This window comes from Hemicordylus capensis, chromosome 1 (assembly GCF_027244095.1).
Source record: "Hemicordylus capensis ecotype Gifberg chromosome 1, rHemCap1.1.pri, whole genome shotgun sequence".
NCBI classification, from domain to species: domain Eukaryota; kingdom Metazoa; phylum Chordata; class Lepidosauria; order Squamata; family Cordylidae; genus Hemicordylus; species Hemicordylus capensis.
In genome coordinates, this window is record NC_069657.1 from 133,430,660 (window position 1) to 133,491,607 (window position 60,948).

General features: G+C 43.8%; 1 protein-coding gene across 2 annotated transcripts; it reads right to left on the reverse strand.

Moving 5' to 3' along the window:
* Nucleotides 1-6,941: 6,941 nt before the first annotated feature.
* On the reverse strand, nt 6,942-60,390 carry CD151 (CD151 molecule (Raph blood group)). 2 transcript variants are annotated; one of them, XM_053308960.1, is made up of 8 exons: nt 60,184-60,390; nt 30,938-31,039; nt 30,308-30,499; nt 23,495-23,569; nt 20,640-20,744; nt 17,242-17,397; nt 12,225-12,311; nt 6,942-9,415 (listed from the first exon to the last, which is right to left on the reverse strand). In XM_053308960.1, the coding sequence occupies exons 2-8, from the start codon at nt 31,019-31,021 to the stop codon at nt 9,356-9,358; spliced, it is 759 nt and encodes a 252-aa protein (XP_053164935.1). In that variant the 5' UTR covers nt 31,022-31,039; nt 60,184-60,390; the 3' UTR covers nt 6,942-9,355. The 2 variants fall into 2 exon arrangements, with proteins under 2 accessions (XP_053164935.1, XP_053164938.1); XM_053308963.1 differs by lacking the exon at nt 60,184-60,390 and adding an exon at nt 59,651-59,764.
* Nucleotides 60,391-60,948: the final 558 nt, after the last annotated feature.

Here is a 60,948-nt window from a genome sequence, read left to right on the forward strand (position 1 = left end):
ACCACATCTTGTGGCAGAGAATTCCACAAGTGGATTATGCATTGTGTGAAAAAGTACTTCCGTTTGTTGGTCCTAAATTTCGTGGCAATCAATTTCATGGGATGACCCCTGGTTCTAGTGTTACGTGAGGGGGGGGGGGGGGAATTTATCTCTATCCACTTTCTCCACACCATGCATGATTTTATAGACCTCTATCATGTCTCCCCACAGTCGTCTTTTTTCTAAATTAAAAAGCCCCAGGTGTTGTAGCCTTGCCTTGTAAGAAAGGTGCTTTAGGCCCCTGATCATCTTGGTTGCCCTCTTCTGCACCTTTTACAGTTCTACAATGTCCTTTTTTTAGATGTGGTGACCAGAATTGTACGCAGTACACTAGGTGTGGCTGTACCATAGTTTTGTATAAGGGCATTATTATATTAGCAATTTTATTTTCAATCCCCTTCCCAATGATCCCTAGTATGGAATTGGCCTTTTTCACAGCTGTTGCACTTTCAACAAGCTGTCCACCATGACCCCAAGATCCTTCTCCTGGCCAGTCACCGACAGTTCAGATCCCAGCAGCATAAACATGAAGTTGGGGTTTTTCATCCTAATGCACATCACTTTACACTTTTGCCAACATTGAACCGCATTTGCCATTTTGTCACCCACTCCCCCAGTTTGGAGAAATCCTTTTCAGTTCCTCACAATCTGTTTTAGACTTCACTACCCAAAAGAGTTTGGTATCATCTGCAAATTTGGCCACTTTGCTGCTTACCTCAACTTGTAGCTCATTTATGAATCAATTAAAAAGCACCGGTCCCAGTACAGATCCCTGGGGGACCCCACTTCTTACTTCCCTCCATTGTGAAAACTCTCCATTTATACCTACCCTCTGTTTCCTGTCCTTCAACCAGTTAGCAATCCACACATGTACTTGTCCCTTTATCCCATGACAGCTAAGTTTCCTCAGGAGTTGAGTCTTTGATGAGGAACTTTGTCAAAAGCTTTTTGGAAGTCTATGTCAACTGGATCACTTTGATCCACACACCTGCTGACACTCTCAAAGAACTCCAAAAGGTTTGTGAGGCAAGATTTACCTTTACAGAAGCCATTCTGGTTCTCCCAGCAGGGCCTGTTCTGTGTTGTTCTAGGGTAAGAGAAGCTATGTCTGCTGAAATGACCTCTTATAAACAAAAATGGAAATAGTGTTGAGACTATTGCTGTGACCAACTAATGTCCTAAGACCAGGTGTTATCAAACTTGGGTCCCTAGATGTTGCTGAACTACAACTCCCATGATCCTCCACCAAATTGGCCAGCTGTAGACCCAGGTTTGAGAACCCCTGACTTAGGTCACACTGGCTTAAGGTGGATTTTTAATTGCTGTAGTCCTAAGGCTATTGAAGGACTTCTCAGATAAAGTTTCTTTGGGTACCATTTCTTTGGCTTTCAAGAAGGGCTGTGTAATCTCTCTCTTTTGGGTGGGCCTTTGGGCAGTAATACAATGTTCTTGCCTGGCCCAATGTAATATATTCTGATTTGTCTGCTGTGAGTTTCATCGCTTCCTATTTATGTGTGCATGTGTTGTGTCGTCTAAGTTTACATGATTTTAGAATATTATTGGGAGCCGAGCAGCTGGAGAAGTGGAATACAAACGTTTTAAAGAAATGAAGGAAATTGCCATTGGCCAGTGGCACCTCAATTGTGTGTGTCCCTCGTAAAATAAAATATGTGCTGCGTGCATCAAGCCATAGTGTTACAAACCCACCAGCTAGGCTTCCATTGATTTTTTACGGAGACTGGATTGCTCCAGATACAAGCTTTGAGGGGCTTCTAATGGAATTAGCCCTTTGATAACACATAATGCTAGCAGGAGGAGGCAGCGGTGGCCTGCTTGCTTTAGTTTGCCTGAAAAGAGAGGCTGGGAATCAAAAAATGCAAACGGCGAAGGGGAACTGCTGTCCTAGGGTGCGCTGGCAGAATGGGGATGGCAGGCTGCAATGCCGGGCGGCAGGGGGTGGGGGGGCTGTTTAAATTGGAGAGATCATTATCTCAGCGATGCAGGAATAGTTGATTGCACAATGTGCTCCTTGCTGCTCGAAAGTGCCCTGCTCTTGAAAAGGCTTTTTGTCTGCAAGAGGAGTGATTAGAAAAAGCAGAGAGTGAGAGTGGCTGGCCCCAATGGCCTTTGTGTGTGAAGTGGAAACAGTGGCAATGGGAAGGAGAATGTGCTTCCCTTGCAGCAAATAAAATGGGGTTATTAGACGATCCGGGTAGTTAAACAGTCCTGTGGCATGGAATGAGTCCGTGAATGTCCATGCTGGGGCCCTGCCAGCCCTGCTGCCTGCATGAGTCTCACTTGTTAGAGAGAGGATGAGCTCCCCACCCCACCCAAGAACGGACCTTTCCTTTGGGCTGTATTACTATTCCTCCACCCCGCAAAAAGTCACAGGATGCCGCCACCAACATCTCCTTGGCGTCTCTTGAGGACATGGCTTCTAAAAAGGTGTTACCCTTCATTAAATGGTCAGGGACTTGGCTTGATCCCGAGGCGGAAATGAACTGAACCAAATGTACGGCACTTTGTAGCACTGAGTTGTAAAAGCACAGCTGACGCCAATGTGTACTTAGGCAAGTAATGGGGGCTGTCTAGGAATGCAGCCAGGATCTCTCCCCCCGCCCCGCCCCTGGGTTAGGGCTCTTTTAGAAAGACTGTTGCTTGACTCACCGAGGCAAGTTGGGTTCGCGCTATGCCTTTAGGTCATGCAAGCCTGCTGCCTGTGTGCACGCAGGAGAGCCAACAGAAAACGTACAACCTTGTAGCTCCAGAACAGACTGTCTCCACAAGATGCATCAGTGTTATTAAGCAAACAACTGAGTGTGGCCACAGGTCAAGTCCTCCTTTTATTCTGTATTTTATATGGTCATTTGTCCTACGTGCTGTACATGTGTAATTACTGTGTCATCCCTGCAACAGCCCTGTGAGGTAGGACAACACTGTTAACCTCATGTTTGTTGGAGATGCAGCTCCGGACGGCATTGACTCTTCGCACCAGCAACCCATATATGTATGTGCATTGTGCATACACCACAGAGGACTGGGGGTGAGGGGACAGGACAAGACTGACCTGGCCATGCCAACAGCTAGTGCAGCCTACGCCTGGTTGAGTTGCCACCTTTTCCCTTTGATGGTTGCCATCTCCCCCCACCCCTTCTTTGGCTGCATCTCCATGCCCAGAAAAGCTGCATTTGTTGAATATCTGCCTGTCATTCAACTGGTTAAAAAAAGAAGAGTACTTCTGTCAGCGGTGGGGGAGTGGCAACCATATTTCTTTGATGCTGGACAGCTGAGGCGGCAAAACCTGCAAAAAAGATGAGTTGGCTCAACAGCCAGTTTTGGTCCGGTGACGGACCAGGAGAGGGATCTTGGGGTCGTGGTGGACAGGTTGTTGAAAGTGTCAACTCAATGTGCGGCAGCTGTGAAAAAGGCCAATTCCATGCTAGGGATCATTAGGAAGGGGATGGAAAATAAAATGGCTAATATTATAATGCCCTTATACAAAACTATGGTGCGACCACACTTGGAATACTGCGTACAATTCTGGTCACCACATCTTAAAAAGGACATTGTTGAACTGGAGAAGGTGCAGAAGAGGGCAACCAAGATGATCAGGGGCCTAGAGCACCTTTCTTATGAGGCAAGACTACAACACCTGGGGCTTTTTAGTTTAGAAAAAAGACGACTGTGGGGAGAGCTGATAGAGGTCTATAAGGTCATGCATGGTGTGGAGAAAGTGGAGAGAGAGAGATTCTTTTCCCTCTCACACAACACTAGAACCAGGGGCCACTCCATGAAATTGATTGCCAGGAGGTCTAGGACCAACAAACGGAAGTACTTTTTCACACAATGCATAATCCACTTGTGGAACTCTCTGCCACAGGATGTGGTGACAGCCAACAACCTGGATGGCTTTAAGAGGGGTTTGGATGACTTCATGGAGGAGAGGTCTATCAATGGCTACTAGTCGGAGGGCTGTGGGCCACCTCCAGCCTCAAGGGCAGGGAGCCTCTGAGTACCAGTTGCAGGGGAGTAATGGCAGGAGAGAGGGCACGCTCTCAACTCCTGTCTGTGACTTCCAGCGGCATCTGGTGGGCCACTGTGCGAAACAGAATGCTGGACTAGATGGGCCTTGGGCCTGATCCAGCAGAGCTGTTCTTATGTTCTTTGTTAATTGCCACAAAAAGAAAAGCATGAGAGGTAATTAACTGCAGTTTTGACAGGTAGTTATCACTGACTGAAAAGGAAATTTTGCTGAAAGTGTTGGTACTAGCCTTCTGTTAATGGGAAGAGGCTTAATGTTTTCCCACTGCTGCCAGACATTACTGAAATGCAGCTATTTATGTTCACTCACAATTAGTTCCCAATGGGACTACTTTGAGTAATTTCCCTCGTCAACCAGTTATCTAAGCCAGAGGCTCCCAACCTTGGGTGTCCAGATGTTGTTGAACTACATCTCCCATCATTCCCAGGCACAATGACCTTTGGTCACTTTGGCTGGGGATGATGGGAGTTGTAGTGCAACAACATCTGGGCACCCAAGGTTGGGAACCCCTGATCTAATCCATATTAATCCAGCAATTTAATATGGTTCCTTTGGAGTGTGCAGTTAAATCCTTATTCACCAATGAAACCTACTTCCTGACATTCTCAGCCCAAAAAAGGCAGTGTGGATCTATGGATTCGGGGAGGGCTCAGTGGCTGAGCTTATGCTTTACCTGTAGAAAAGCCCAACTTCAATTCCTGGCATCTTCAGGTCTGAAAACCAACTTTGGCCTGAAACCCAAGAACTGCTGCCAGTCAGCACAGACAAGACTGAGCTAGATGGCCCAGTGGTCTGACTCCGTGTACATCAGCTTCATGTGGTGGTTTTGCCTGGGAAGACCAGAGTTCAAATTTCATCTTTTCAGTTGTTGAGCAGAATGTTCTCCAGCCTTAATTCACCACTACATGAGATGGGTGAATATGACCCATCTCATAAAGGTACGATGATGATGATGATTCAAATTCATGCAACTTGAAGTGGGGTCTAGTCCACAAAAGCTTCTGATGAAATAATTTGCAAATCTTTAAAGTGCCACAAGTGTGTGTCTGCTGCGTTTGCTGTAACAAATTACTGTAGCTAGCCCTCTGGAAGAGGCAGATTTTAAATGGGTGCCATACTACAGATTGATGGATAGAAATATACTTGATATGCTCAGCAATCCTTGTTCATTAGAGGCAGAGGCTGCAGCTTAGAGTCACAACAGACCCACTCTCAGCTTGGAGGAACTGCTGCTCTGATTCAGGAAAACAAAGGAATGGCCCAGTGACATCAGGTGGCCCACCAGACTAATGACAATTGGGTTAACTAGGATGGTGGCTTTCAGGGTTGACATTGAATTAATGATGGGGTGGGACCTTTAAGAAAATACTACTTTTGATTTAGGACTAGCAGTACAACACATACCCCTTGGCAGGGTGAAGAGAGAGAAGGCCAGACTAATGTACACTCCCTGCAGGAAAGAGGGTCATTTCACTTGCATCATGGTGCTGGTGGACCACGTTGTTTCCAAAAACACATCTCTACAGCAGGAGGTAGACTCAGGGTTCACTAAGTGCAGAAGCATTGCTCACGGCCATTGTCCTTGCAGCATGCTTTATATGTTTGGGTAACTTCAGGCACCATCTAGTGGTCACATACTGGAGAATTAAATAAAATACAGCTTTTCTGAACTCTTTTTGTCCCGGGTATGTACCGTATAAACAAACATGCAGCTGGTTCTCATTTGCAGCTCAAGAGTCCAAAACAGAAGAAGAGATGTGAAGATATAATTTTGTTGCTGCATTTCATGCTCCTACATAGAACAGCTATTTCTGTGTCCACACTACATTGCTGTGTGGAATGTGGTTGCCCACTCTCCTATTAGCTATTGTGACATCATGAGTGAGCAAGTGCACACTCCCCCATTCCCAAATGTTTTTGAAAATTAAAAAGAAAAACTTCTCTGAAGGCTAACAGTGGAACATAGTATACTTATTTCAGCACTGCTCCTGACTACACAATTTTAATATGAAGCCGGATGTCATGTCTGTTTGGACCTCTTAATTTCGATCAGCTTTTCTTTCAACAAACTTACATTAGGACATATCCTAATTATATAGGCTCTTCAAAAACATACTAAAGGGTGGATTTTCTGCACTGCTTCATTAATTGCCCAAATGAATTATACTGCAAAACTGGAAATCCCAAAGCACCTCAGCTACCAAGTGCTAGGTACAACAGAGGCTAGGCTTGAGTGCACCGTTCTTAGAAATCTGCGTGTAAATGAAACATGGCATATCCCAGTGCAACAAGCTGTACTGCTTCCATGTCTCAGCACCCTCTCGTCCCTTGACTACCACCACCAACTCGTCTCTCTCCATTTCTATCTCTTTACCATTTCCGTACCTTTTGAGCTGGAGAATTTGTAATGATGAGTTATGCAGGGATGGGCAACTTTCTTTTTGTATTGCATACATTCAAATACACATTTGAAGTCGATGCTCTGCTTGAGATGCTCCAGTGCAGAAGAGTTTTTAACACAATCATATAGATAGGTTGTAGTTCCATTCCCAGAAGTGGCCAACCAAATGGGAATTGGAGACAGGGCTCACTTATGATGTTGCCCTTCTGCAGTGCAAGAGCTTCCAGTGCACTTATGTATGGGTGGCCTTATGAGTGGAATGGCTGGCACGATGACCTGCTCATACTACTTCAAGAGGGAGACGTTTCAGTTAAGCAGTAGGTGTGAGCTGCCTGGACCTTGCTTGGGAAGAAGAGAATGGATGACAAGCCCCACCTCCCAAAACCTGCCCTGCCAGAGAAGATGTTTTGCTACTCCACCGAGGGCCGTGTTACTTCTTCAGCATCACACAGGATCAAATACAGTCATATTAGCTTTATTGGCCAGCAATATAAATTGAGTAAAGCAGGGTTATTATACGAGGAAAAGAGCAGGCACAGATTGCTGACTGGCACACCTGGCCCTCTCTTACCATGGCACAAAATGGTTTCCAGAACAAGGGGAAATCGAAAGCTAGCCATATACATATATATATATACACATACACTTCATCAGTCTGAAATACTGTTTCAAGCAACTGTGTTTAATTGTTTCCATTTTTAGTTAATAGTAACATCCAGGGGGGAGGGGAGATATAGTGAAGATACCAGGAAATAATTTAATACTTTCTCCCACAATAATTTAGGCATCTGACTGCCTTTTTAATCGTTCGGATGAAATCTTTCTCCTGCATTAAAATATTATATGTTGATGTTTCCGTTAACGACATCCTTTTCACCTCTCCGCAGTGTTCCTTTTGAACACTGAACCACCTTTTTAGCTTCCTGCCCAAAGCCAGGAGGAAACTCTCCTGCTTCCGCACCCCTGTGAAGGTACGATATGATAGACTTTTCACCTATGTGTTGACGACGTTAAGGGCTTGCCTGCCAAGGACCACAACACTGACAAATAACAACTAGCAACTGGAACAGCAAATAAGCACATGGTTTTTTGGCCTCCAGTACAGCTGGAGAAAGGCACATCTAGTCAGCTTTGGACATTGTGGGGTGGTGGTAGGAGCTTAGATATTGCTGGGATTGTGATGGGCATGATCCGATTTGGAGTTAGGTTCAGATTTGCATTTTCCCCTTCAGGGGGGAAATGAAATACTTTATTATTTGTATACCATGTTCCAACAAAACAATTCTCAAAGTGGTTTACACAGAAAAAGTATGGAAAAGGCCACAGACGTGCTGCTGGTATGAAGTCTGAGGAAGGGTGACTGAAAAGAATGGCACATGGAGATGTAATGCAAAAGCATTAACAAACTGCATATGATGCCACTGTACATGGCCTGCCATACACAGCTAACTCAAGAGACTCGCAATGGTACAGGAGGCCTATATATGCACATGCACACGTACAGTATACACTTTATAGTATGTGTACATGCATGTACTGCTACTGCATATGGAAGAGGCATGGAAAAGATATTCAATGAAAATTCCTATTGGACTAAAATATGAAAGAGAAACCTGGGAAATGAGCAAGAAATACTTTGGGCATAGCCGATACAGAGAGGATCTGGACAGAAGGGACATTTCTATGAAAATCTTTAGTGAAGTTGACCTGTTCATAACTACTGGGAAAGCTTGTAGGTCTAGTGGTGGAAGCCATTGTTAGGAAAGGACCACCTCTTCTATAGATGATATAGTTGCTGTGCATACAAAGCAATACCAATTGCTTTTCTCCCTTCCATATGTAATTTGCTTTATGCCTTCCTACTATTTATTTTTTTAAACCCAACATTTTTTGATGAAGTGTTATCAGTGAGTTAATGAGACAAATGAACAGCACAGCTAAATTCTGTGTCTTGTTCCAGACAGATAGTGCTTGGCTGGTTAATGAGACTTTGGCTATGGATACAGAGCTAGAAATGCATTTCTTGCCCAACTAAATGCAGCATCATTCTAGGCGGGGAGCCTATTTATGGGAAAGGGTTCTGTGTCATTCCACAAAGTAGAGTTATTGTGGCAGCATTCTACGTGCAGGAAACCATTTTATGTGAAAGTCCAAAAGTTAAGAGAGAGAAAAAAGACCAAGGCTTCTAAATCAAAGAACGGGATGTCCTCCAATGCCTGTCTTGAAAGGCACAAGACTTCTTCAGAGGGGCCTTCTCCACAGGGAGACCTTGAGGAAGAAGCAGCAGGTTGCGATGAATAACCTAGTACGTCCATATTTCAGGCACATCCTCAGGGAGATCAGGAGAAGAGATTACCCAGCAGGGACAGCAATTGGCAGAGACAGCAACTCTGGGATGGGAGAGAGTTGCCATCAGAACTTCCACCATGTCCAAACAGGCATTTTTTTCTCTAGGTGTGAGAAGACAGCATTTAAACTCCTACTGTCAGGCATTCTTGTGGTCAGCTGTCAACCCATGGAGAACTGAAATCTTGATGAAGAGGCTGGAAGGGAAACATGGAGACCCTGGGCCTCAGCAGCTTTGATTTCTCTTTCAGATTGCCTACTGGGCCTAGCTTGTAAAAGTTTTTAGCGGAAAGAATTCTGCAGCTCCATGTATCTGGACCACAAAGACATGACTGAGTGAGTCCTGGCCTTTCCATGCTACATTAAAGGAGGACTGCTCTATAGGGCAGAGGCACTGGGTGATCCAAGAACAATTTCATTAGGCAGCAAAAGTCTGTGTGAGACTGATGTTCCTGTGCTGCTGGGCAGAGGGTAGGGCAACGGGCTGGAACATGATGGAGTCAAGCAGGTCAGTTGTCCCTCAGCTCCTAGTAAGGCTCCGATTTCAAACTCCTGTACAAGCAGCAGGTGAAGATCATCCCAAATATCTAGAAGAAAAACAGAACAGTGGTAAGTGATAGGAAGGATAAGATCTGTGTCAAGCCAAAATCTCAGCACCTCTCTAGTTTGCAGATGTGAGAAAAAACTTTGACCCCATGCAGTTTTGAGTCATGCAGGCCTGGTTCAGATGAACATGGAACCCTACATGTGATAATGTCAGGGCTGCAGTGAGAATGTGCCCACCCTGGTGTCACTGAGGAACTTGCAGATAAATTCTTGGCATATCCTTTTATCATGTGTGAGGGGTGTTCATCCAAATCCCCTCTCTGCATGCTCCAAACCCCTTTTAAAACAGAGTTTTGGAGTGTCTCTCTCTCTCTATGTATGTGGATGGATGGATAGATAGGGGAGGCGATTTGGTTGAACATCCCTCACATGTGAATAAGGGACGTGCCACAAATGTGTCAGCACATCCCCTGGTGACATCAGACCAGGTGCACTCTCACTGCAGCCCCAACATTATTGCGTGTCGTGGTCTTGTGTTCATCTGAACTGGCCGGTGTTGAGCATACAAGATGGATGCATAGTAAAGTGTTTGCAGGTTCCAACTGGCCCACGACTTACTGAAAGGAAAGCATGACTTTGAACAGTTAGCCTGTATTAAGAGACAGGAAACAATACAAGTAGGGACATTTATTCCTATGACAGATAGTAACCATTTTTAAAAAGAGGAAATCCCATCTGACTGCACATACTTGTTGAAAAGGGGACAGTCCTGAGTGAATTATATTGTGCAGTAACAGCTCTAAAAGCACAAGAATGAAGAAATACATTGTTTCTGGGGTGGTTTTTTCTGGCATTAAAACTCCTTTTATTTTTGGCAAGGAACAGGAATCACTCTCAGAATTATTTGAAACAGATGGGGAAGAAAGAGACATCCAGCTGCGAAAAATTTCTATACTGCAGTCAGAACTTCCATGATACTGTAGTTACAGCAGGTTTTTCTAGTGTTGCCTACTGCAACAAATTTTGCAGTATTCAATATGAATTGCTGTTGCAATACATCACCACTAGAGGTTGCTTTCTGACTGCACTGCAGTTTTCAGAGTGCTTTCTTTTGTAACAGACCAGTCATTTTGTTGAGTTACCAAATATAGGGCTGGCAACCCTAAATATTTAGAAATGCCACTAATAAACTTTTTAAAAGGAGCATTTTGGTTATTGAGACTTTGGCTTACAGCTTAAGGGGAAATCATGAGTTTAAAAGAAATAGGGAGGAAAAAGATTCTCTTAATTCCACAGTGAAATTGACCACCAAGGACCAAAAGTAAAGTAAAGTGTGCCATCAAGTCGATTCTGACTCCTGGAGCCCACAGAGTAAAAAAAACTGTTTCTAGGAGACCAGGCAAGGAAGTTTTTGTAAACTGGAAAAAAGAGTTGGTTTTTCCTCTTATTTCAGGCTACCAACATACCACGAATTAGCAGCTTAGTTAAGTGTGGGAAGGCAATCTGCTAAATTTCCTGAGGGCTAATAAATTTTAGGACCTTATATGGCTTCAGGAAAACTCAACCATCACCAATTGTGTGAAATCACAAATCACACGGGACACATTTTTTTAAAAAAGACATACATACGAGAGCAGTCTCATGCACATAAGCCCTATTCAGATATTCTGTTGCATGTGCATTCAGGTATCTGTACACACGTACATGTTTTTATATGAATGACTATTCATGTGTCCATTTTAAAAGTGAATCTGGGTACAGACCCTCTCAAATACAGGTACAGATAGAAAGTGTACTGCTATCCGTATGTTCAACATCATGTGTTAGTAACGTTATGTGTATACAGCACTGTATACATACACAGTACACAGACTGTACATGCACTGAACATAAAGTGTGGCTAGGGTTACAGAGTACAATGTAAGTGGAGGCTGATGCTTAAACTATTTGTGTGTTGTAGAAAAAATGAGAGCTGACGTCCATGACCAGGGAAAATCTCAGGGCACAGAGCTAGAGTACAAACTCTCCACCTGAGCCATAAGAAATCTCTAGAACTTTGTGGTACTGCAGAGCTGCTTTTTATAGGCCTAACAGAATCACATCACCTATGCTCTAGTTTTTACACTTTGTTACTTTTCTTAAAGAACAGTATATAAATATCCATCATCGTAGTCGTAGTATGCCCTACTTGTTCTTATGAATGCAACAAATATTTATATACTGCATTTCAACAAAAGTTCCCAAGTTGTTTACATAAATATAAATAAATAAAATGGCTCCTTTCCCACAAAGGGCTCATAAAAAGAAACATAAAAGAAACATAAAATAGACACTAGCAACAACCCCTGGAGGGATGCTGTGCCGGGGACAGATAGGGCCAGTTGCACTCTTATTTTCACATAGCATCTATTTGATACTTCAATCCAGTTATCTCTAGTTAATGGTGCAGAGAAACTGATTTTCTTCCATTCCTGTTCTGCACGAGAATAATTGGCAGCTAAGTTGGAGCAACAGGCTACGCACCCTTCCTTCCACTCTTCTCCATCCATTCTCTGAAAGGAATGTACCATTCAGGGCATTTGCAAGAGAAGTTGTATCTCTCCTCCTCCTCCGTGGTTGATCACCTACATGTTTTCTGCAGTGTTTGTCCTTTAACAGCTTTCAGATTAGTGGTGAGTCAGATGATGGGCCAGTCTTTACTTAGAGGCTGCCAGCTGCTAAGCGCACACCCCCTACACACACACACACACACACACACACACACACACACACACACTAAGCCAAGGGGAGGAACTAAATCCTGGTTCCTCAAGCCTGCGTAGTTCAACCTTCCATGTTAGCAGTACATACCTGTACACAAGCAATGCCAAGCCCTACTGCACCAATAATTTTCAGGTGTTCTTGAATGAAGTTTTCCAGTTTAGTAATGCAGCCACCCTGGAAGAAAGTGCCAACATAATTTCAAATGCCATTAATTTGTTCTTGTTCTGCATGATATTCACATAACCCAAGATACACATGAACATAGCAAAAGGGAAGGGGGCTGTTAATGGTGAACAAGAGCTCATCCTTGCAAAAATCTCCTGAGTTGCTAAGTATTGAAACAGTACATGTGGTCTAAACAGAGGCCTCCTAGGGGATCCAACAAGGGTTAGAGGCATGAGTCTATGAAGCAGCCATCTTTAACCCTGGAATAACTGCCACCATAAAGATGAAGCAGGTCTGAGAAGGTCAATTCCTGTCTTTTGGAAATGTTGTCTTTGGCCTTCTGCCTGTCCCTTCCTCCACTCTGTCCAGTAACGGCAGGAACAGAAGCAACAACAGGATTAGCTGGGTGGTTGTGAGCCCAGCATTTAAAAAAACAAACCATTAGATAGAGGAAGGCCTGTTTTCCATAGCACTATCATAAATATTCCTTTTCACACTGAGGTAGTGACTCAGCAATGGAGGCACATGGGTTATTCTCTCGTGATTTCAGAGTTCAATCTAAAAGTTGTTGCTTAGCAGACAGAATGCCAAGACCCAGGTTCAAATCTCTGCTCAGCCACATAGCTCACAGGGCAGCCTTGGTCCAGGCACTCACTCTTAGCCTAATCTACTGTCAAGATAATAAAGAATATATGGGGGGAACTCCACATATGCTTCCCTTAGCTTCTTAGGGGCAGGATGAGACATACATGCAATAAATGGTTTTTTTCAAGCTGCCTCACTTTTTCCTCACATGTTCTCACACAGTTCCTGTCCATATTTGATATGTTATTATAATGTATAGTTATTAGCAAGAAATTGAATTTTTATATTTAAAATGTAGCCTGCATTCATAGAATTCAATTAAGCCTAACCCAGTCTTAGCAAAACTAATTGGATACTTGGGAAGTGGCTAAGACAAGGAGGAAGAGAAGGAGTCTCACTCCACCTTCTCTGGCAGGGTATAATTCTTATTGAATTATTTTAATATATAAACCTCCCTGAGCCACTTTTGGAAGAGTGGTATAAAAATCAATCAATCAATCAAATAAATAAATAAATGCACTGCTAAGGAAGATTGTTACCCAGTGTCTCCAGACTCTCCCCTCTCTTGCCATCTGACATGCTTTGTGACATCAGCATGAAGTCAGGGTGGGACTGGGTGAGGAGAATAGAGAGGGAGGAAGAACAAGTTGCTAGCCGAGTGCTGAATTTCAGGGAAACGTCTAAATGCTGGATTTCAGAGGGAAGTTCATTCTGCCTTCTACAGTAAATATGAGTCATCGTCTTCTTCGTCTATAGAGAAAGCTAAGCCCAGCTTCCCCTCTGCTGCTACTCTTCCCTCCTGTAATTCCCTTCTTACCATTCCAGCACATGGTGGTAACCAAGCCCTTAGAGAAGGCAATTTTCATTCTTATCCAATACAATGGCATTATTGTACAGTTTTGTTGAGATAATATCCCTTTCTGTCCCCCACCACTAAATTTTCAGCTAAATGGGTAGTGCAGAGTGCACCTGAACCTTTTATAGAGGCAGCAACTCCAGAAATTCAAATCACAATGCCAATTTCCTATTTTGAATGTAACATTTTAAGTAGGATCATATCAGTTTTCCCTGTGTGGAAATCTCTGCATTCTAGATGAATTCTGAAATTCATGCCATCTTGTCGATGACAAGATCTTCATTTCTTCACTTGGGGAGTCAATTGAGTCGCCAACTCTGGCTGAAGCTATCTCTGGAGATTATTCACCCCTCCCCCACAATACTTCCCCAAATATTTTTCACATTATCAAGCTATTCAAATCTGGATTGCTTTCAATCATCATCCAGAGATTGATGCCAATTCCCAGCGACTCCAGGCCAGTCCTAGAGGGTTGGAAACCCAAAGCCAAAAGGATATGCAATGTGTGTATCTGCAGCTCCTGCTTCTATGTAACTTCTGTAATCAGCCTTCCGGAAGCGCCCAAACTGAGCTCTTCATATAAGAACATGAAGTTGTTGCAGTTTTATACCATTTTAGCTGTCATGGCTTCCCTCAAAGAATGATGGGAGTTGCAGCTTGGGGAGGGTGCTGAGGATTCTGTTCGACAACCCTAGCCCTTCCTCTCAACACTACTGTTCTCAGGATTCCCTCAGGAGAGGGAATGACTATTAAAAACCAGGTTAAGTTTGTGAAGTAGGAACATAGGAAGCTGCCATATACCGAGTCAGATCTTTGGTCTATCTAGCTCAGTATTGCCTACATAGACTGATAGCGGCTTCTCCAAGGTTGCAGGCAAGAATCTCTCTCAGCCCTATCTTAAAAAATGGAAGGTTGAACCGGATCTATTTAAAGGATCCTCCTCAGTTAAGCAGCTAAGGAAAACAATTTATGGAGAGATTCTAGAAGTGGGTTTTTAAAAACCTTATTTAGAACATAAACGCTACAAACACCGCACTTCACAGTACTTGTTGCAACCTGATCACCCTATCGCTCTCTTCAAGGACAAAAAAGTCCCTTTCCATTTATGGGAAACAAGGTGGTGCTTACACCAAGAAGTACTACCACTTAATGCGGCTAAGCCATGGCTCCCAGAGGGTGAGCAAGAGTGTCCTAAAATCACCTGCAAACAGAAAGCTAGTGAGCTAGGCAAAACATTCAGGGAAACCCATTCACATTTCTTAAAAGAGTGTGTGGTAGCCAAAAGAGTGTGGCAGGGAGTAAGCAAGCTGTTAGAGGGGCCTGATTTGGAAAAACAGACTTGGGAAGAACTAACCTCGGGTTTGAGCGATAGAACCTCTTTTCGAGGTCCCAGAAAGAAACCTTCAAGGAAACAGGACGGAATGGGTGCCCTCATACTAGGGAATTGGAATGTTCCCCTTCTTGTAATCAGATTAGTAAACCTGTATGTCATTTATGCAATGCTCCTGCATAGGAATAGGGAGGGAAGACGCGGCCAAGAGGTTCACGCAGATGACACAGTAAATCTCTTCTGGAAAAGTTTGTATGGTTATGTGCAAAAAGACAAGAGTATCTCTTCTAAACAGCAATGGGACAAATTATGGAAATGGATGTTGGACGTAACCCCCCCAATTACCTGATGTGCCTTGTAATCCCCACCCCTGAGTTACAGTACTACCTGCATATACTTCATAACCTTGTGGGTTTCCAAATCCTTGTGTGTAAATCTTTGTAGCTTTATCATGTACAAACAACCATTTTGTATATAATTGTGCTTTGGCAACGTACTGTATGCTTTGGTAACGTACTGTATGCTTTGGTAGTTTGTTGGTTCAATTAAAAAAACCTTGTCCTATTTTAAAAATAATAACCTTGTCCTATCTTGGAGATGCCAGAGAGGGAACTTGGAACCTAGATACTCTTCCCAGTGTGGCCCCACCCCCTAATGTAAATATCTCACATGTAGTCTCCCATTCAAATACAACCAGGGCAGACCATGCTTAGCTAAGGTGACAAGTCATGCTTGCTACCATAAGAGTCCCTGGGATGGGCAGCTCAAATTGAAAGGCACACTGGAGAAAAGTATCGCAGAGTAGAGAGAAGAAAGACTATGCTTTCCATCTCTTTGAAGATGCTCACAGAATTAGCCCTCTTTCCCCCTTTTTCTATTTCAAAGTACTTTAGAGCAGCAGCTTGAAAACTCAACTGCGATTTGGGCTCAGCAGTCATGCCCTGAGGCACAGGGCTTAGACTGTCTCTTTCAGACCAAAACAAGCTTAGTTGCAGAAGTTATTCATACTCTTCATATCATCTAATCCCTCTCTGAGCCCTGCTGAAAATGGCTGCATCATCTTCCTCCCCTGGCAACACACTCCACAGACCAAGAACATTAATGCTGAGCAACGGGTTCTGGCTGAAATGGGCCATCTGTCTCTAGTCTCTTATGAACAGGACAGGGTTTAAAAATAAATAAATAAATAAATAAATAAATAAATAAATAAATAAATAAAATAAAAAAGAATTCATACAGCCACCGGCTAAATCTTGCTAATGCCACCTAGGAACCAGCCAGGATGTTGAGCTACAGGATCATTCAGACTAGAAACAACATGTGAAAACCTTTCTGATGACATGGGAAGCTTCAGAATTTAACACATTTTTATATTACTTGTTACCAGGTCTCAAGGCAGCTCAACTGATTAAAACATCTGCAAACTTTAAATCACCAGATAAACTTAAAACCAAGTGTGAGGATAAGCAAACAAATGATTATGTTTCTATCGGAAATTTGATTCTATTCTAATGCAACCAAGATGGTTTTAGCATTCACTTGAGCTTGGCTTCCAGAGTCCTGATACTGTGGGTACTTCAGCTAAATGGTGTCAAGTTATGATGTTGCCCCTTCTAGCTCATCCTACGTTCCTCAATAACATCCTGCTTTTTAGCCAAGAAGTCTCTGTAATCTCCTACAATCTTTATGCCAAAGAGTTCCTTTGTTCTTTGAAGCTTCCCTCTTTACCTTTCCCACCTGTAGAGCCCATGGACATTCACAGCTTGAGTTGAGAAACTTCTCATATTTCCTTTATTTCCCTTCAGGAAACCCCAGAATCAAAATACTTTAAAAAGGTTTGTATCTGGCACTCAAACTCTTTCCCCTAGAAGCTTGCTGGAAACCTTTTGAGTTGTAATAATCACTGAAATAGGATGAATAGGGGGTGTTCAATGAGACTTATGTAAGAGAACATCTAGTGAAATGGGCTCCATCTTATGCAACTTGCAAGAGACATGCCATCTGAGTTCCCTGCCTCATGTGCCAAAATGCACAATATATAAAAATCCATTTGTGCATGTTACTCTAGAAGAACAGCAAGCACAGTAGTACAATATCATGGAAATCCAGGACTGAGGTTACTATTCGTTTTATTCTGTCCCTCTTTTTAGTTAGTGCCTTATTTTTACCTCTTTGTAGATATTTGAAGGATGATCTCTTCGGCCACAGAGATCTGTTATTGTCTTGCAGCAACTGTCCGGAAACTTCCGCATTGAGGCATTGGGGGATTTGATCCAATCGCTGTCACTCCAGTCTGAAGCATTATGGCTGCCACAGCACTTAAACTACATACACAGACAGACAGACAGAGGGAAGCAACGTATGAACACACTAGCTGGTGTAGTGCATTGCCAGAAAAAGTTACAGCACTCAGCCCACTATAACTGTATTACTTCTGGGACTGCACACCTCTCAGGCCTACACAATCTGTGACCCACCAAAGCAGAAAGCAGCTCACCAGTCAAGCAACAAAACCCGAGGTTTATTAAGCTCCTTGCAGGCTGCCATCTAGGGCTCTACATATCTCTTCCCAGAGCAATAGCAAATTTGGCTCAGCTGGCATTTCTACAGGTCCTATAATGATGACTGCCTACAGTTTAAAAGTGCTCCTTAAATATAAAACTGTTTTTGGAAGCCTTTTTTTTTTTTTTAAGACAGTGATATCATTGCTACTTATCAGTCATACATGGGATGTGTGAGAGCTGGCCTACACCCACCTTGCTGGTTTAGTCAGTCAATGAAGAAGCACTCTGGTTGTTCTCACTGTATCAAGCTACATTCTCTGCAAGCAGGTCAAATATTCAACATGGTGCAGAGGAGTCCTAGCTGGAGCCAACTCATTCCCCGCAGAGCCACTGCACGCTCATAGCATCCTCTTCATTACATTCCTCCTTAGAGAGTGTCTGCCCAGCAGTCTCCTTCACTTTCAGTTCAGAGGCGTAAAGCCAGAGTCTATGCATGTTTACTCAGAGGTTAAGTCCTACTAAGTTCAATAGGGCTTATTTCTAAGTAAGTGTGGATAAAAGCATTAGGCACATTTATCTGGAAGGTAAAGCCCCACTAAGCTCAGTGGCCAACATCCTGACTAGTCAAGTGTCAATGCTTTGTGAGTCGCAGCAGCATTCTGCGGGTCATGCCGGCTGTGTGTGTGTGCGTGTGTGTGATTTTCACCAATCTCCCCAAACCCCATAACAAAATCGGCTATTTCCTATCTGGCTGCTAAAAGCAAGTGTAACCAAGAAGGTCTTGGCTTGTATCTGAAATAAGGCAAAGCTCAAATAATCTTCCATAATGTCTGAAATACAGCTGGAAGTGCTCTTTTATATGAATTAGCTGAGATTCACTTCAAACCAAGCCCACACCTGTCCCAGTTTTCTAAACTGAAAAATGCAGGCATGTCAAATATGATCATCTAGTACAAACAAGTGCTGCAAGATGGAGTGATCTGAAATATAGCTGCATCAGTTGATGGAAGCTGGCATTCCATCCCCAATTGTCTTGAAGGGCTGTGCTCCTGTGTGATTTATTTCTTTAGAACATTTATACACTGCTTCTCATCATCATCATCATCATCATCTACAACAACAAGAACTCATTTTAAGTAAATATGAGGATTTTTCTGAATGTGGCGAAGTTACCTGCTTGTTACATTTTTCTTGAAGCAGGTTGCCTACAATTACAAAGTAGAATGACAGAGAATGTAACTAGTTCTCTGTACCACCTTTGTCTTTTGTTATTTTAGCAATATTAGCCTTTGGGATAGAAACTATTTTTTTTCATTTCTTCTGTCATACAAACCACTTTACATGAATATGAATATGAAAAAATGGTTCCTTGTCCCAAAGGCTCACAATCTGACTTTTTTTTAAATGTACATTTTCTGTTGTTCAGCTTTGAAAGTGGAGATAAACTGCTTCCAAAAATGGGACAAATGTGAAATGGATGATTGCAGTATCTTCCACATTAAGAAAAGTCCTCATATTTACCCAAAGTAAAAACCTCCCTAAGTTCTATTGGACTCATGGCCAACACACTGCGCAGGAGTATGTCAGTCTTTTAACACACTATTTGTGCAAGTTGCACAAATGCAGAATTTGCACAAACTGTGTTACACAAAAGTAAGGCAAATCAAACATAATGGGCTTACTTGTGTATTATTTGCATTTGTGCAAGTTGCACAAACAACATTATTAGATCGACATATTTGTGCTCAACATGTCAGCTAGCAAAAAAACAAAACAAAATGTTTAAGCTATTAAAGTAGTTTGAAGACATTCAAAGCTAATCCTTCATCCCTGTAGTCTGCTGCTGCCTTACCGCATGCCAGCTGCAACTCTTGGTGAGGTGCCATCAGAGCTTGTAAACTGGGGATGTTTTATTTAGGACCATATAATACGCACATAGCTACTTATCAAATGTCTCCCAGAAGCTGCCCTTCGAACACATAGTGCAGGGCTGCACAGCTTCAGCCCGCCCCCCACCCCACCCAGCAACTGCTGATGAACTACAACTCCCCTCATCCCTGACTATGTCCCACTGTGGCGGAGGATAATGGGAGCTATAGTCCAACCGCAGCTGGAGGGCTGGAGTTGTGCAGCCTTGATGTAAAGGGTTCAAACTAGGTTTATCAGAAGACTCAGTTAGCAGATGGTCAACTGAATATGGACATCATATAACTTGTTTCTGGAGACCAGAAACATAACCAGAAGACTAGACCAGATATTTATGAGAGACTTATTGATCAGAATATTATAAGCCCACCAGAACTATAGATACTTAGTTGCCTATCAAGAGGTGACCAGGCCCAAGGCATGTTGAGCAGAATACATGGTCAGGTCAAGGAGACATACCTATAGTAATTGCCCCCTCAGGCATTGCTTGACCTGGGAGCTATGCACCCCAAGGCCTGATAGTCTGAGCTCTTACAGAGTGCCCGGATCTGCTAATTGTTCACATACTCAAGCTAATGGAGCAGAAAGTAGTTACAGAATCTAACATTAAGGAAAGGCTAGAGCTGTGTGATCAAGTTTATAGAGGGCAGGGCTGCTCAACTTTGGCCCTCCTTAGATGTTGGCCTACAACTCCCATAATCCCTGGCTATTGGCCACTGTGGCTGGGGATTATGGGAGTTGTAGTCCAAGAACAGCTTGGGGGACCCATGTTGAGCAGGCCTGATATAGAGTATCTCAAGAGTTCTCAAACTTGAGTTCCCAGATGATGTTGGACTACAATCCCATCATCCCCAGCTACAATGGCCATTGTGGCTGGGGATGATGGGAATTGTAGTCTTACATTTGGGGACCCAAGTTTGAGAAGCCCTGGTGTGTTCTGTAAGGAAATGATGGTTTATGTGTGTCACCTACTCACAGACATAAAGTTACAACAGTTTACAAATCAAGCTGCTGCTTTGTTTTTCTTTCCCTCTCCACAGGAAAAGAACTCAAAAAAGGCAGAACATTTTGCTTGGGGATATATATTAGATATTATCTTACTCCTCATCTGATTCTGTTTCCTAGACATAACAAACCTCCTGTTGCAGTTTGTCCACTGCACTAGTCACGCTCTCTTCTCCCTCCTTCCGGTACTTCTGGGTCATTGTGTCCTTCAGGTTCTGCTTCAGCTCCATATTCAACTGCACGGAAAGGAGTAATGGTGTAGAAGATGGAAATATAATGTGGAGACCATTATTCAACACAGCTCCCTATGTAATAATTGCTGCCATCTTTGCCTCAAGTGTACTTTCAACCCAATGCAAAACTGCACCCAGAGTGATTCAACAGGACCCTGGTTCAGTTTTGCAAAATGTAAATTGATTGAACACAAGGTGAGATGGGGAGTTGGAGTTGTAGGCTAGTGGACTAGGCTTGCTCTAGACAATCCCCAAGTTCTAAATAAGGCTGATGGAACCAACAAGTTGTTTGCCTGAATTTCTCCTCTTCTATCTTCTGCTAGACAGTCCAGGCCTCCTTTCTAATCTTTTCTGCATGCCAGATAGGCAGCTTGCTTCTTAAGCTAGCCAAGACAAAGCACCTGCATTGGAGCTAGTTTCGAGCCACATGACCAGATGGGGTGAGGCCCAAGAACTGTGGCTTGACTAGGTTTGTGGGGCAGCCTGTCAGTAACCCCACTGCTCATGAAAGTAAAGTTCTGCGGTGTTCGCCATGAGCTACACTCTTGCTCATGCATGTACATTACCACTGCTGAGTTCTATCATAAAGGAACATGTTTTTCACTACCATGCAATAGATATAAAGAGCAATGGTCATGACAGACCAATGGTCCATCCAGCTGAGCACTATCAATCCTGACTGGTGGTGGAAGAAGTTCTGACGCAAAAATCTCTCTCCACCCTACCAGTGGAGATCTTTTAATTGTGGATGCAAGGAACCTGGGACCTGTAACATACAAAGATAGTGCTCCATCATCGAGTGACACTTGGAGAGGGGAGCACATACCCAGAAAACAAAGCCAGAATTATGCATTTAACACACAGCAGTGAATCCTTGAACTCCACTTGTATAAGTAGGGAAACATAGTATCCAGGACTGACTGGAAGATCACATGCTTGTGCAAGCAAGTCCTTTGATCTGAATCCCCCAAATATATTTGGGGATTCATAGATTATGGCTTCATATACGAGTAATTAGCATAAATGCAAGGTGGGGAAGGCTTGACGACACCAAAAGCTATTGTAAAAGAAGACTTAACTAGCAAATGCCTTATTTGGGGGAAAACAAAAGGTAATTACCTGTGGACTCAAAGGGAAGAACTGCAGCACGGAACAGAGGCAGCAAAAATAAACACACATACAGTTTATACACATACTACTGGGAGAAAGTGGTAGCAAGGGGAGAAATAAAAAGAGGAATTACAAAAAGACAAAGCACTTTGAGCCCTGGGGAGCAGAGGAAAGGACACTTGCAAGGGAAAGAAGACATGCAGAGAAACTGAGACTTGCAAACCAAATGTGATTCAAACGGCAACAGCAAATCCCAACATGCCATGCACATGCACTCTCTCGGGCATCAAAACAGGCCATATATTCCCTAAGGCTTGGATTTCATCCTCCAGTCAGTGGACAGGCATAAGTGATGTAACATATTCGGCAACTTGCAGATTCCACACAGAACAGAGGTGGATCCTCTGTGAAAGAGGTAAGGGTACTTTTAGGGTCCTGCTTTTTTATTCCCATTGTGTGCAATTCTTCAGGAAGCATCAGCCCTGGAGGATATATGCTAATATATCCTCAAATCATGCCTTGTTAGGGACTGTGTCTGAGCCAGATGTCACCTGGCGTGGCCTCACACATTAACTCTGCCCCTCCCTCCCCCATGCCAACTCCTTCCTCCGTGACCTGGTTCATGGTAATCCCAGTTTTTTGCCATGATGCCCACATAGGGCAAATTATGGTTACTGCTAAATATAGTTTGGTTTATGATTCTGGTTTGAAGATAAGTTATAGTTAGCAGTAACCATAATTTGCCCCATGTGGACACCACAGCAACTGCGGTTACCATGAATGAAAAGGTGGAGGAGGAAGCTGGCTCACAGGAAAGGAGAAGAGAGAGTCTGTCAACCTACAGTAGGTTCCTGACGGCCAAACCCAAGCTGGATTAGTAGGAGCTATTGATAAGCAGGAGGTCCTGCAGCAACAATCATCCTTTGAGATCAAGGAAATAATTTTCAGACTGTTATTCTCTTGAAGAAGCAAGTGGACTGTTAGTCATTCCATTTCATATCATCATGTGAAGAAGAAAAGGCAACATACAGGCAGGAAATTTGTGTTCCAAGCACAGATGCAGCTAGCTGGATACTTTGTTAGAGGGTATTTTCACACATCATGAACCTGGCTCTGGATCAGCCCTATGCTGATCAATTTCATGCTGTATTAAATTGGCAAACAGAGAACAACAATCCCTTAAAAAAAAAAAAACAAGACAAACTGCTATAAACCTATGACTGTTTGGGCCAATTTGTTGCAAATGACTGCACCTAAACAGGGCTTTAAATAAAGCATATTTTAAATATTGAAGGAGAACACTGAGATACAAAAATAGGAACAGATGGGCTCACATCATAGCTTCGAATCAAACTCTCCAGCATTTGCACTCTGGGCCCACAACTCTATCGCACTATGGAGAGACATATACACACACACTTTTCAATGTATCAGTTTCTTAGTCACAATGGTGTAGTCAGTGCAGCTTTTTGTCCTATAATATATACGCGGCAGAAATAAGGACAGGACTGTGGGAAGAGAAAAGAGGCAGGGGGTGGGGAGAGAGAGAGTGTAGAAGCAACTTGTGGAAAGTGAAAGTTTGGCAAATACAGCCTGTCACACAGAGGGGGGTCATTTGCTAGTTCTTCATAATAGTTGCTTACCTGCTGGTAGTAGATATAGGCCAGGATTCCGGCAATTATCTCAAGCAGGAAAATGCACAGCAGCAATATAAAATACTGCAAAAACAAAATAAGAAAGCTGAAGCAAGGCATGATGTCATATGTGAAAAGCAGCCCTGGAAAATCAATTGCAAGTTATAAGGAAATGTTCAAAGCCTCTAACAAACAGATCCAGTTTCCTTAAGAGATGAAATGCATCAAAACAGGCTGCTGGCAAAACAAACCAAGTCAGGCTGCCAGTACTTTTGTGTGAACGAGCAACACAGAAAAGGAAAAGGTAACTGGTTGTGATCTGCTGGCACAACTGGAAATGAAGAGTCAAGTACTGGGAACCTGCTTTGCATTTAGGGTTCTAGCCAACTGTTCTACCTGGGGTTGAGAAGAAATTTTGTTCTAGGTTTCTGGCCTTCATGCTCTGTGATTATATGAAATCATCAGGAAAAATGCTACCATGAAGTCTGTGCAAAAGTTCATTTATCAATAAAAAGTCTACTAGACCAAAGCAACTCGGAAAACCTTAGAGTACAAGGAAGATCAGAGTTCTTATATTACTTGCACATGTATCCCATATTTCATCTAAGGAATACAGAGTAATATACATATGGCTCTTTAATAAAGGCTGCATTTTATTAAGTAACACTTTTTAGACAAAAAGTGCTTTCAGATTATTTTCTGAGTCCTGTGGTTAGCATACATATTAACCACTAAGACTGTGCAAAGCTTTGAGGCTCGAATCAAGGCCAAATCATCCTGATGGATTCGGGTTGAAGCTGGCTGGATCAGATCACTTCAATTCAGCTCCGACTCCCGCGCACATACTGGTTGTAAGTACAGGAGTGGAGACATTCTCCTTCTTAATTCTCTGTTGCTTTCAACAGCAAGGGAGCAGCATCTTCACTACTAAAAGGACTCCCAGAAGAGAGGGGTAGTTTCTTTCTCCCTGCAGTCCTGAGAAAGGCACAGAGAATCATAGTATTTTCAGGGGCTGCTGCAATGGTCACGTCCCCTGAAAAAAGTACAGTCCAATTTGCATCAGCCTTCTGAATCAAACTGAATTGAGCTGGAATGGTCAGCTGAAACACCGATTCAAATCAAGGGGCCATTTGGAACACCAAAGTGCCCTCCAATTCAAATCATGACTGCTTTGCACAGCCCTATTAATCACAGCCCCAAGAACCTGTTGTCAGGAAGGAGCTATGGCCACAGCTTTTGTATGGGTTTCACATCAGAACCCTGAACGGCCATGACTAATCAAGGCAGAGCCATTTCTATTATTAACCATCCATTAGCATGGTAACATAATCTGATGCAGCCACAAAAATAACACAGTCCACATATGAAGCAGTCTGATCAACATAAGAGGAGGCAAAAGGGCCATATAGTTCAGCATCCTGTTTCCCACAGTGGCCAACTAGATGCCTCCAGGAAGACCACAAGCAGGGTTTAGTCTCTTCTTGCTCTTGCCCCCCAGCAACTGAGGGGCATACTGCCTCTGAACATGGAGGTTTCATATAGTCATCATGGCCAATAACCACTGAAAGATCCATTCTCTACAAATCTGTCTAAACCTCTTTTAAAGCTCTGCAAATTCTGTAACTTCATTATGCATCGTGTGAAGAAGTACTTCCCCCCGCGTCTGTGCTGGATCTACTATTGATCATCATGACCCCCGCCTCCGCAAGCGATTCTCAGTCCAACCCTGAAGAAGTGGGACCAGCACCAGACCCAGGCCCAAGCCTGAGAGCGCCCGGGGCAGAGCCCTCCAAGACAGCATCCGTAGAGCCCAACACACATATACCCCGAAGCGACACCCTCAGAAACCAAGCCCCTGAAAGAGCTGGCTCCTCCCCTCTCTTCACCACCCCGCCCTTTATCTGCATGTCAGAGGCAGGTGAGGCAGGATCAACTGCAGGAGGAGGAGTGCCAGACTCCAGGCTAGAGGGCTGCCCCTTCCAGGCTGCTGCTCTCCAGACAGAGCTGGAGTTCAGCAGGGGTAGACTGAGCTAAGAGGGATTTAAGAGCTCACTCTGCCTCTGGCTGTTTACAGATCAGTGTGTCCCATGGACCTGTCTGTAGTGCCGCATCAACCCTGCCTTGTCTCATTACCTGCCAAACCTGGTGGGTTCTGTGCCATGGGACAGGACACCAGATTTCACTGGATGATCCTAGCCCTTTTCACACAATATGTTCAAGACACATACAACCTGTGTATAATGTACACACACACATGCAGATCTGTATACATGTACAGTTATTCATTGGAAGAGGAGAGCTGGTCTTGTGGTAGCAAGCATCACTTGTCCCCTTAGCTAAGCAGGGTCCACCCTGGTTGCATATGAATGGGAGACTTGATGTGTTAGCACTGTAATATATTCCCCTTAGGGGATGGAGCCGCTCTGGGAAGAGCAGAAGGTTCCAAGTTCCCTCTCTGGCATCTCCAAGATAGGGCTGAGAGAGATTCCTGCCTGCAACCTTGGAGAAGCCTCTGCCAGTTTGTGTAGACAATACTGAGCTAGATGGACCTATGGTCTGATTCAGTATATGGCAGCTTCCTATGTTCCTATTCAGACATTATGTTCAAAGCATGCATACTACCCTGCATTTTATGGGCCTATAGCCAGGTTCACTTTAAAGTGAACACATCTACATTCATCCACATGTACATGTGTCAAGACATCTGTTCACGCAGACAACAAAATGTCAGAGTAGGGCTCCCAATATCTAGTATTTTGAGAGAGAGAGAGAAATTCCTTTGCCTTACATTGAGTCATGTCCATCTAGCCCAGTATTGTCTCCTTTGAGTGGCCGTGGCTCTCTACGCTCTCAGATCCCTGTTTCCTTTCAGCTGAAGAGCCAGGAGATTGAATCTTGGACCTCCTAGATACTAGGACTGTGTGCTGCTACTGAACTATGGCCCCTCCCCAATAGTTTTCACAGCTGCGATTCCTACTTTGCTCTTGCCGGAGCCACTTGTCTTGAAATGCAACTCCTTCCACTGACATCATTAGGAACTCATCACAAGCTTGTTAGGTGACACTGGAATGCTTAATGGCTTGGGGCAGAGAGGATGTTGGAATAAGCAGGCTTCTTGTAGGGAGTGCTCTCTCAACTGGGCAAAAGCCAAGGACAAGCCTGAGGCAGCCCAGGGTCAGCTTCAGGAATTTTGGGCTGAACTGCCAGGCAGCTGTTTCAAAAGAAGAAAAACAGTGATTGCAACAAGGCAAGTGTCTGACTTCGCAGAGAAACATTTCTCTGCCCCAAACTACATGAAGATTCCTATAACCATTAACTGCCTATGAAGTCTGAACTTAACTGGGATTTTATATCTTCTAGAATCCATGATGGACTGCATTAATGAGTTTATCACTGATGCTTTGATATATAGGCACAGTGACTATGAATTTAGATATAGGAATTTAACATGTGTTTGGTTAAGAGAGCTGGTCTTGTGTTAGCAAGCATGAATTGTTCCCTTTACTAAGCAGCATCTGCCCTGGTTTGTATTTGAATGGGAGACTACATGTGAGCACCGTAAGGTATCCCCCTTAGGGGATGGGGCCACTCTAGGAAGAGCATCAGCATGCTTGCATGCAGAAGGTTTCAAGTTCCCTACCTGGAATCTTCAGAAAGGGCTGAGAGAGATTTCTGCCTGCAAGCTTGGAGAAGCCTGTCTGTGTGACAATATTTCCAGTCCGTGTAGACAACACTGAGCTAGATGGACCAATGGTCTGATTCCGTAAAGGCAGAGGAGAGCTGCTCTTGTGGTAGCAAGCATGACTTGTCCCCTTAGTTAAGCAGGGTCTGCCCTGGTTGCATATGAATGGGAGACTAGAAGTGTGAGCACTGTAAGATATTCCCCTCAGGGGATGGAGCTGCTCTGGGAAGAGCAGAAAGGTTCAAGTTCCCTCCATGGTTTCTCCAAGATAGGGCTGAGAGAGATTCCTGCCTGCAACCTTGGAGAAACCACTGCCAGTCCGTGAAAACAATCCTGAGCTAGACAAACCAAAGGTCTGACTCAGTATATGGAAGCTTCCTAAGTTCCTAAGGCTATGGTGTGTGTGTGGCTACAATCACATACACTCACTCACTCCACTGTATCCTTCCATACATAATTACTAGGATACACTTTTTGTAATCCAATTAAACTTGGAGGCGGTATTTTCTTGGGTACTGGAGGAACTTTTATAGCTAGTTTGGAAGAGACAGGGGTGGGTCTTTGAGTGAACAGATTCAGTATCCCAAAGACTGGCAATAACCAGATTCATCACAGCTGTTCAAAGCCTTGCTTTGTAATGAAGAAGACTCTGCAGTATCTACTGGATCTGTTTCTCTTTTTCAGTCTCTGCTGAACTCTGCAGCTGAGCAAGAGACACATCTAGTAAGTTTTCCTTTGCCAGCTAGGCTTCAGTCTGGGAGTACAATCTCAGTCATTCACATCCCACAAGCTCTCTGACGTCTCAAACCATCTGCATGCTTGGACAAGGTGTCTTTCATACCACAGGCATGAGTAACCTAGCAGAAGGCTGGCCAACCAAAGCCTGGAGTCTACATTAAATGCAAGATTAGAAAAGAGTAGGAGCACGCCTTAAAACAAGAGATTGCTTTTCTATTGTTAAAGACTGTTAATGCAATACAACTGACATCATCCCTCTGTCAGACGGATACAATAGGGGGAAAGAAACAACCAGTCAATGAGCTGGAAAGCCATTCCTTCCTGTGCTGTGTTCTCCTATTATCTCACTTGAAATTATACCTCCCCACCACTCCCCATACAAACACAGAAATTATGGTGGGGGGTGGGGTGGGGGTGGTTATACTCCAGCAGTGATTAGGACTGTCATTCTGATTTTAAAAAGCACATCTCTAGAGCTGTAGAATCACATTCCTTCCATTACAGCTCTTTGTTACTGTCATTTTATTCCATTTTGATTTGGCAGCCCTAAAGGAAATGTGATAGTCATGATTAGAAATAACAGAATGCCCAGGATTGGTGGATGGGAGACCAGCCATCCCTCTCCCTCTCCCACCAACCAACAAGTGAATAAGCTGCACCACACCCAAGTGAACTGAATAAATAATTACAGTTTTAGTTTTAATCTGGTTTAAATGGGGTTTTTATTTTATTTTAATGTAAACTGCCCTGTGCCACTTTAGGAAGGGTAGTATACAAATTGAATAAATAAATAACTAAATTTAAAAAGTGCACCTTGAGATATGAGTTGAGGCAGTATATAAATGTATGAAATAAAAAATGCAGTTCACAAGTCCTCACTGTTTAAGCGCCTATCCTTGGTTATAACACCTGATGCTACAAAAGAGGTGAGAACAAAGTGAGAGGCCACTGGGCAATGCAGGAAAGGTTCTAGAGGCCACAATTATGAAGGCATGTCTTCTAGTAGGGATGTGCATGGAACCGGCAGGGGCCAGTTCGAAGGCAGGGGTGGGACAACTTTAAGGGCGGGGGAGGGTGCACTTACCTCTCCCTCAACTACCGGGCGTGCGTGCACGTTGTGCTAGCTTGGGCGCATGCCCTTCATGCGCAACCGGCAATTCCGGCCACTTCCGGCCAAGGAGGGAACGGGGTGGCAGGGAGGTATGCTGCCGTCCCGACAGAGTCTTTAACAACAGAGCGCTGGCAGGAGGAAAGCAGAGGGAGGGGTAAGTGCCCCCTCCCCCTCCCTTAAAGTTGTCCCACCCCCACCTTCAAGCCTCCGAACTGCCCGGTGTTTGAACCTGTTTGGAGGCCCGTAAAAGCGCCTCTGAACATAGGTTTGTGCACATCCCTATCTTTTAGCTTTATAAGTATTATGATCATAAGCACCACATGCCCCCTCCCTGACTGCTGTTTGCCACAATGATCGACAAATGACCCTTTTACTGGACATTCCGTGCCAGAATATGGATACTTCGCGCAGCTAGGAATTGGTGCAGAGCCCTTTACTCTTGTTGCAAAGATGCCTTAGATATAAGCTAAGCTCCGGGTTGGCAGAAGGCTGGCTGGCCACAAAGTATTTGTTTTGTGTGTATTACTTAACTAAACTGGAGGCCAAAGTGACAGGAGACAATAGATCTGTCACAACCAGCCACTCAGGGGAGGGAAGAGGCGAACAAAGGGGGTTTTTTCCCCCCAAGAGACAATTATTAGTTTTCTGTGGCAAAATAACACAGAGGATAGTACCAAATTTTCCATCTGTAATTCCTGGCTTCGAAAGATAGAAGCAGAGAGAGAGAGAGAGAGAGAGAGAGAGAGAGAGAGAGAGAGAGAGAGAGAGAGAACTCTTTCACACAGTGAGCCTATTGTATTCATGCTAAAATAGCCTGGTATGGTCTACAGGCCATGTCAGTTCCAGTATCATCACATGCTCTCAGAAGCATTGTGTCTCATCTTATAAAAATAACTTCATTCATTATAATAACTGAAACATAAATAATAATAATATAATAAAATAATGTCATTAAGAGCTTTGTCCATACAGTACTGGCACATATCACAACAAAAGGTCACACAGCAAGGGCACAAAGAGGCCCACTTCACACATTACTGTTTTTACCCTACATCAGAAAAGCATGCTTGTTTTCATTCCACCAACACATACCTGGAGCAAAAATAGATTTTCACTCTTACATACTTAATATCAGAGGAAGAGTAAGTAACATGTGAACCATCTCTTTACTGGAATCTTTCCAACCTTCAAGTCTGCTTCTGTACCTTCACAAAGCAGGGAAATCTGGTCACAAGTACAGTTCTCCATGCTATTCCATACCTCAAAGTACTTTATTTAAAAGAAAACCCACCACTCTTAGCAGGTTCCGTTGCTCTCTGAAAGTGGCGCAGCAGCCCAAGATGCCAGTAATCATGACGACAACTCCTGCCACCACCAGGATGTAGGCTGTTGCCATGTATGTATTGGACTGCAGGAGGCTAATGTAATCACTCTTCTCAGCCAGGGTCCAGATGCCTACCGCCATCACAGCTCCACCTGCCAGCTTAGAAAGACAAAGAGAATGACACGCACATGGGTAAAAGTTTCCCCTTTTTACATAAGACAGCACCATCCAGGGGGACCATATATTGCTTAGTCAATCATGACTCAACAAGACCCAATCGAGGACCCCTTAATGGAGAGGCCTCTACTGATTTCAATGTCGACCTAGGCCTTTGCACACTCAAAAAAGTGCTATACAAATTCTAAGTATTATCAACTTTTAGCTTGGCTGTGCTGTTGAAAAATTTCAATTTACATCTGCTTATTCTGGGGCAGGTTGGCAGACAGACTTATCACACAGAAAAGTGAAAAAGGAAAAAAGGGAAACTATCCCCATTATCCCTCCTCTCCAAGATATCCCAAACTCCCAGCATGCAGCAAGGAGGCAGGTTTTTTTAAATTCAGGCAGTACACAAAATGGCCAGAGGTGGTACCTTACCCAGAAAAAGAAGTTGAAGATGAAGAGCAAGTATTTGAGACAGATGGTCCCACATGTCTCTTTGTTTTCATTGTATTCACGCATTGTCACAATTTAGCAGAACTGTGAAGAAGCAACAAGAGAAAGGAAAACAACTCATTAGAAACCTTTCCCTTTGTCACCTAATGTTCAACTATCCCCCTTTCCTTCTTCTGTGTTCAGTAACCATATGGTTGAATGTACCTCAACAAAGACACCTGGAGGAGGGGGAAAAAGTAAGACAAACTATCATAGACCTATCCTGATGGCATCAAAAAGCCCCAGGTTAGGTCTTATACCTAAGTGTAATACCTGAATGACTGATATTACAGTTACTCAATCACCATGACACAGGAACCTCTAGTGTCACATCCGCGAGAATTTTAACATCTAAGATATATGGGATATAAAGTTGAGCCTTCCCAGCTGATTTGGGGTCAGGATAGGGCAAAGTAATCCTCAAAATCCAGTTGACCACAGCCATGTAGGGCTTCATTAGTCATCATCAGAGTCGTGTGCTGTGCCAAGAAAACCATAAGAATCAATGCAAATATGGTCTTGCTCATATTTTCAAAACAAAGGATCTTGCTCATAGTTTCTTTGGTGGCAGAATTAGAAATAGCAACCCATTCCATCAGGGGTCCATATCACTGGGCAGCTACCCAGGGCCCACTATGATCTCCAAGACCACCTCTATGCCCATAGTCTTCATATGGTGGTGGCACTCTTTCTGGACCCACCGAGCAACCAAGATGATCAGGGGCCTAGAGCACCTTTCTTATGAGGCAAGGCTACAACACCTGGGGCTTTTTAGTTTAGAAAAAAGACTACTGCAGGGAGACCTGATAGAGGTCTATAAAATCATGCATGGTTTGGAGAAATTGGAGAGAAATTCTTTTTCCTCTCACACAACACTAGAACCAGGAGTCACTCCATGAAATTGATTGCCAGGAGGTCTAGGACCAACAAACGGAAGTACTTTTTCACACAACGCGTGATCCACTTGTGGAACTCTCTGCCACAGGATGTGGTGACAACCAACAACCTGGATGGCTTTAAGAGAGGTTTGGATAACTTCATGGAGGAGAGGTCCATCAATGGCTACTAGTCGGAGGGCTGTGGGCCACCTCCAGCCTCAAAGGCAGGATGCCTCTCAGTACCAGTTGCAGGGGAGTAATGGCAGGAGAGATGGCATGCCCTCAACTCCTGCCTGTGGCTTCCAGCAGCATCTGGTGGGCCACTGTGCAAAACAGGATGCTGGACTAGATGGGCCTTGGGCCTGATCCAGCAGGGCTGTTCTTATGTTCTTATGAGATGTGGGGGGAGGCCCGAAACATGGAGTCAGTTCTGTACTTGTGGATTTACTAAGTAACTGCAGCTTGCTCCACATATGCGTTTTCTTTTGCTTGCTCCCCCCATATTTATTTGGAAGTTATGCCATTTCTTGAGAAACGTTACAGTGAAAAACATGTCATGACAAGAACATGGCCATCTCCAAAACTGATTCATCTCCGTCTGTCCCTTTTGCCCAATTACACACAAAAAGATTTTCTTTTTCTCCTAAAAGATGTGACAGCATAGTTGGCAGCAGAGAGCATTTATAAGTGAAGGGTGAGGCTCTGAGATGACAGCATACATCCAAGATAGTATCTGGAAGAGAACGGCAGGGCTCCTTTCTTGGCTTCCTGACAACCCAGCCAGCATGAAAAATCACTACGCTCCACTGTCAAAAGACAAGAAGCAACTTCAGAGGCATCATTTTGTCCTAGAACATCTCACTCCCCACCTCCTATTTTTCCTATGGATTTATTGTCTATAAAACATGACATATTTAGTGTCCCAGGGAAAGGAGCCTTTTGTTTATCTATAGAATTGAACATATTATTCAGTGACAATAACCACTAAAGGAGACATCTGTGCGGCGACAAAAAAAACCAAAAAACAAAACCCAAACAGATTAACTGGCATGACTTTCCCCTAAGGAATTCCAAGGAGGCTGAGAGTTCTTTTTTAGAAATCCCAGCATCCAATCAGCACTACAATTCCCAGGAGTCCCCTGTAAGAAATTAAGCCAGCAATCCTGGTTTGAGAACAGTTTTAAAGCTGTAGCGCAAATATGGTCTAATACTTGAGCCCAGTCAGAACATTTGCGTTTAATTCTGAAAAGTCTGTATTTCTAATGCTTGTTCAGACCAAGGTACTTGGGGTGTGCACGGAACCGCGGAGCTGCGGTTCGGCACTGGGGTGGGGCGTTCCATTAAGGGCGGGGGGGGGGCTTTACTTACCCCTCCCGCGCTTTCCACCTTTGGCGCCGTAATTATTTAAAAAATCCCGGCGGCACGCCCGCTTCTATCTACGACGATGGCTCCTCCGTGTTTAAAAAATCGGGCGGGAGGATACTTCCCTGCCGCCCCCTTGAAGATCCTGCTGCTGCCGCCCCCTTGAAGCCCCCTTTTGCCCCCTTAAATCTCGCCCCGGACCCGACCGCTCTCTCTATAAACGGGCGGGCGGCAGGGGAATGTCCTCCCACCCCCCGCCCCACCGTCTGCAAAAGTCTTCTGGAAGCCTTCTGCGCGCGCACGCACAGAAGGCTTCCTAAAGACTTTTGCAGCCCGGCAGGGAATTTAAAATGATACAATTTTAAATGATATTTTAAAATGATACATGTGTTATTATGTATTCAGCTCACTTCTCCTGATGAAGTCCTGTTCAAGCAGGAGGAAACAGGTTAAAATTACCTAGGATACCTGTTGGGTATTTTTTTTGGACAAGGAGCATCTATCAGAAGGAGCAACATTTGTACATGGAGCTACCTTCAGAATAAGAACTTGCAAAGACAAAAGATCTGGAAGAATTATGAGTAATAATTGGAGCAACAACTTGAACACAGAACCAGCAAGAGAAAAGATCTGGAAGGACTATATGTCTACATGTAATAGGACCATGGACATAATTGACCTTCAGCTACACTTTTGGGGGGTCTAGAACACAAATAATTTCTTTAGCAATTTGTGTGTTTCATTTATGTAAGTTGTGTGTGTGAATAGACTCTTATACACAGTATATATACCATCCTGTATATGTTTTTGTTCTCTGGCCCGTGTATCCTCAATTCTTTCATTCACTACTTGACCAAAGGTCAACATCCATTTTAAGAGATCCAGAAAGAACTCCCCCACCACACACACACTCTCACAAATCTTACAGCAGTCCAGCTACCCACAATCCTCTCCTACCTGCTGTACTCTATCAGAGTCTCATTCTGTTCTTTGCAGCAGGCTGGAAAAGGACATGATTTGCTGGAATGCTTCAGGATCACTACAGTAGAAGCCACATCTGGGGTACATTAGGTATCATCCCAGGACAGCAAGTTAGGAACTAAACGAATCAGTTCCTTCAGACCTTGCATGAATGCACTACCAATGGAAGATTGGCACCACCATACTGTAGGAGGGGAGGATGACAACAATGGAACAGGATACTCAAGGCAACTGCTACCAGCTAATTTAAAATTTTTCCATTTAAAGACTGCACTCATTGAATGAAAATACTAACATCGCCCTGTTATTTTTCTCTTCTCAGTGAGGGGCACCCATTAAAACAAAACACCATTTAGCACATGCTTAGCAGATATGGAAAGTTTGGCCAGGCTTCTGTGCATGATATAATAGCTGTATTTTGAGGTTTCTGGTTCTGATTAATGCCACATTAAACTGGTTTATTGGCTAATTCCCTTTATCACATGTTCACCCATTAATGCCGTAAGACTAACAAGGGATTCTTGAAGCATCATTAGATGCGTTTTCTAATCATTCATTACAGGTCTGCAGATAAAGCAAGTAAAACTATGACAAGACACTAAAGGAGGACTCTTTTCTTCATTTTAAATGTTGTAGACAGAGAGCGGGAGGTCGTTTATGAAGCATAGTGATTTATGCAGGGCTGATGGCCAGTGAAGCACAGAACAATCGTTTCTGTCTCCAGTTGTCCTGGCCAGGAGCAGTATCTCATGGGGAACAACAAGACTGCTCTTGCATTTCAATGGGAAACTGAGAAAAATAGTGCTGGGAATTAAAGATCCTATGCGGACCACCCTGTTCCACTGAATACAGCCTTTCCTTTGCCATCAGTCAGGCTTCTCCACAGTGTCATGGAGGTAAAAATTAACTGTATTTCTTTAGGAGTAGACACCAGAGCTCTGCACCTTTAAAAAACAACAGAATTCTGCATTAATTATTAGCAATATTATTAAAAATGTGTATATACTGGTTTTCAACAAATAAAAAGTTCTCAAAGTAATTACCATAGCAAAAGGTAAGAGAAAATGGTTCCCTGCCCCAAAAGGGCTCACAAAGAAAAGAAAAACCCACAAAGGAGACACCAGCAACAGCCACTGGGACAGCTGGTCTTAATTGGGACAGTTGCTGTTCTGCCCCACAGAATCATTATGGGTGACAATACAAGGACTGAAAGGCTATTGCCCTCCAGATTAAAATGCTGAGAGTGACCTGGAATTGGAGAAGCAAATCAAAGAGGCATCAAAGAGCGACAGAGCTGTAATAATGGGTGACTTCAGTTACCCTCACATAGACTGGGCAAATTCAAGTCCGTGCTATCCCCTGCTAACTGAGCAAAGAGAAACATTTTTTTAAATGGAGATTCTCTTTATTTAGCAAGGGGAGACTTCAGCTGTTCTGGAGGGCAGATTTTGAGGGATCCCCTTGGAGGAACATTTGTGCCCATGTGGAGCTGCTGAGGTGGAAACATTAACACATATTTTGTTTAACTGCCCTTTTTATGATATTGCCCATTCCATTCAAATCACCCCCTACCAAAAGAAACATTTGAATTGGTCTGAGGAACATTTTATTGTTTATTTTTTAGGAGATAAGCATGAAGGATTTACTCATAGGATTGCTTGTTTTTGTTCGGAGGCATGTAAAATAAGGTGTCTGCAAACTGGTTTTTAAATTTTTACTTATGTTATTGTATTGTACTGTATTGTCCTTTGTTGTAGTGTTTATTTGGTCGTTGACCATAAATAAATGAATCCATTCATTTAGCAAGGGGAGAGCAACTGGCCCTATCCAACCCCAGCACAGCATCCCTCCAGTGGCTATTGCTGCTGTCTACCTTATGTTTCTTTTTTATATTGTGAGCCCTTTGGGGACAGGGAGCCATTTTATTTATATCTATGCAAACAGCTTTGGAGACTTTTGTTGAAAAGTGGTATATAAATAGTTGTCCTATTGGTATTCAAGTGTGGGTATTGAAAGAGGCCAAATTTCTAGATGTGCTAAATGACTGTGCCTTAAAACAGTTGGTCACGGAACCAACCAGAGAGAAGCCAACCTTGGACTTAATCCTGAGTGGTGCCCAGGACCTGGTGTGAGATGTCAGAGTTGAAGAACCATTGGGGAATAGTGACCATAGTGTGATCCAATTCAACTTATATGTGAATGGTGTTGGGCTTCAGAAGAAGAAACTTCTCGAAAAGGGGACTGATAAAAAGGAAGCTGAAAGGGAAAGTCAGGAGGCTCAAATCACTCCGGAAAGCATGGGATTTATTTAAAACCACAATAATAGAAGCTAAGTTGGAATGTATACCAAGAAGGAGGAAAGGTACCACCAAGTTCTGGAGGAGACCAGTATGGCTGACAAGAAGAGTCGAGGAAACTATAAAAAGGAAGAAGTATTTATTCAGAAAATGGAAGACCTACCCAAATGAAGAGAACAAGAAAGAACATAAACTCTGGCAAAAGAAATGTAAGGAGTCAATAAAAAGAGGGTTTGAGAAGAATATAGCTAGAAGTGTCAAGGGGCATAACAAAAACTTATTTAAACATATCAGAAGCAGAAAACCTGAGGGAGGCGATTGGTCCCTTAGATTATGAGGGTGTGAAAGGGATTATTCAGGAGGATAAAGAGGAAATTGCAAAGAAACTGAATGAGTTCTTTGCATCTGCCTTCATGGCAGAGGATGCCGTTACTGACCATATACTCACTCCAGAACTGAGCTTCCCAGGCTTGGAGGCTGAAGAACTGGGCCAATTTGAGGTGAGGAGAGGGGATGTTCTAAATCATCTTGGAAAACTAAAAATTGACAGATCACCAGGGTCAGATGGCATCCATCCAAGAGTTCTGAAGGTAGGAATACATGTACAGTTTTCACAATGGAGGGAAGTAAGCAGTGGGGTCCCCTAGGGATCTGTACTGGGACCAGTGCTCTTTAAGTTGTTCATAAGTGATCTAGAAGTTAGGGTAAGAAGCGAAGTGGCCAAATTTGCAGATGAAACTATTATTTATTTGTTTGTTTGTTTGTTTGTTTAGATTTGCTTGTTTGTTTCTATACCGCATGATATGTGCAGCATCTCTATTTAGGCTAGTGAAATTCAAAACAGATTGTGAGGAGCTCCAAAATGATCTATCCAAACCGAGTGAGTGGGTTACAAAATGGCAAAGGCAGTTTTGCAAATACAAAATGTAAGCAAGCATAATTCCAAGGAAAGAAACAGAGGTTGAAGCCACCAGATGAAAATCACACTCAGCCTCCCAGCTTGCAAGGCAAAGAAATTAGGAAACAAGTTCCCAAAAGGAAGACGAGAACCCCTCTCACTGCAGCGGGTGGGGTAGCTCATTCTTGGATCAAAGTTTTGGCCTGGGCATAAAACAGTATGTGCAAGGGCAGGTTCTTTGTGTAATCCTTAGCACGGCACTGGAGTCATTCCCTTCTGTGCACGCCTAAGGCTACAGGCAGAAGAATCACAAGAGCTGAAAGAGATCACAGAGGTCAGCTTGTCTGTCCCCACAGTGAGAGACAATACTGAGCAGACCAACTCGCAGTCGTGCCCTAAGCAGAGAACAGGTGCTCCCCAGACTGTTTATGCAGTGTTGAAAGACTGCAGTGCTCTGAAAGGGGTCCCAACCACCCACCCCACCCCCACCCACCCACCCCTCTCTGATCTTTCCGTCTGGACAGCCTCTGTTTCATTCCAAGACATTCTGTTCCCATTTAACATACAAGGGCTGAGACAGAAGCTAAGTGGTACAAGATCATACAAAACACAACATGCAGAATTCTCTGGGACTGTTGATATATATCTCAAGCTGGTGTTATTAGCAAGATTGCAAAAATCCTGGAGGCAATATTTTCTTGTTATTTAAAAAGATGTTCATATAAGACTTGGAAGAGATTACTGGTTGGCTCATCACAGTTACTAAAGCTTAGTTCCCCTCCTAATGGTAATCACCAGACAGGTCTTGTTGGTTCCTCATTCACCAAGTGAGTGAGGTTAAAGGAAAAAGTGATGGGCCTGAAGGGAACATCCCAGCGCTGGCTACATGGAACCTACATCTAGCATAAGCAGACCTAAATGAGTGGTTAGACTAGTACCACAGACATGTGCAATAATTTAGAAGTGACAACCACTAAAACAAGAAACACACTAGTTCATGGGAGGCAAGAGACAGGAGGTGAAGGGGCAAGGAAAGCCTCCCTCACTGGGGTGTGGCCACCAAGAAAGCATCACAACCCAATGCACTTCTGATGCTGGTAGGACATGCAAGCAGAGAGCCTTTGCAGAAGACATGCTTCTTTTTAGATTGTGAGCCCTTTGGGGACAGGGGACCATCTTATTTATTTATTATTTATTTTTCTATGTAAACTGCTTTGAGAATTTTGTTGAAGAGCAGTATATAAAGCAGTATATGAAGAGCAATATATATATCCGTAGTAGTAAATAAGCAGATTTACTGAAAGCCACACATACAGAGCTCTTCACAGGGGTAGCACGGATTTTGGACCAGCACTGCACTCAACTACACCACACTGACACTTGAGTCACTTACACTGTATTCCCTTCAGGAATTCTTTGTCAGTTAATCACAAGCATGCATCTACTCTGCAAAGTCATATAATTAGTCATATAATTATAGACTATAGACATTTGTTTAGTTACACACACCTTACCCAAGACACTCGCCTCTACTTGTACAGCAGGAACAAAAAAGCTGGTCCTGAAGCTATTTCTGTTTCACCTACCTTGAGGTTAGATCTAAACACAAACTGGAGCTTAAGAAGCAAAGGCTAAGCAATTTGAATATTTCAGTAGCCCTTGAGAAGACAGAGGCAGCAGGACAAAACAATAATGGAAGTAGAAAAAACAGCAAAGCCATGTTCACTCTTCTTCCACTCCCAGGACCTGTGAATTCATATTTTTCCAGCCTTGGAGTTTAGTACTTTTCTCATCCTCTCTAATAAAAGCCTTGGTGTCCATCCGTGGACACCAAGGCGTGTGTCCGTGCCTCCCTGGGCTGTTCTGGGCATGCGCTCCGCGCATGCCCAGAACACGCCGAGGGAGACACAACCGCGGCAACCAGGCGGCCATGATGACCGAGAGAAGGAGAAGCGGCGTTCCGAGAAGAAGCGGCCGCCGCTGCCGGGCAGGGGGAGGAACAGCGGCAGGCCGAGCGGCGGCCAGGAGCGGCAGCAGAGACCACGAGCGGTGGCAGAGGGCTCTTAAGCCCCGCCGCCGGGGGTACCGGGGCTGGCCGAGCGGCTCGGCGGGGTGGCTGCGGAGGCCAGGAGCGGCGGCCAGGAGCAGCAGCAGAGGCCACGAGCGGCAGCGGAGGGCTCTTAAGCCCAGCCGCCGGGGGTACTGGAGCTGGACGAACGGCTCTGCGGGGTGGCTGTCTCGGGACGAGCAGCCGGCGGCAGCAGCAGCACCCAGACTCCGGAGGACGGGCAGGGAGGGAGGGAAAGATGGAGGAGGGAGCCCGCCAGGTGGGCGGAAAAGGAAGGCGAGCGGCAGAACTCTCCCCTACTAGCGCCCGTTATTTAAACGGGCTTGAAAACACTTGTCACTATATAGTTGTTCAACAGTGGTCTTTAAAATGGGATGCAACCTATGTTCTAGTCTAAAATTCTCCTACGTAACAGCCTAGAAGGATCCACAGGCACGAGTCTGGGAATGGAACCCAATCAGTCATCTGTATCACACCTTCTTTGTGCAAGCCCTTCCCAAAACACCTCAACTGGGCACCAGGTTATAAAAATTAATCATCTCATGAAAGAACAGGTAATAATTTGTATTTATATTCACATATGTATCTGCCTTATGCCAAATCAGACCACTGGTCCATCCAGTCAAGTACCATCTATTCTGACTGGCAGGACCCCTCCAGGCTCTCAGGCAGAGGTTTATTCCCATTCCTTCTACCCTAGATCTTTTCCTGGAACCTTCTGCACGCAGAATGTATGCTTCGACACACAGAGATACCTTTCCTCCTCCTGCCTATTGACCACTCCACTCCTGTCTCCAAACAAATACAGCACTGATTCATGCCAATATTATCCAAACTTGCTTTTCAATCTGGACAGAATCTTTAAATTATTTCAGTGAGCCCACATTAAAAAGCTCTTGTCAGAGCAATCAAAATGGCAAGGCAATGCCAAAACATAAAACAGGAAACATGAACAACTAGCTCTCATCTTTCTTCCACATGAAACCTTACGATCTCTCTGAGAAATCTCTGCAGAAAAAGAGAATTCCATAGCACAAAGTCACTTCCTTGCAAAGATTCTTGATAAATGTGATTCTCTCTCATGCAATTGACAAAGCTTGTGAGCCATGTTATCGGTGTCTCTAGGGCAGTGGGGGAGCATACCTACCTGTTAAGGGTAGCACCACAAGGTCCTGTCATTCCTTTGGAAATTTTTTAGGCCAATGAATTTGTTAATCTTTAAGATGCCATAACATGCCATAGTACTTTGTTGGTTTTGATTATTTTTAACTCCACTGAGTTAAAAATAATAAGCTGTTGATGTCACAAAGAAGTTTGCCTGAACAAGGTCTGGATGTTTTGAGCTATAGATAGAACAGAGGTTCTTTGCAGGCCAAAGACCAATGAAAATGGAATCGTCTGAAGAATCACACGGCTTCAGATATCCCATGGAGATTGCAGTTATTTATTTTATTTATTTAAAATATTTCTATACTGCCCAAAACTTGCATATCTGTTACCATATAATTACCATATAATGACCTACATATTATAAGAAAATAATTAGGAGAAGCTTCCATCTTTTTCTGGCTGAGGTACAGGCAGTACTTCTTATCAAGAGAAGAGCAGTTCACCGTCATATGAGGAGGCGCACCAACTGATCACCCGAACCCATCCAAGGTAACTACTCTAGAATCATGCAATACACTTGTGGCAAAGGAAGAAGCCAAACCCAAACCACCTTATCCATTTGGCTACCCAAAAGCATGCCATGCCTTTCTCAGCATACCATACTGGATAGTAATTTTATTTAAAATATATATAATTCTCCAAATGAAAAGGGAGCATACTTCTTTTTATTAAATGGAAAGTGAGCAAAACCAGCCAGCAACTGATCCTACACTTGTCAGGACGAGACAATGAGCTAATAAGAACTCTTTTTGTTTTGTTTCTTTTTCCCCTATGGGAGGCGCTTAAGTAAAATTATAGGACATTGCTATAAAAGGTGGGTGGGGGGAGGAGGAGCCAGGAAATTCTGCCACTCTTCACTTGCCAGATATTTTAGAAACCCATGCTAAAGGCAGCCACCACACCACTCCATCATGAGGTAAAGCAGTGACTAACACAGCATTCCAGGGAATAGTGTCCAAGTTGTTGGGACTAGTCCTCAACCTAGATCAGCTCAATGACTAAGAAGAGAGATCACATTGCAGAAAGGCACATGCCCCGAGCATTGCTGCCTACTTTCACCAGGCTCCAAATTTAGTCAGACATTTAGCTGTTCATTAACTTCTTTTGTGTTTATTTTATCTGGGCATGTGAAATCCCATTCTACACCCCGCTTCAGTTTCATTTTGTTTAAAAAACTCCTTGGCCAACATTTCTGTATAATGGCACCTTCCATCAGAGCAAATCTGTGGGTTTAAGAAAGAGATTCTCTTTTCTTTTATTCCAGCAACATGCTTGTGCTTTTATTCCAGCAACATACTTGTGAGCCATACTATCAGTGTCTCTAGGGCAGCTGGGGAGCAGACCTACCCATTTAGAGTAGAACCACAAGGTCCTGACATTTCTGTGGAGATTTTTTAAGGCCAAGAAAATATGCTGAAAATAGATTATAATCCTATCTCCACTTTAACACGCACATTAATTTGCTTCGTAGATAGATAGATGGATGGATGATACACACAGCAGATTGTCATATACCCCTTTCTCCAATCTGGTGTGGAGGAATGTGCAGGAAAGCACTCCCCCTCTTGTCTCCACAATTTCCTCAGTGTTCTCTGTTTCAAACCCCTGTTTCCAATTGGATGTATCTGGCAAGAAATTGGGTGGGTGGGTGAATGTCTGCAAAAATCTGCTTAACTTCTGCAGATTCACATCTTATACTGTGACTTTATCTCACAGTTACCTGTTTAGTGTCCATTGCTTTACGTATCCTCTCGAAATACCCAGATTAAACACACTTCTATTAAAATTGGAAGAAATATATCCAAGTAATAATGAAGTCTTCTTCACAATACTTGCCAATCCTATTGCACAGAGAGAGAGTTCCTGATAGAAGACATGGAACACAGGACCAGGACATCTGGGTTCAGTTCTTGGTTCTGATATAACTCCAGGGAAATAGCTTCACACTCTGTGCTTCAGTTTTCCTATACAGTATGTAAACCTGAATAAATTGTTCATTTCTTTAATTCAAGTCTTGTTTTTGTCAGCTTAGAGCATGGGTATTAATTGTGTGACGAATGAACCCTAAATGATGACTAGCTTGCATGAATGAGCCATCATAGAATCTAAAAGCAATTTTCATTTATCACCCCAACCCAAACACAATACTTTTCAATGGAGTTGATTCACACAATCAGATACGAGTCATTAAGCATTAAATAATTTAAGTAATGAGAAATCAAGCCATGTGCGTGCTTGTGAAAACCAGCTCAGAATGAGAAGCATCACTTCTCTTGTCACTACTACTTAAGCTACCAGATTTCTTTTGATTATTTGTGTTGTACATATACAAGGCCAAAACAAAAACAAAACACTTAACAACAACCCAACCCAAAAATTTTAAAATTTGTGGCAAAAATCAATCCTTAGAAGCCCAGAAGAAACAAACCAACACACAAACTATGGAAGTTATAGAGAATCAAAGCTTAAACTGACTGGAATTGTAGTCTTCTAAACTCCTTGCCAGCAACCAACTTTCTTAGAGGGCTGCTCTGTGAATGGAATCGGGGTGAAGGACCAAGGACCAAAACCCACCCCCAAAGTGGTCAGCTCACAAAGACCCTCTGCCATAGATGCTACTCCTTCCCACACCACTCTTACCTCTGGAGCAGTAACTGAAAGGCCATACAGTACCCCCTTTCAGTGAGCCAGATTTGGCCCTGGGGCCTTCAGTTGCTGATCGCTGTTCTAAATCCATAAATAAATGGCACTCTGATCCAGCAGAAGGAATGGTTTTATTTCACAATCTACAGATATTTAAGAGAGACCTCACCTGGAAAGCACTCTCTTTGGGCAACTGTTCAGCTAATGAGAAGCAAACTCATGGGAGAGGAGAGCTGATCTTGTGGTAGCAAGCTTGTCCCCATAGCTAAGCAGGGCCTGCCCTGGTTGCATCTGAATGGGAGACTTGATGTGTGAGCACTGCAAGATATTCCCCTCAGGGGATGAAGCCACTCTGGGAAGAGCAGAAGGTTTCAAGTTCCCTCCCTGGCTTCTCCAAGATAGGACAAGATTTTTTTATTGAACCAACAATAGGGCTGAGAGAGATTCTTGCCTGCAACCTTGGAGAAGCCACTGCCAGTCTGTGAAGACAATAATGAGCTAGACAGACCAGTGGTCTGACTCAATATATGGCAGTTTCCTATGTTCCTGTGTTCCTAAACTCTGAAATAAAAAATTGTTTTAATATGACAGCTTTAGAAAAAGCCTTTCAAAATCAGAAGCCATACTATTTGTTTTTCTGTGTGTTTTAAAAATCTTTTGAGTGAGGGAAACATTCAATATTGTCTGTTGAATCCACTCCAATAGCATTGCTGTATAGAAAGAGAGATAGTATCCTCGAAAGAGACAGTTGACTCTGTTGTGTTTATATTGGAAAGGCGGCCTCTGAGATGGCTCTAAAAGCATGATTGATGGAAGCGCTACTGCATGGAACAACTTCATCTTAAATAAAGCTTCTTTCATTCTAAGAGCACTTTACACCATTGATATACAGGAGCCACTTCAACAGCCTTTGAGATGAAAGGGGAAACAAGAGGTGGGAGGAAAGAGAGAGACTAGCATCTTTCAGTGAAATGTCAAGACCCAATCCCTAGAAGCTGACAAAGAGTGTTTTAATCCAGCCTAATTTTGTTAAACCCAATCTAACCACAGTCTCTTTCATGCTTAAAACAACTTTCATTCTAGTAACTCTGGGGTGTTTTTAAAAAAAACAAAAACAAAAAAACCCTTGCTGTGAGAAGGTGTAATTTCGGTCCATTTATTTTAGGTATTTATTTATTATTCAATTTGAGTAATGAGCCCATGGGCTCCTGTCTCCCCTGACCTCCTGTCTCCCCTGACTTACACAGCTGGGAATCCAAGTTCATTTAAACTACAACTCTGTGATTTGTACAAAGCCAGGAACTGTAGTTTAACGCTGGCTTACAAAACAGGATGTTGCTATTCCAGAGTTTAAAGTTAGTTTGGCATTCTGGGTTGTATCCCAGAGTTAAACCACAGTTCCCAGCTTTGCACAAGCAACAGTCTCAACAAACTAGCATACCAGCAATGGTGCCAAGGAGGTAAGGGGAGGAATAGGAGTGAACGTATGGGCTCAGAAGCCTATGTGAAATTTTTATTTGAATAATTTAAGTGTATCTCTCTGGGCTTGGCCACAAGCTCAGAAGAGACACTTTGGTTCAGAAGATAATGTCTTCTCAGGTATTTACTCTGAAGACTTCCAAGAAAACAATCTGATCCTTACTATTCCCCTCCAAACAGTTTATAAGGACTCACCACAAATCAAAGAAAGGATGCTGCAGAAATACGGTAATTCAGCCAGCTGAAAGTGCTCAGACTTCCAGTGAAATCTGAGGACCCTGTCCAATCTAATACAATTATTTGTATACCCCTACTATGGCTTGACTACCAAGCCAGAGGATGCTGGTTCAAACACCTATATTGGGCAGCAGCGATATAGGAAGATGCTGAAAGGCATCATCTCATACTGCATTGGAGATGGCAGTGGTAAACCCCTCCTGTATTCTACCAAAGAGAACCACAGGGCTCTGTGGTCACCAGGAGTCAGACGGCATACTTTACCTTTACTATGGTCAGAGCTGTTTATTTTATTTTATTACATTTTCTATCCCGCTCTTCCTCCAAGGAGCCCAGAGCAGTGTACTACATACTTAGGTTTCCCCTGCTAACTTGGCAAAGAGGCACCTTGTAATGTGGTGATTCTCTTTACTGAGCAGGGGGAGAGTAACTGGCCCTCTCCACCCCCAGCACAGTACCTCCAGTGACAGTACCTTACGTTTCTTTTTAGACTGTGAGCCTTTTGGGTTCAATCTTATTTATTTACTAGTATTTTTCAGCCCGTTGTAATAACGGGAGCTAGGTTTTTTTTACCCCCCACCTGATTAAGGGCCAAAACTCCCGCCCGCCCTCCCAGCTGCCCGATTTCTCCTCTGCGCCCCCCCCCACATGATTAAGGGCCAAATCGGCCCATGTAAATGCCGCCGCCCGCCCGCCCTCCCAACTGCCGAGTCCTCCATACCCCGGCCCGCATCAGTCGGGCGATGGAAGTCCTTAATTTGAGAGGAAGAGAGGAGCTCGCAAGCAGAGCTCCTCTCTCTGCAAAGCCTCTTCCCGAACTGGCGCTTTGGGAGCAAAGGACTCCTATTGCGTCCTTTGCGTCCATAGCGCCAGTTCGGGCAGAACCTTTGCACAGAGAGGAGCTCTGTTTGCGAGCTCCTCTCTCCCTCTAAAATTAAGGACTTTCATCGCCCGACGGACGCGGGCCGGGGTAAGGAGGACTCGGCAGTTGGGAGGGTGGTCGGCGGCCGCGGCAGCAATTTTTTTAACCACGGCAACGATTGGGGCAAAATGGCCGCCCGTGGGGCCGGGAGAGGAAGTGCGGCCGCCAGCGGGCCCAGTCCTTTCCAGTCCGCCCCGCCGCGGCCAGTCGCCCCGCCGTTGCCCCCGTCCCCTCTTGCCGAAGCCGCGGCTTCGCCGCCGCCTCAGCCACACTTCCGCCACCACTGCCATCGGGGCCAGTTGCCCCGCCGCGGCCACCGCCACCTCTGGCCAAGGCTCCGCCGCCGCCTCGCCCGCACTCTCCTCCCGGCATTGGCGGCGGCCGCTTCTCCTTCTCCCGGCCCCAACATGGCCGCCTGGTGTCGGCGGCCGTGTCTCCCTTGGACTGTTCTGGGCCTGCGCTTCGCGCAGGCCCAGAACAGCCCAGGAAGACACGGCCGCAGATCCCCAACATTCGAAAGGCACGGACACTCACTTAGCTCTTTATTAGAAAGGATTATTTCTCTGTGTAAACTGCTCTGAGTCATTTTTGGAAGGGCGGTATAGAAATTGAATGAATGAATCAGTTAAGTTTCTCCTCACAACAACCCTGTGAAGTAGATTAGGCTGAGAGAGAAGTGACTGGCTCAGAGTCACCCAGTTTACTTTCTTTTCATTGGACCTCTCACCTAGTCAAGAGTATTGTATGCAACCAGCCCCCACACCCAGCCCCAATTTCCCAGATTTTGTTATGTTCTACTACAGCAACCTGCAGGATGTCTGCGGGGGTGGGTTGTTTTGTTTTTCTGTATCCATGTTGCAAACTCCCTAACATTTAGTTATTAGCCTATGTTACTTCACTACCTGTTTGTTTTACTCATGAAATTTCCCCTCGGACAGCTTCTGACTCACAAACTTTTGTAAGGTCACTTTTGAGGGCAAGAGGCCTAGATTTCTATCCAAGCAAATGCAAAGTTTGGTCAAGTCAAAGCTCTCCTTATCAATACTATAGCTTATATACTTCTAACAACAGAACTTGTTGCAAGAAAATCTCCAACACCTATCTATGGTGAGTTGCTCATCTGAATGTAGCCCTTGACGTTTTATCGGCAGTTCCTACTTGCAGGCTTATAATTTAAGAAGACACACACAAGACACAAAGAAAGTGGTTGGGAAGAGAAAAGAACAGAGGAAGCAAACTGTACAAAGAAGGCCTGAGCAAATAAAAATGATGAGCCATTAAGCATTTCTTGAGAATGCCAACTGCTAGAGCAAGGCAGATATTGGGGGAAGAGCAGAAAATTCCACTGATAAAAGGCAACCAATGGAGGGCCTGCTCCAAGAGCCATTGCCTTCAGAGGTGGTGGATTACAATGGGAGATAGGTAATAGTCAAGGCACATAGGAACCTCAGAGGAGCCATGCTGGATCAGGCCCAAGGCCTATCTAGTCCAGCACCCTGTTCTCTACTGGCCCACCAGCAGAAGATGAAGGCATGCCCCCTCTCCTGCTGTTACACAGGAAGCTGCCTTATACCGAGTCAGACCACTGGTCCATCTAGCTCAGTATTGTCTACACAGACTGACAAGGGCTTCTCCAAGGTTGTAGGCAAGAGTCTCTAAACTACTAAATTTATCAGCAAGTTATTTTTATTTTTTTGTTTTATTTTTTACATTTACATTCCACTCTTCCTCCAAGGAGCCCAGAGTAGTGTACTACATACTTAAGTTTCTCCTCACAACAACCCTGTGAAATAGGGTAGGCTGAGAGAAATGTGACTGGCCCAGAGTCACCCAGCTAGTATCATGGCTGACTGGGGATTTGAACTCAGGTCTCCCCAGTCCTAGTCCAGCACTCTAACCACTACACCACACTGGCTTATAACTAAACTAATTTTAAAAATGCATAACTAAACTAGTTATGGTATAACTAGAACAGCAGAACAACATATTGCACAGTAGTGTATAAAATTCTTATAAACCACCTGCTCTTCTGAAAGTTTCCAAACCAGGCTGAAACTACCATTGGGCAGCCTGCATTCAGTGAACAAAGGCTGCCCAATAGAGACAAGGCTGAAGCCAGAGCTGGAGCCAGAGCTTTTGAGGGGACTGAGGACTAACTTTTGTGGCAGACCACACTCCCTCCAGACAGTTGCTCACACTATGGCTCCTTTTTAAACAGACTTTTGAGCAGACGTCCAAAGCCCTCCACTCTTCCTTCATGTGTGGTGGCAGTGTCTTGGCACTGCCCTCAGGAATTCCCTCCTCTCCCCTACAATGTTCCATCCAGTTGCGGGAGGAGCTGGTGTGCTGGCCCTTTAAGCAAACGAAGGCAGAACTATCTTCGGCTCTATCCACCTAAGTTTGTCAGGCAGGCAGGGGTTCTGAGATTGGAAGGGGAGGGGAGGAGGCAGGGGAGGAGGCTCAACACTTCAGGGCGAAGGAGCCTGAAATAGTCTAACTGCACCACTGCAAGAGGGCGAACTTAAATCTGATTGGCCCTGTCTCAGAGCATGCGGAACCTGATAACCCGTCACGTGTAGGATGCCCTCCCCATACCTGGAAAAAGCACTGGCGCGCATAGGGCCAGGGGAGCCGCCCACTCACTCTCATTGGTTCTGGCAAAGCCAACAAGCACTAATGACATCACCAACTAGTGTGTGTCACTGGGCAGCGATGTCATTAGCCTTTGCCAGCTCCAACGGGGCAAGTGGGTGAATAGCAAGCTGGTTCACTTCATAAGTTCACTTATGAAACACCGGCCTGTCCAGACCTTGCTACACCATTGTTCTGAACAAAGTCTATTTCTGTATATAGTGAGATTTCAGGTTTTCTATATCTTCATTATTTTCTATTCTGCTTTTCTGCTACAGCTAGACATGCTTTAGGAGAAAAACAGAGCCACACCACATTGTGGGGAAACAGTGGAAGTCAGGATGCTCTTCCTATTTATCAAGCAAGACAGGACGCACACGCACACTGACCACAGGAAGACAATCTAATTCACCACTATGAGGGCTATCTATTATCATCCACTTAGACTAGAAAATCATTTGGACTCAATTTCAAGTTATTTATTTATTTAGTTAGTTAGATTTATATGTCGCCCTACTCCCATAGGACTCAGGGTGGCCTACAAGCAATAACATACACAGCAACACAATTCCATAAAACTATATCTTGCATAACCTTATAAGCCACAACCCCATACAATACTCATTCCACACCCCATACAGTACTCATTCCACATGACATAATAACCATGGATTACAGGATCACTCCGCGACCAGCTATCTCAGCGACCAAACACCTAGCGGAACATTTCAGTCTTACATGCCTTACGAAAGGCCAACAGATCATGGACAGCTCTGATATTATCCGGGAGACCGTTCCATAGAGTCGTAAGATTATGCTGTAAGACTAGCTGCAGTGAGCTGAGCTAAAAATTAAACTGCACACAACGAGGACCAAAGTTTATTTTTGCAAGGTCCCTTTTCAGAGCTTCAAGTTCCACACAAGCTGCTATCCCTTCACATCAAGCCCTGCACAGGTTTACTCAACTTGCCCAGCCTTCCATATCTGAAATCCAAACATGTTTGTCACTATTAATAAGCAGGAAGCCTAATTCCATGGTTCAGATCATTTTTCAGCAGAGAAAAAAAGTGCTCAGAGACCAAGATATAGAAAATGATTGTACTGTCTGACTCTAAGGCTGCAATCTCATACACACTTTCTTGGGAGTAAGCAGCATTGAACTCATTGGGGCTTACTTCTGAGAAACCATGCACAGGCTTGCACGACCACGGCTGCTTTTTCATCCAACCACCGTTCCCCATTCCATTGCTAGAATCGCAACACCAACTAAATGGGGCCCTGAAATTAATCCTCCAGAGAACCAAAATTTAACAGCTTAGTTGCTAAAAGCAAAAGCGCTCCTCTCTCCTCACCTATCCAGCAGTATACAGGTTTTTAAGACCCACCAAAACATCAGAGGAATGTATCAGCAGACACCTCAACAAGGAAAAAATGCCTGGTGTTATTAGGCAATTATTTGCTTGCCAGTTGCTAGTACTGGAATGTGGAGGAGGAAAGTCAAAGCAGTTGCTGAACTGCTGAACTCCACAGGGCACACTTGACAGCCTAGCTGTGAAAAACACAGTCCTCTGAAAGACTACACAGCCAGACCAGTGCCAGTTCCCTCCAAAAAATGCCCTCTAGCAGGAGCTTTCCCAGATAGCAGGCTTTACCACGGGTTACTGAGAGGTGACAGACCTAATCTGTCCTATTCTGCAGGTGGTGTGCATGCACACCGGTGTTCCCTCTAAGATGTGTGCATGTGCATGCACACACACATTTTTTAATGTCCATCCAGTTAATTTTAGATCCCACTCAGGTTGAACTGAGAAGGCCCCATTCTGAATGCACGTACGCACACTCTGCTTTGATACTGCCGCCCAGAACAAAATTTATTCTGTGCACAGATGAAAAAAGTAGAGAGAACACTGACGCGCACACACACACACACACACACACACAAACAGACAGACAGAGTCAAGACATTACCTCTCTCTCTAAAAGTACAAAGATGGCCAATGAATATAGAGAATGGGTGTGGGGTGGAGAAGATATAAATTCAAGGGACAAGGGAGAAGAACAGAAAGTGAAAAAGTGAGCAGAACATATTCATGCAGTCCTGAAGAAACATATTCCAAGTGTAAATTTCAGGAATAAAATGAATGATGTTTGAAGTTGAAATCCTACAGATTTCAAACTGTTCTTTTACTCCTCTTTTTATTTTACTTCCCCAATTCATTAGTAAAAAATTATACTTCATATAATTTCTTGAACTTCCCTATAAATGTAATCTATCCAAATTTACTTTGCCCAGTCCATGATGAGCCTTACCTACTTGTACATTGTACTGATTTTCCCCCCAGATTAATTTTCATCAAAAAATGAGACAATTTGGTCAGCTCCAGTTCAATTATTCAATACTGGTTGGTACAGCATCTGTAGGTCAACAGGAAGTATGACTTTTTTTGCACAAATTCTTCAAAATCTATAATAGACTAGTATAGGAAAGTTCAAGAAAATCATATAGATAGATAGATAGATAGATAGATAGATAGATAGATAGATAGATATAGATATAGATATAAAAAATGAGATTGCAAAAGGGAATATCAGTTTACAATTTGTAAGATTTAAACTTCAAATGTTATTGAATAATGACCACATATGGTAAATCATGCATGGTAAACCTGAATCATAGTAAAATTGAATCTGAGTAAGATGTGCTTCTCTTGATGTCATTTTGGATTTATTGATCTGATAATTGAATGTTAAAAATATGCTGAGAACAATAATAGTTTAAATATTACATTCAGAATGCCTTCTTTCTACAGAAAGAAGAATTTCTGTTCTTTTCTTCCTTCTATAAAGTAAATATTCTTCCTTCTACAAAGGAAATTATTTAATTTTTCACTTAGCATATTCCAATATAAAAGGTAGAACATTCAACTAATTTAAGTGGCAGGATTGTTCATGAAAAAATTGATATCTGTAGGTCATCGGAAAGTATGGCTTTATTTCACAGAAACAAGTCCTTCAAAATATATAACAGATAGTGTGTGCTGTGGGAAAATATTTGAAAGTGTGCTTAAGCAGCGAAAAGAATTAGTCTGAATAAGTAGCAAGCTAGCTGAGATAGATGGCGCTTTTCGTATCGGGTACATTCTGTTCCTTGTCTAGGTGAATTCCTCCTTCCTGTTGGAGCTCTTTTTGAGAGCTTGGCAAACCATATTCTGTTCCTTGCCCTGAAGGTGCTTGATTATGTCTGTGTGGATGAGAGAAGTCACACTTGAAACCATCTGGGACCTTTTGAGTTAAAAGGGGATGTATTGGCCTGTATGAAATGCGCAAGTGTGGAACGTACTGTTATCTCAATATAAAAGAGACGCAGAACCTGCTAGAAGGCATGGCTGCACCCAATGAGCTTTGATTGCTAGCAAAACTTGAATAAAGCTCTGTTTGGAAATGTGATACTGGTGCCTGGTGTAAATTACCCAACCAAGGGATGAACGCAGGGAAAATCCCTGACTTACAACAGTGCCTACCTTCTAAAAATGAAATTTACATCTATCTGAGTAGTTATGAATATGTTTTAAGGTTATATCACACAACAAGAATGCACTTTTACTAGAAAATGATGATTAAATAGAATCTTCTTGACTAGAGATTTACATTGTTATTAAATCATTAAATTTAGTCTTCCGGAGAAGTGATTTAAATATATTTGATTTAAACCAAATCCACCCTGTTCAGAGCAGGAATGACTGTAAGCAGCCAGCATCAGGCCCAGGGCCTACCATATATGACTACTTGCCCCACACACGATCAACATCTACCTGTTCTAGATGGGGTCACACTTCCCCAAAACGAACAGGTATGCAGTCTGGGAGTACTTCTAGATCCACACCTCTCCCTGATATCTCAGGTTGAGGCAGTGGTCAGAAGGGCTTTCTATCAGCTTCGGCTGATACACCAGCCACGTCCATTTCTTGAGATGGCCGACCTCAAAACAGTGGTACATATGCTGGTAACCTCCAGATTTGACTTCTGCAATACACTGTATGTGGGGCTGCCTTTGTACATAGTCTGGAAACTCCAATTGCTACAGAATGCAGTGGCCAGGTTGATCTGTGTGTCATCTCAGAGAGACCATATCACTCTTTTGTTGATAGAGCTACACTGGCTGCCAATAGGTTTCTGGGCAAAATACAAAGTGCTGGTTATAACCTATAAAGCCCTAAATGGCTTAGGTCCTGGGTATTTAAGAGAACATCTTCTTCATTATGAGCCCCACTGCCCATTGAGGTCAGCTGGAGAGGTCCATCTTGTGGTAGCAAGCATGACTTGTCCCCATAGCTAAGTAGGGTCTGCCCTGGTTGCATATGAATGGGAGACTCGATGTGTGAGCACTGCAAGATATTCCCCTCAGGGGATGAAGCAGCTCTGGGAAGAGCAGAAAGTTTCAAGTTCCCTCCCTGGCTTCTCCAAGATAGGGCTGAGAGAGATTTCTGCCTGCAACCTTGGAGAAGCCACTGCCAGTCTGTGAAGACAATACTGAGCTAGATAGACCTAGTCTGACTGTCTGACTCAGTATATGGCAGGTTCCTATGTTCCTATTCAGCTGGTGGGCACACGGGGATGGACCTTCTCAATTGCTACCCCAAGATTGTGGAATGCGCTCCCTACTGAAATACAATCTTCCCCATCTCTGAGCATTTTTTTAAAGCATTTGAAAACCCACCTCTTCACCCAAGCTTTTTCAGCTTTTTAAATTTTTAGGTTTTAATCTGTTTTTGATTTTTAAGTTTTCTAAATTGTTTTAAGTTTTTGTGTATGTTTTAACTTGTTTTACGTTATTGTTAACCGCCCAGAGATGAAAGTTTGGGGTGGTGTACAAATTTGATAAATAAATAGAAGAATAAATAAAATATACAGGATTATATGTTATACTCCTCGTTATCCATGGTTTCATGGATCGCGGTTTCATATATCTGCAGATGGGCCTTAGAGACCCAGTTTCTTTATCCGTGTCATGAAATATAGGCAATTTTTTTCCTATCTGCAGTTCCTGATTGGCCAGAAATGACTTCTGATGTCATTTCCAGCCGCCAGTTTTTGAAGCAAAGAGCCATGTTATGACTCTTTCTTTGTTTAAAAAAAGTTTAAATGAAAAATAAGCGGATTTGGGGGTGGGGGGATTCCTGGAAAACAAGGTACTTTGTTTTTCTACCCTTATTTCTGCCCTGTCCCTGCTTTTTTAAGTGGTTCCCCCCACCCACCCACCCACCCAGAGCAAGGAACCTAACCCTTGGATTCCCATAGGGATAAGATTTCTTTATCCGCAGTTTCCATTTTTGCACTAATTGGCGGGACCGGAACCCCCATGAACAATGAGGGCCACCTGTCACTGTTATTTATTTTTTGTTCTGCAGGCTCCTTCCCTCCACACAGCATATGCATGTTTCAAGCATTTAAAACAGAATCCATTTTGAAAAGGTCACCAATATTTTTCTGCATTTATGTAGCATGGTTGTGGTTGAACAAGTGGTTGATTTTTTTTTAGAGGCATTATCTTTTTTCAGAAAGAAAGAAAAAATGCTTTAAAGAATATGTTTGTGTTTCATAACATAATACAAGGTATAGGCAAACCTCAAATACCATCACATTTTAATTTAAAGTACTTAGCTTTCATTTTTATAAAAAGTTGCTCACTCCTGTAATTTGAGGTGGGTAGTTGGGAAGAAATGTAGTCACTTCCCCTTCAAAACCTGAGCATGCCAGCTGCCTTCTCCTCTGCACTGGGAATCCCTTCTAGTCTTATGGGCACTTGTGAAGTATGATACTATCACTACAGAAGCAGGGGCGGATCCAGCAGGAAATTACAAGGGATCCCACAGGAATGCCCCTCCCCCTATTTATTAAAATATTGGGGCTTTGATTTTATCTCTCTTGCAAATGCCAGGGGTGTCAATTTCAAATTTGGTGGTAGGTTGCATTGGATTCAGATGCACCTCTGGAGGGGTGTGTGTGTCTGCACATAGTCTTGCACCGCCCTCTGTTGCTAAGAGAGGGGAGCGAGGGGAAAAGAAGGAGCAGCTCCAGGGGAAGAAGGAGCACTTTGGATGCCGCTGCTTCGATTGGCCAGAGGAAGGAAGGAGCAACGCTCTGTGTGTGTGTATGTGTGGTGGGGAAGGACACTGGCCAGTGCTTTCGCACTTCAGCGCATGGCAGCGGGAGGGAAGGAACAGCGCAGCATGGCATGGGGAAGGAAGGAGGGTCAGAGGAAGAAGCTCCAGTGTGGTCTGGATCCTGGATCCCAATCAATCCACAGGGGCAAGCCAGAGCACCCTTGCCCCCTGGATCCACCCCTGCAGAGAAGCACCTACTAGTGAAGTGTAGTCTTTCCTACTGCTTTCCCCATAGAGCTATAAAACACAGCACTTGCAGGGGTCAGTAGTATGAGAAAAGGCTCTTGCACTGAAAGTTTTTTGCCAAGGTTGCCCCTGCTTGAAAAACAGTGAAGATCACTAGTCTAAGCTGTGTGATGAGCTTTAGCACAAGACAGACAGTAGTCAAGATACCTCTGCACCATGTGCCACGAAAGGGATAGGCTGTATAGGTTTAGAGTTCCTACATCACCAGGAATTGTGAGCCTTTTAAAAACAGGTTACTACTGAATGGTGTCTAATACATGATCGTACTCGGTAGGAAGTCTTGGAAGTTTATTCCTCTGCATGGCTAGCAGCAAAAGTTCATTCTGCCCAAACTAAGGAGTGTATCCTCTCGATGCTTGCGTTGCTTTCATTGTAGGAGGTAACAAGGCCAATATGCTATTGTAGGGCAACTCCCAATGCTGCCAGGAGGAGATGTAAACAGAACCAAGGCAGCAGATTTCCTTTAGAAAAGAAGAAAATAATCTTACAAAGTCAAAAGCCTTGGCATTTTGGAAGCCAGGACTTTCCTCCCATGCATATTTTCTTGAGCTGTGAGGAGGTCTGAAGCAGATTGTGTGAGATAGCAGATTCCTGAGAGAATATGCTTCCCACATCCATCTCTGTGTGCCAACAATTAAAAAAAAAGATCAACTCCAGTCCAGTGGTGGGGCTTTCAGCTGTTGTCACATCTGAACTGAGAGACACACAAAGGTGAGACCCAGGACATAATCTCCTGTGACCCTGACCACCAGCAACTACTGCTTGCGCCTCAACTATGCAGCCTGGCAAAGGGCAATATGCTAGCACAAAGAGTACATTTGCTCCATTAGAAAATTGGTTCTACACAGTTTTCAAGCTGAAAAAGTCACTTTCAGCTGTGTTTCTCTAAATTATTATTACTTTAGACGTTTATATCCTGATTTATCTCAACTGGAAAGTGATTCAAAGCAACTCCCAACAACAGCTTTAAAAAGAACACAAAATCTAAAAAATAATTGAAAGAAACCAGCAGGCATAGAAATACTTTCCAGTGTGTTTGGCAAATCAAAGGCTTTCCCTTGCCAAAAGAAAAAAGAAAAGAAAGGTGGGGGGGGAGTGTGTGTGTGTGTGTACACACGTACACACACACATACACACACCCCTGTATATATATTTATATAAAAGTATATTTATATATTTAAATAAAGAAGTTTAACAGGTTAAGGCAACTGCAACTCAAATGGCAGGCAGCTCTTTCTTGTTAAAATATATCAAATTTGTTCTGGATGAAGTTTTAAAAGAACACAGACATGCTACCTACATCCATCTCCTCCTGACCAATAATTTTCTCTTGAGTGTAATGTGACTCTGTAAAAGGCTGAAAACAACGCTGCAGGTTATGAGTTATGATACAAGAAGTATGTCTCGGAGTCCAAGCTAAGTGCAAAAACCCACTGTGATGAAAGACTTGTTTGCCTGCCAATAGGTTTTTGCTGCTCACCACCAGCTTCTTCTGCCAGTGCCAACCTAGAGTAACTGCTTAAGGAAGCCTATGCACAGTATGTAACAGGCCCCCAAATTGCCATTGATCACCTGCAGTAAGATTCACTTACAGGGGACCAAACAATGATGCTTTTGTATAGGACTGCCGTATAGAAAAAAAGACTGGTCTCCTCTACCTTTAAGAAAGACACAGAAGAGGGAATTTCAGTAGGTGCAATTTTTCTTCCTCCTTCATGACAAGCTGCACCTGTTGAATTCCTTCTTTGTGCATCTCCTAAAGGAACAGGACGCCCTTCCACTTTTCCATATGATAGCCCCACTTTTGTAAATGGGAAGAGAGCTGGTTCCTTGTTTCTTTCAGACAATCAACTGTTACTAACAGAGGTGTGTATGTGGGCCGGTTGGCTAGTAAAGAGATTTGTGAGCTAGTAACCTGTGTAGGTTTCTTTGCAAGATTGATGATGCTTGACAGAATACGGACTTTCCTCACCCAAAACAGGAATGTTGCCAAAAGAGGCTGGAGCCAGAAAGGAAAAGGTTCAAATACAGCATAATTCTGGAGAAAACACAACTTCCTTAAATTGTACCCCAGGTGATAAGAGACATTTCCTGCTTAGAAACATGCTCTAAGTCGGTGCTTTTCAGCTAAGTACTACTGGTGGTAAGATAAAGTAGGCCATCCAGACAATTTCGACTCCTGGCACCCACAGAGCCCTGTGGTTGTCTTTGGTAGAATACAGGAGGGCTTTACCATTGCCTCCTCCCATGCAGTATGAGATGATGCCTTTCAGCATCTTCCTATATCATTGCTGCCTGATATAGGTGTTTCCCATAGTCTGGGAAATATACAAGTGGGGATTTGAACCGGGAACCACCTTATGAACATGTTCTTCAGTTATTTTCCAACTTCAAAGCCTTGTTAAAATGGAAAGACCAGAATCTAATATATTGTTCCAATCTATACACCGGTAAACATTACTCATCCATGGCGGGCAGTGTTAAGAACGGACTTTGCTCCTTTAAGGCTTGGCTCCAGCTCAAGAAATAGCCAATCCCAGAAAATTCCATGGCACCCTGCTTTCAACTTTGTTTGTTCCTAAGATCCTAGATACAGTTGCCCAAAACTGCCTACAGGTCTGACTGACCTTTTTAGTTCTGCACTTACTTGTTCATTTTCCCTCACAGTATCTTACACCATAACATTTGCCTTTTCTTCCTGCTGGCCAGCTGCCACTTTCTCCTCTTCTGCATCTACTTTCTCCTCTTCTGCATTTTGGCACACATCCCCCCCCCCCCCCCGCAATCCTATGTCCAGCTCGACTACTGAGGAGAGGAACAAATTGTGCCAATGAAAGAAACACATACCCCTTCCTTGATGGAGACAGTGTGAGATTTTACAATGCATTAGAGAATTAAAAGGTGGCGTTTGTTAGCCATACTCTTTTTATTAAGCAGCCTTCCACCGTGATCTAATGTAATAATGAAAAGCATAGGTTTCATATTTGTAATGTAAAAGAAAGATTCCTTTCATTATAACACCATGCCATTACAGTACTGAGGCTGTATTCACATGAATGAGGACATCATTAAGCATTTCTGTGGGTCAAGCAATTTTCTTTTATACCATTTCCACACATTTTTAATATACCTGCTCCAGAAAAGAATCAATACAAGTGAGCAGTACTCCATCTTTGTGTGCTTCCACTGTTATATGTGAAGGGAGAACTTGCACATCTCTATTTCCACATCTAAAACATACATCTCACTACAGGGGAAGACATGCAGATTCCCTCTTCACACATGACACTGGAGATGCAACTCGCTCATGCATCCTCATAAAATGCAAAACCACCTTCAGTAGTCAAAAGGGACAGGAGTTAAACAGAAGCAAAATACTATGGAATTTTGGAAAAACGTTTACACACTTACATTCAAGATTGAACTGAGGAGATTCTACACACACTAAACAGTGAACTTAGGCATTTGGGCATAACATTAAGAGAGCTTTCGCCCCCACCCCACCCCCCAAAAAATCATCACTGAGAAGCTTTCAACACCACAGAAGGCCTATGAAATTCCTAATATTACCTAGTGAAAGTAAACTGAAAACCTTGACTGCATGCAAACTGAAACCTTGAACTCAGTGGTTCAAAAATTCAATTTATACACATTGTTTTAAAAAGCTGAACAGTCAGCATTACCTAAAGAACAAAAGAGGGGACGGACACTGACACACAGTTCTGTTTCAATAGGAACCCTTTCAAAATAGAGATTTGTAAGTAGCATAACAGAGCTATCTCCAGTGGAACACATATTTGTTTTTCTATCTCATCATGGACTCTAGTTCAACAGGTCTGCAAGTTTTTGAAACACTATGAAAACTATAAAATCCTGCTAAGTGTGTGCTTTGTGGCCAATGATGGCTCTGTCATACTGCCTTCATCCTTGAACTCTCTCATCTGTACATACCATTATTTCACCCAACCAGGGGTGTAGCTATAATTGAGTGGATGGGTTCAAAGAACCCAGGCCTCTCAGCTCCAGAGGACACCCCCCCCCCATCCACCTCTCCCTATTTTCTTCATTATCTGAGGGGCCATGGGGAGAGCGGCAAACACGGGGCCCCTCTCCCCTGGCTACACCCCTGCACTCAACTACCGATATTAAATTATCGACACCTGCTTTTTTTGCCCCAGCCTTTTCAAGCACTTCCATTTTATGTGGCCAAGCCCTTAACCCTGGCCTTGGAAGAAGTGAAAAACCCAACACACAGACAAGGAACGTTTGGTACGCGCACATTCAAGGAGCTGAGTCAGGATCATCTTCCCCTCAACTATGCTGGGGTGTGTGTGTGTTTGTTATTATTATCAAGGCTGTTCAAAATATGGACGGCTCCAGATTAGACAGATAGTGACGGGTCATGCTGCAGCATCTTGCTACATGGGTGTGTTATGTATAGATCTTGTGTATCCCCCGCCTACACACATACTTATTGTGTCTCCAGCGTGCTCGGGTATAGGCAAGATGTTTTATTTAAAAACAAAACGTATATATGAATCAGCTCAGCGGCACCATTCTAGATTCACATTAACGGGGGAAAATGGGAAAGCACATCTTGTGCGAGACGCTCGAACCACCCATGTCGCCTCTCAGCTCTTCGCCTTCCCGCCCAGCACGTACAAAAAAGTTTGGGTTTACCCTCATTCGCGTAAAAACTGCTCGCCTTGCCGTGCTTGCTGCACCTCTCCCCGCTCTTCCCCCCACACAGCCCCCCGCGCCGAAACCAGAGGGCCTTGGACTGTGAGCTCTGTCTTGAACCGCCCCGCTCCGCTCACATGCAAGCAAAAGGCATTGTGGGTTGCCAAGAGGATGGCAAACCTGCGGCAGGCACTACGCCCTTCAGGCACGCTTGTTTAAAAGCCGCTTTCTCTACGTTTGTGGGCCTCGCGCCGTCAGAAGGTGCCCCCTGTCACTCAGGGGAGAGCCCGCAGCGCGGCAAAGCAACCTGGGAGGGACCCTCCTGCCCCGCGTCAAGGCCGGAAGGCGAGGGCTTCCTTTGTTGTCGCTGCTGCCTGCAGGTAGGCGCCTTCCTTCTCTCTCTCCCACCGCCAGCCTGCTCCCTCCCATGCGCTCCTCTGGCTACTGCCCGGTGTTTTCTCCTTGCACACACAGCGGCCTGGCCCACCAACGAGCTCCCCTTTGCAGTTTGCAGATCCCCCTTTTCTCCATACCTTCTCCTCGCGGTGCGGGTGTTCTTCTCGGCTGCGGAGGGCTCCGAAGGAGGCTGGGAAGAACTCTGAAAGCGCAGTAGCGAGACTGCCAGCAGACGCTTCGCCCCGAAAGTGCCTCCCCTGACCGGCTCCAGCAGCTGCTGCTTCAGTGGCAGTGCCGAGCGTTTAACTGTTTGACGACTCTGATCTTTCTTTGCAGTAATCCCGGGACGCCTAGCGGGAGGACGCGGGCACTGCCGCCGAGCTGCACGACTTGAACGCACGGCAGAGAGTAAAGGGAGAAATGGAGTTGGCCCTGGGATGGGGTTTTCTGAAATCGACTCGGAAACGGGTTTGTCCACCCACCCCAGGCATGCTCCCTCGGGAAGAAATGATGCGATAATTTACAACTTGGAATTCTGGAGCGCCATATATTTTAGAATTGTTTCTGTCTTCTGGATATGTACATTCAGAACCCAGGAGATGCCACTTAGTAGCTTTTGCCAATGAGAGATATTCAGCTTCCAAGTTTCCATACCCTCTTTCCAAAGTTTCCATACTTCTCTTGCCTTCAACTTTTCTCAGCATTATGGACTTCTCAAGGGAGCTGGGCCTTCACATAATCTGTCCAAGATAGTTTGTGCCTCGAGTGAAAATTCTGGACTGATTTGTTCTATGATCCATTTGTTGGTTTTGCTGGCTGTCCATGGTATCCTCAAAAGTCTTCTCCAGCACCAAAGTTCAAAAGCGTCAATACCTTTTCTGTCTTGCTTCTTCAGAGTCCAG

What these genes read in the sequence shown, in the direction of transcription:
- CD151 (XM_053308960.1), bottom strand. Translation starts at nt 31,021, where the DNA reads ATGCGTGAATACAATGAAAACAAAGAGACATGTGGGACCATCTGTCTC. An exon ending in CTTCAAATATCTACAAAGAG is followed by an intron (nt 12,312 to 17,241) that starts GTAAAAATAAGG and finishes ACTTTCTTCCAG; the next exon opens with GGTGGCTGCATTACTAAACT. An exon ending in TTGGCATTGCTTGTGTACAG is followed by an intron (nt 9,416 to 12,224) that starts GTATGTACTGCT and finishes TTTTTCTTCTAG; the next exon opens with ATATTTGGGATGATCTTCAC.